This window comes from Manihot esculenta, chromosome 16, assembly GCF_001659605.2.
Source record: "Manihot esculenta cultivar AM560-2 chromosome 16, M.esculenta_v8, whole genome shotgun sequence".
Classification (NCBI taxonomy): Eukaryota; Viridiplantae; Streptophyta; class Magnoliopsida; order Malpighiales; family Euphorbiaceae; genus Manihot; species Manihot esculenta.
In genome coordinates, this window is record NC_035176.2 from 13122040 (window position 1) to 13194128 (window position 72089).

At 39.4% G+C, this 72089-nt stretch overlaps 1 protein-coding gene across 1 annotated transcript; it reads right to left on the bottom strand.

The window, feature by feature from the left end:
* Window positions 1–10153: 10153 nt before the first annotated feature.
* Window positions 10154–47209, bottom strand: LOC110602845 (glycine-rich RNA-binding protein 4, mitochondrial). The gene is made up of 4 exons (XM_021740428.2): window positions 46947–47209; window positions 10797–10865; window positions 10585–10691; window positions 10154–10504 (listed from the first exon to the last, which is right to left on the bottom strand). The coding sequence occupies exons 1-4, from the start codon at window positions 47110–47112 to the stop codon at window positions 10367–10369; spliced, it is 480 nt and encodes a 159-aa protein (XP_021596120.1). The 5' UTR covers window positions 47113–47209; the 3' UTR covers window positions 10154–10366.
* Window positions 47210–72089: the final 24880 nt, after the last annotated feature.

A 72089-nucleotide genomic window follows, 5' to 3' on the forward strand; every position in this document is an offset into this window, starting at 1 on the left:
TCTGTGAATTTACATGGGTCTCAGTCTACGAAATTTTTTTCATTTTCCTTTCAGATTTGCAATTTTTGCTTTATTTTGTTTCAGTTCATGCGATTTTTTTGCTTTTAGTTTTCCCTTTAGTTTGTTTTCATTTATGCTTTCAATAACACACACACAACCACAACCTTCTTCTTCTTTTTTATTTGCTCTACTCAAACTGATGAACTATGTTGGATTAGCTTTTCTTTCCATGACCCCATTGATGTAATGACTCTTTAAACTTATGTTGAATTAATTGCAGTGAGTTATATTCATGTTTGAAAATTGCCTTTTGAATTGAATCTTTGAGCTTGCCATGGTGAAAAATGTATTGATGACACTCATTAGAGAGAATAAATTGAAAATTGTGTGAATGAACTTAACATGACTTGTTTTAGTAATTGGTGTTGATTTGCCCAAATCATTGAGAGAAAGAAAATTCAGCAAAGGCAAAGACCTCATGAGCACAAATTCAAAACTGTTCCAATGGTTGAAAGACTATGAACAGAGCTAGTAGCCACTTGGACAGCTGACCAATTGAGTAACTGGGGGTGGGTATCACCAATATGTACCTTCACGTCAAAAGGTTGGTGACTTTTTCAAGCAAGATCTAAGTGCAAAAGACTGAATAAAGTACTTCAAGGTAAGGGCAAGTCAATCTGAAAGCTAAAAAGAGTCTTATCTGAACAAATAATATGTGCATGTATGATCTCTCTCTTGAGTAAAATAAATCCTAGCCATGGTAAGTAAAGGGAAACAAGGAAAGAAGGTGAGTAATCTTCATGCATATATTCTTCACTGCAATGATTCAAAATAGGTGTCTAGAGTAAGAGTTTAAGTGGAAATAAGGATCAAGTAGCAAAGAAGGCTTATTTGACTATGTTTATTTGCTTGAGGACAAGCAAAAGGATAGGTGTGGGAGTATTTGATAGAACATATTTTAGTCCATTTTATCTTGATATTATTAATGATTATTTACATAATTTCTGCTCAATTTAGTGCTCTTGACATTATTTTGCAGAAAATGGTGAAAAAAGACATTTTGGAGAAAATACCCTTAAAACCTGCCTTAAATGGAGCAAAGGAGAGCAAGCCTGCCAAGTTGAAATCAAGTGAAGCTAAATAAGGAAAGTTCTAAATAAGGAAAGTGGCAAAGAAGGAAAGAACATTCAGCCAAAGCAATTTGAAATTTAAATTTCAAATATCCAAGTAGCCTTTTCCTTATTCAAGAAGCCAAGTCTCAAGTTGTCATATATGAAGAGTCAAATAAGGAAAGTATTTTGAAATTCAAATCTTCAAGATTCATATTCAAATTTTGAATTTCAAAATCTAGCTTATTAAGGCAGCTAAATCCAAAGATCACATGCTTGCCACCTCATGCCTTGCACATTCAAAATTCAAATTGCAAAAGGAGGCTCCACCTTCCTTATTTGTGCATGGGCGGCAAGGAGAGTGTGAAGGCAAACTTTGGGCACCTTGGGCAGCATCTTGAAGACACTTGGGCAGCAAGCAAAGACCAAAAGACCCACTCCTTTCAATTGAAGACAAGCCACACGTCCAACCTCTTCACATGTGTGCATGGACGGCATGGAAGCACTTGGGCAGCATGGGCAGCCACTCAAGACTCACGTGGGCAGCTTCTTGAAACTCTAAGACAGCACCTCAAGACATATATAAACTCTTCTAAAGGCCAGCCGACCAGCACACTCTCCATTCAACACCATTCGGCCAAGGCAAGGAGGCGCACCAAGTCTCTTCTCCTCTCCACCAATTCGGTTCCTCTTTTCTTGTTCTTTCCTCTTATTTTCTGTTTTGTTTCAGCCATGAGTGGCTGAAACCTTTTATTCTAGTTGAAGATTGATTGAAACTAAGGTTGTTTTATGGATTGTGAGATCTGAACATAAACTATTTGTCTTTGATTTGTTCAATATTCATACAATTTGGTACTTGAATCTATTATTACTTTGTTATTTTGATCGAATTGGCCACTTGATTCTTGATTGCAAGGTAATTGATTATTAGTTTGGATAATTTTTAGTCCGTAATTGCTTGAATCATTCAAACATAAGAACACTTGGTGTAACAACTAAGGAATTGTATAATCTAGCAACATCTCCATGCGTTTGGGTAGCTAGGATTGAATCTCTCTATTTCTCCATGCAATTGACAACTGTTTTTATGCCTAAGGCCCAAGGACGTTCCTTAGCAATTTGTTAATTAGTAATTGATTAGAGGACATTCCCTAATTGATTTAATCATAAGGAGAGACATGGTGGTGAGAAGCGTCTTCCATCTCCATAACTAATCTATTGAATCAATCAAGAGAACATAAGTTTCAATGATCAATCCAAACAACCGAAGTGGATCCATCTCTTCAACTAGACATTTCTCATATTAGATTTCTCTTTTATTTAATTACTTTCTCATTTAATTGCTTTCAGTAGTTTGCTAATCAAATCAATCTCAAAACCCCCCCATTTTACTTTTATTGCACTTTTCTTTTGTTCCGATTTTAGTTACTTGTTTTCAATTTCTCATTCAGTTAATTCTCTTGGTCTTGTTGAGAAAAATAGATAAGTTTTCAATTCTCTGTAGATTCGATCCTTTACCACTATCTGCAGTAGTAATATTATTGATAGCCGGAAAGGTTATTTTTGACCGGCTTCGACAACCGTGAGTCAGGGCTTCAGTTTTGATAGTGTCAGATAGGGGACCCCAGTTTACCTCCAGGTTTTGGCGGAGTCTGCAAAATGCTATGGGCACAAGGCTAGACTTTAGCACTGCCTTCCACCCACAGACTGACGGACAATCAGAGAGGACCATCCAAACGATAGAAGATATGTTAAGAATGTGTGTGCTAGACTTTGGCGGTTCTTGGAGGCAACATCTACCATTGGTGGAGTTTGCCTACAATAACAATTATCATGCTAGCATTGGGATGGCTCCTTGTGAAGCTCTATATGGGAGGAAGTGCAGGTCACCCGTTTGCTGGGAAAAAGTAGGAGAAAGGGCCTTAGCAGGGCCAGAGTTAGTAGAGATCACATGCAGGGTAGTGCCTATCATTAGAGAGAGGATTAGAACAGCTGTGAGCAGACAAAAGAGTTATGCAGATATCCACAGGAAGCATGTAGTTTTCCAGGAGGGAGATATGGTGTTGCTTAAGGTGTCTCCTATGAAGGGGTTGATTCATTTTGGGAAGAAAGGTAAACTAGCTCCAAGGTACATCAGACCCTTTGAAATTTTACAAAAGATTAGGAATGTATCTTACAAGTTAGATTTTCCTGCTTCTATGGAGAGAATCTATCCGGTTTTCCATGTTTCCATGTTACAAAAGTTCGTGTCAGACCCGAGCAAGGTTCTTAATGAACCTGATGTAGAGATCCTAGGAGATCTCACCTATGTTAAGCAGCCAGTGCGGATCATAGACATGCAAATCAGAAAGCTGAGGAACAAGAAAATCGTGATGGTGAAAGTCCTTTGGAATCACCACAACATGGAAGAGTGCACTTGGGAGACCCGAGAGTCCATGCTCCAGCAATACCCTTATCTCTTTTAAAGTAAGTGTCTTACGTTTTATGTGTGTGTTCTTAATGTTTATGTTTGCTTGTTTTCTTGTTGAACATTGGGGGACGAATGTTCTTAAGGGGGGAAGAAGGTAATACCCGGCTAGACTCCTGTGTCGGAATTTTAATCTTTCTACGGAATCGTTGTTGGAATCTGGAATCTCGAAGCTGGAATCTCTTTAGGAAGGGTAAAATAAGGTTTTTATAAAATGAATTTGAAAATTGTTGGGTTTTGGAATTAAAAGAAAGAAAAGAGTTTTGAAGGAAAACCTAAGGTTCAGCCGCGAACCTTCAAGTTCGGCCGCCGAAGGTGGTGCTGCCGCGGGACCTCCCCTTTTGGCCCCCGAAGGTGGTGTATCCAGCCACCTATAAGAGGCCTTCAGCCCGAAAATGAGAGAGCTTTCTCTCCATTTTCGGGCAGAGGTGAGTCATCGCCATCCTTTGAAGATTTTATTTTTTTCCTTCAAATCTTTCAGAAATTCATGAGTTTCCTCTTGTTTTTGAAGATTTGAGCTTAAATCCAAGTTTTTAAACCTTGGAGACCTCCGGAGATAATTTTTCTCTCATCTCCAAGTTTGGGTTGCTACTATCCTTAGATCTCCAAGAGGTAAGCCTAGATCTTTGCTTTTTTTATCTTTTAAATCAAGTTTTAAGAAAGGTTTAAGGGTTAATAATGCATGAAATGGTTAGATCTAAAGTTATAGGGTTTGAGTTGGGTTATTAATGAATGTTTGCTCTTGTGTTGTTTTTATTATTGCTTGCTGGGGATTAGACTAGTTTTTATACCCCTTATGCTTGGTGAGTGAGTATGCATGTGTTTGAGTTATTGGGTGTGAGGATTGGAGTGTTTTGGTGGCTGTGTGCATAGGGCAGAATCGGGTTCTACCTTACTGGAGAACCCAAGTTCGGCAGCCGAACCTGCTTGTGGAGACAGCCTTTTAGCAGCCTAACCTGCCCTTGAAAGCATGGACTTTCAAATCTGTGAAGGGGTTTAGGCCGCCGAACCTGCCCCCGAAAGTCCATGACTTTCGGATCTGTATGGAGTGTAGGCTGCCGAACTTGCCTCCGAAAGTCCCTGACTTTCGAATTTGTGAGGGACCTTCGGCCGCCGAACCTGCCGCCGAAAGTCCCCTGCCCAGCCTTTCTCTGCTTGTTTTATATGCATGTTTTGTTATGTTTTAGGGGGTTTTTGGGGAGTTGTTTAAAGTCATGTAATAGTTATGTTTGGTCCCTCATCAGAGTCCATCTGTGTAGGATCGGACCTGGGAGACCGTAGAGGCCTGCAGTGAGTTAGCTGCGTCTTTTTTAGGTAAGCGCCAGCCAAAGGTGAGTAGAACTAAACTAATCTATTGTTTTAAAGTAATCAAAATTTTTAAGCATGTTCATGCATCATGAATGCCATGTTATTATATATTAGGATGCTTGCATTAGAATTCACGAATATGATGCATTGCATAATTTACTATTGATATGGATGGATATTGGATGACCCACTAGCCCTCTAGTATGATATGTTATGACGGATACGGAAAGATCAGGGCTTGTCCATTCTATGCCCCTGGCATTATGGATATGTTATGTTATGTTTAAGCGAAAGTTCTGAGGAGCTCCGTCGAGGGCCAGGCACATTGGAATATGTTGAGGGTTATTGGTGACAAGTCCATCTTGATGTGTATTGTTTGTGTTGTGACGCATTTCATGCGAGCATATGTTTATTAAACTGTTTTTATATTCTGCTCACTAGGATCTTGTAGCTTATCCCTTTCCCCTAACCCCAGGTTTGCAGGATTAAAGATAGTTCGGAAAGTCGGCATAGTAGCTGGTATAGTTTTTGTAATAGTATAGTGTGGACATATAAATTTTAATGGATTAGAATTATTTTTGGCCCTAGTTTTCTTTATCTTTGTAATCCCTATTAACATGATCATTATGTAAAAATTTTTAATTATGAGTATGTTTGAACCAAACTTGAGGCATGTGATACTTACCATACTAGAGCATTTGATGAGGGCTCTAATATTGAGTTTTATGTTTCAGTTTTAATACATGCACAGGTTGAACCATGGTTCATGAAATGTTATTTTTATGTTGTCTTGTGTGATCATGTATGGGATTTTATCAGGTACACAGGATTAATAGCAGGCTTGCTACGGGCTCCGGCGATCTTAAGTCGACCTGAATCCTAGCGCCGATAGCAGTCTGGTTTCTGAATCGTTACAGGCAAATATGAAGAGAAAATAAATTTCAAACTTTATTGATAAAAAACAGAGCAAATTAAAGAAATTTTTTCTTCTTTTTTCTTTCTCATTTTTTTCCGATAACACTCTACATAAAGTACTCCCTCCCTTTTTATTTTACAACAGCAAAACCATTATTTTTATGGACAAAGGAAAGCCTTTTACAAAGTTAACAATCACTCACCTAATACAAGATAAATAGGTCACTCAATTTCAGCTAAAAAATAGGAGATTATTCCTTTTAAACCAATTCATCAAATCTGAAAGTCTTCTTAATATCAAATATCTCATCAACTCTAATACAACTCATCATGCCATAAACAATATACCAACTTTTACAACAATCTTGCGCCATAACAGCCATGCACCTCTCTTAATTTCTTCTCATAACATCATCCTTCACGGGCTTTAGTCATTGGTGACTGATAGATGCCAAGGAAGTATAACCATCCCTCATTAGCAACATTTTCAAAGGATGGAAATGAGCTTATGAGCATGTAATCAGTAATCAGCCAAGGAGAAGTCGGATTAGACATGGCTTCTTATTTATCGTTTATTTGATTCATTCAAGAACCAATTGAAAGTTTAGCGCTTAGGTTTATTTATGTTTTGGGAGTTTAGGTTTCAGAAAAATCTAAGTATATTTAGATGTAGAATTATTTGGTTTCGGTTCTGGTACGATTCTTCCTAAGAATTAGAATCGAAACTAAACCTTCGATTATTTGATTTTTAAAAATCATATTTGGAACTAAATTTCGGTATGGTTCTGATACCATTCTAAGCAATTTCAATATGGTTTCAATTCGGTTCTGATTTTTATTTTAATTTTTTTTACCTTTAGTTTTAATTTTGATTTCGATTTAAATCTTGATTTTTCAAATAAAATTACAATGTCCTTACATTTATTTTAAAATAATAAATGAATAATAATAATAATAATAATAATAATTAAATAATTATTATTATATCAATATTAATATATATTATATATAAAAAGAATACCATATTATTTTATATATAATTATTAATTATATAACTTTAATGAAAAGATATATGTGTAAATAATACATAAGGATATATTATATTGCTAATATCCCATTCACTCATATAATATAATTAAAAATTATAAAATAATTAATATATTTATAGTTGAAATAATAAATATATATGCACAAATATATATATATATATATATATATATATATATATATATATATATATATATATATATATATATATATATATATATAACCTATTTAAATATAATTAATTATAATTAATTAATTAAATTATTTAAATCATATTGTTAAATAATTTTAATAATTAATTTAAATATATGACTATTTTATAATATTGTTAACAACAATTTAGTTAATAAGAGAGAATTACATTTAAATTATATAAACAATTTAATTTATAAAAATAATTTGATAATATTAAATAATAAAAATAATCAAAGAGAGAGCGTATATACATATATAATAAAAATTCATTTAAAATAACCTCGAATAACTATTTTATTTATATCTTTATTTATTGATAAATTTCTACTATATACATTATTTAACGATTAATAAAATTAAGATTTAAATTCAATTAAACAGAATGCTATAATGCTAAACATTTAATAATATATTTTTAAGATTATTGAAACTATATAGGATATAAAATATATTATTAAAATTATATAATAAAATTATAATCTCATTAAAATTATTAAATATGTATATATATATATATAATCAGTTTTTCGGTACGGTTCTTCACAAGAAATCAGAATCAGAACTAAATAACTAAATAAATTCAGTTCGATTCATGTAACGTTGGTTCTTTTTTGATTCTAATACTTTTTAGTACCGTTTTTTAGTTTGATTTGGTTCGAGACCCTAAGAACCGTACTCAACCTTGTTTAGATGTTTAGGTTTTCATTGATTCTATATTCAATTGAAAATTTAAAATCTATGAAGTTTGATTGTTGTGATTAAATGTGAGCATTCGGTCGATTCGATTTTTAAAAAAAATGAATCGAATAAACAGAAAATTAAAATTTAAGTATTTACAAAAACCGATCTAAATCGAAATAGGTGGAAAATCAATCTAAATAAATCGGTCTTATTTGATTCGGTTCGGTTTGATTGGTTAGACCTTTAAATGAATTTTTTAATTTTTACATCTTATTTAAGTCTATTATTCAATTAAAGATTTCAATCTTAGTTAGAATCTAATCTGTTTATATTATTAAGACCATACCAGATTATATTATTAAGACCATACAGTATTGGTAAGTAATCGATTCAGTTTGGTTAAATTTTTTCTACTTTTTTCATCAAAATCGAATCAAATCAAAATAATAAATTTTTTTGAAAATTAAAACCGAACCAAACAAAATAAAATATAAAATCAGGTAGAATTTTTAAATTATTTCAATTCAATCAATTATTTTAATTTGAACCGAATAATATTTAATACGATCGTTTAAGCTTTCTTTAATAGATATTGGATTTTCTGAAATTTGTTTGTGATAGCATACAAGTCGCATTAACCACTGGATTTAGGTTGATGGTTTAAATTTAATTTAATTTAATTCAATAACCAAGCTAAAAAGACCAATATATAAGGATTGATACAATTTTTTGTCTTCAAAATTGAAAACAAATCTCAGAAAATCATAAACTACAATTTAATATTTAATGTTTCCTTTGAAATCATAAACAAATATATATCAGGAAACATTAAACATTAAACTACATTATAACCAATATATAATGTTTCCTTCAATCATAAACTACAATATATTGAAATCATTTTACTCGGCTCTAAAAATTATTGCTCTGCATTTAACAAAAATAAATATCCGACGCCAATCAATTAATAAAATCTAAAATATGGTTCTATTTCAAAAAAAAAAAAAAAAATGTAAAATATGGTTTCTAAGCAAGTCCAGTTGTGTAAGTATTAAATCCTAAACAAATTTCTTTCCTCGACGTCCTTAGAACTTCAATTACAAATATGAATTTTCTTGTTTTGGAACAAAACACTTGAAATAAATCATTTGATTATTGTTCAAATGTATTCAATGCGATTAGATTAGATCTACTACACATTTGAAACTCTCTCTATATAGTTATATAAATTTATAAAAAAAAAAAAAACTTTCCATAAGCTGAAAATAGAGCAATAATCGAACCGAACCGAGTTGAATTTATCATTGAAAATAGAGCAGTAATCGAATCGAACCGAGTCGAATTTTGATAAATTCAAACTCGATTAAAAAATAAATTAAAAGCTCGAATTCGAACTTAAGCTCAACTCAACCTTCATTTATAAACTCAAACTCGATTTATAAAATAAATATTAAATTCAAATTTGATTAGTAATAAACTCATTTATTACATTAACGAGCCAACTCAAAAAGTTCAAATTTGAGCTCATTTATATTATATACAAGGTCAATATAATTTAAATCCATTTAAATTATAAATAAATTTAAATTAAAAATAAAATTTAAATTATAAGGTTATTAAAAAACTTTTAAATTAAATTTTTTTTATTTAATTGAAATCTCTCAAATCCAAAACTAATGAAAAAAAGATAGAAGAGTTAGTTTTTTTTATAGAAAAGCCATAATCCTCCAATTCCCTTCAACCTTCGATGTGGGATTGGTGTTGGTGAACGAGTATGTTCTCTCAAATTCAAAACTAATGAAAAAAAAGGTAGAAGAGTTTTTTATAGAAAAGCCATAATCCTCCAATTCCCTTCAACCTTCGATGTGGGATTGGTGTTGGCGAACGAATATGTTCACGAGCCTGCTCACAAATCAGCTCACGAGACTGTTCATAAACTTTAAAACGAGCCGAGCTTGCGAACCTAAGCAAGCCAAATACTGCTAAGTTCAAACTCAACTCGTTTAAAAGTGAGCTCGAGCTCGACTTGTTTAGAAAATGAGCTGAGTCCGATCAAATTTTTATCGAGTCGAGTCTCAAATAGCTCACGAACAATTTGATTCGTTTACGAACCTAGCTGGAAATCAGAGAAAGAGATAGACACGGAAAATGATTAAAAAATAAAATAATACACATTAATAATGTTAGTGCATCAAGACGCATGTGACGAATATATTGAGAAGTTCATCCAACCAAACGTTTATCGAGTACAAAAAATTAATAAATAAAATACAAGAATCAAGGATATTACAACAAATATCAACGCAAACAATTATATGAGAACAATTTGTCGTGGGATCAAATGTTTTTGACAATCAGAAATTCAATGATAGATGCATATATATGTGTTTGTCCACATTTAGTCAACAAATAAAACCTAATCAAGAAAAAATTGCCATCACAACAAAAATAAGCAAATCTTAATTTCAAATCAATCATATTGATTATTTTTCACTATCTAGTTATATTTAAGACCCATTCCAAAGTCGATATTAAAAATTTTCTTGAAACAATTCTACAGAAGCAGTAGTGCTCCATTTTGCCACTTCACTTGATTTACATTTTTTTCTACTCGAGTGATTTCAAGCTATGAAAAAAAAATGGATCAGTACCAGCAATCTGCAACCTCATCTTGTTCCTGCAAATGCTGTTTCTTTGGAGGACCAGAGGCCTTTGGGTATCCTCCAAAACTTTCTTTCCCAGGTTTGGCAATTTCAACATGAATCAACCTGCCATCAAATATCTGATATAAAAAAAAAAATTTAGAACATCATGAATTTACGACTAATGCCCAGAAAACAAGGGCAAGTGACAAAGTAGAACCTTTTGGTCCATATTCTCCAGGGCTATAATGGCATCATCTTGACAAGTATATTGAATAAATGCATATGCTTTGGGTCTTTTACTGATTTCATCTTTGATAAGCTTAACTGCCAGATGGGAGATAAAGTTACAATACTTGCAGCCTTTAATAGAATAATTGAAAAGGGCTACTATATAAAAGTCAAGTTATTCAAAGCAAGACATGAATTTACCTCCAGCTACTTCACCAAAACTTGAAAATTCCTTTTGCAAAGTACTTTCACTGACTGAATATCCTAAATCTGCATTTCAGAATGCACAAGCATTTGAAGAAGTTTGATAATAAAATATAACAAATAAGGTTACAAAATCAAAATATAGATAACGTCCAAATGCCGAATAATTCCAGGAGGCCATTGATCTTCAATATACACGTGCAGATATATACTTCTCGGATACATGATATATTTACTTTGTATATTTATTTTTGGATAGGATCACAGATATTCAATCTTTCTATTGTCATTTTAAAATATTTTTTTTTATAATTTTGTTCATGATAAAATATTATCATTCTTTCCTCTCCAATGTGAGGGAGAAATAAAGACCTACAGAAGTACCAAAATGTTTGCTGATACAAATTCAGCCTTCAAACATATAACAAAGTTCATAATTCTTCACTCACATTTTGTTTTCCACGGTAAGTTACTTGTCCAGTAATATAAACCGCAACAAATTTTACCTATTTAGGAAAAGAGAACTTAAAAGTGCATTTGGATAAAAGGATTTGACATTCAGGAGTTCTATTAATCTTTTTAGCTCAAGCTTGATGATAGACTGAGAACTCAAAACAATTTGGAGGGAGGCCAAAAAAGGCAGGTCAGGAGTGACTGGTCTATTCTAGAAGAAAAAAGAACATTTAGAAGGGAAGCAGGCAGTTAGCCAGCAGAGCATTCTGTTAAGCTAGGGAGAGGGAAAAAGAGGAGCACAAGAACAAGGGTTAACCAAAAACTATAAGGGAATAATTTCAAATCAGGGGCATGGGAAGAATTTGGATTGCTATTTCTTTTTCCAGCAAGTCTGTAGCTCAAGAGGCAGAGAGATTCTGCGAAAAATCTTTCTAGGGTGTTTGGGATTGTGTACACCTACTGTAGTCTTCCTTCACTCCCTCGCCTGGCCTCTTGCCACCTCGGGCTTTCCACTGGCGTCGTGAACAGCTCTTAACATCCATTCACCCTCACGGGTTCCTGGCAGAATTTGTCCCCTTGGGTTCTCGCATCGCATCCTTCCCCAAGTGGATTTGGCCCAAATTTCCCTTAGAAAATTAGGTCGCCTCCCCCACTACTCGAACCCTTGACCTCCCACTTTAAGGGAATAGTCTGGTGAGAGTGAGTACCAAATCCAAACTGCCATCTTGCTCTCATGAATGATGGATTTGTGAAGCTGTAGATTGATAATGAACAGCTCCACTCTAAGCTAATGTCCTTTTAAAGTCTGCTGATCACCATTGCTTCAGGCAAATCAATTCTTGATGAGGGAAATTTTGGTTTCAGTCCAGCTCTGATCGCCAAAGGCTCTATTTCCAAATCATAGATGCAGGTTCCTCTCTCTGATGAGGCTTTCTCAGTCAAGCATTGAATTTCATAACTTTGATGAGTCTGACCCAATGGGATGGATTGCTCATGCCAACAACACTTTTAAATTATCTTAGATTAAATAAAAAGAGAAAAAAAAAACACTTTTAAATCCAGAGTACTCGACCGTTTATGAAATTTGCAATGGCCACAGTTTGCACGAGTTACTGCAGTACGCTGGCTTTGCTGATTAAGCTATAAATTCCAGGACGCAACAAGGAATATGATATAGGACTATTTAGACTCCGTCAGGAGTTGTAACCAATATCGTTTGGTTAAGACGAAATAAGAGAAAAGATAGGCTAAAAGACGAAAAAGTCTTATTGAAATTTCTTAAAAATTGGAAAGTGAGTTTCTAATAGCCAAGGGAGGCTATTTATAATAGAAATAAAATAATCCTAATCCTAATAGGAGTCTAAAATCCTAATAGTCAAGGGAGGCTATTTACAATAGAAATAAAATCCTAATATGCAAAAATAATCCTAATCCTAATAGGAGTATAAAATCCTAATAGCCAAGGGAGGCTATTTACAATAGAAATAAAATCCTAATATGCAAAATTATAAAAATACCCAAAATATCTAAAAATAATAATTAAAATATAAAAGTTAGCCCCGGTCTAAGTCTGCCGTAAAATCCAAGGCTAGTTGCCCCGTGTCATTCCCTTCCACTTGTAAAGAACTCGTCCTCGAGTTGTCATCAGCAGGGTAGTACTGAAATAGATCTGCCACATTAAACGTCTTGGAAATTTTCATTTCATGTGGGAGGTCAAGAACATAGGCATTGTCATTGATCTTCTGAATGATCCGGAATGGACCAATCTTTTTGGCGTCAAGCTTTTTCTGTCCTCCACCACGCTCCTTGCGTAAATACACCATAACTTGGTCACCGACATTGAAGGACTTGAAACGCCTATGTTTATCAGCTGTAACTTTATATTTGTCATTGGCTTCTGTAAGGCGTTGTTGTACCTGTTTGAAAACATTCACGTGCTGCTTTGCCAAGTTGCTTGCGGCAATACTTTTGTGAGAACCTGTGGGAAGGGCAATAAGATCAACTGTATGCTCTGGGACTTTCCTGTACACAACAGCAAACGGTGACATCTTTGTGGAGTTATGGGCAACATTGTTGTAAGCAAATTTCCCCTGGTCTTGGAGGATTTCACTCTCCTTTGGACTCATTTCGTAATAAGGCAGATTCGATAACTTTGATCCAGGACTGAGATCAATCTGATGTTGGATATCCCGCGAAGGTGGAAGCTTGGGTGATTCCTCCACTATCTTAGGAAACTCCTTCAACAGCTCTTTGACGGGTGGTGATAAAGGTGGTGCATCCTCCATTGTACTTTTTTCTCTCACCAATAAAGCCAGTGTGCCTCCAGATTTCTCAACTGCGTCTGATAGCTTCTGCACTCCCGTAGAAATAGCAACATTATTCTTCTCTTCCACTTTAGAATGTTTTGCAGAACCGGAAGGCAAGATAGTAATCTTCTTTTGATTCCACATGAACATGTATGAATTTTCCTTCCCGTTATGCAAAGCATCAACATCGAACTGCCAAGGGCGACCTAGCAAAATTCCACAGCAATCCATATCCACAACATCACAATTAACAAGTTCAGTATAAGATTTACCGATCGAGATAGGCACGCTGCAGATTCTGTTGACCTCAATTGTCGGACCTTCCTTAATCCATCCGATTTTGTATGGCGAAGGATGCGGCTGTGTGGGCAACTACCATTTCTCCACCAATTGCTTTGTATGGCGAAGGATGCGGCTGTGTGGGCAACTGCCATTTCTCCACCAATTGCTTAGCTATCAGATTCTCACAACTGCAGCTATCTATAATTAGCCTGCAAATTGCCTCTCCTACTCGACACTTTGCCTGGAAAATCTTCCTCCTTTGTATCTCATCCTCCTGTTTTGTTGAACATAAGATGTTCTTCACCACATAGGTGACTTTAGAATTGGTGGCTGGTTGGGGGTGTGCGGCGGCGACGGGTTGGTGGATTCCCTGCTGCAGGGTCAGTTGTCCGATCATCTCCCTCAATTCTGCCAAAGATGCCTCAATCGCAGCAAGTCACGCCTCTTGGTTATCTGCCATGGCCGAACTTCGCTCTGATATCAATCTGATACAGGACTATTTAGACTCCGTCAGGAGTTGTAATCAATATCGTTTGGTTAAGACGAAATAAGAGAAAAGATAGGCTAAAAGACGAAAAGTCTTATTGAAATTTCTTAAAAATTGGAAAGTGAGTTTCTAATAGCCAAGGGAGGCTATTTATAATAGAAATAAAATAATCCTAATCCTAATAGGAGTCTAAAATCCTAATAGTCAAGGGAGGCTATTTACAATAGAAATAAAATCCTAATATGCAAAAATAATCCTAATCCTAATAGGAGTCTAAAATCCTAATAGTCAAGAGAGGCTATTTACAATAGAAATAAAATCCTAATATGCAAAAATAATCCTAATATGCAAAATTATAAAAATACCCAAAATATCTAAAAATAATAATTAAAATATAAAAGTTAGCCCCGGTCCAAGTCTGCCGTAAAATCCAAGGCTAGTTGCCCCGTGTCAGAATAGCTCTCCTTGTATTGGTGGCTAGCGTTCTACAGATATAATCTTGGCCCCCATGACTTTGAGCACCAAGCAATTATTCAACAGCTTGGCATTATCGAATACCATATCAATTGAAGACTATATCAATGATTTGCCAGATTCTCAATTTTCTTAATAGGTTAAGAGAGGAAATCTAGGTTCGCATTTGAACCCATGAAACCACAGACATATGCTAGATAATTGTGTTAGCCAAGGAAATTGAACAGAACCAGCTCTCTAGATCAACTAGCCACTCCTCCTTATGCTCTTTAATTGAACAAAGAAGCCACTTTTGAGCTTGGCACTTATTCTGGCCCTAGCTATTACACCAAGCCACAACTCCAACATCCAGCCCACAAACAACATCTCCACCTGTACAACAAACAAAATCACTAGTAAATCCAGTCGAATCACTCTATTCATCCATACAGTAAACCTTCCTCCACAGTCACAACCCAAAACAGAGGTGCCTGCCACTACTCTCGTCAAGAATACCAGGATCTTGAATAAATGGGCTTATGCTTTCAATATAAATAACCCTACTCACCATGACATGAATGCACTAACAATACCCTCCAGACAATCAAGAAGGACTATCTACCATCAGATATAGGGGAATTGGAGGTCACGAGAAGATGACCAATTGGATTTGATTACACCAAATTGTTAATTTAGACCCATTTCACTCAGCTTCATCTCCCATTATATTCCATGGGTAGTATTTGTCAACCCCACACCATGAAAATACAGGGTTCTATTGACAATATAATTATTTTGATATATCAACAGCGGAGCAAATCTCTGTTTTACATCTCAATTAATGGTTCAGCAACTGCAGCTCCCTCATCAGCCCACTACAACATTTGCAGTTCATTTAGGGGATGGCAGAACTGAAACCACCTCTACTGTTTGTGGCAGCCTTCCAACTGATTTTGGTATTTTAACAATTTATCCATATTGCTTTAAGTTACCCCAGGGTGGACTTGATGTTACACTGTGCATTTCTTGGTTGGAAACATTATGTGAGATCAAGGTCAATTGGCAAATATTTTCAATGTGATGTATGCATGCTAAATAATCTTAAGGGGAGACCCTTCCCTATGCAGCACATGCACCCAGTAGCTGTCATTCTATTTGAAAGTATTTAGATGATGTTTATGGGGACACTATTGTTGGATTGTAGATCCTTGGACACAGTTGGCACCACCCCATCCAAGCTACCTTCATCTTGACACAGGCAACTCTAGTCTCTATTGGAAAGTATTTAGCACTATTCTGTAATTGAGTGATCCTCCCTCCAAATCAGGACTGTGACCATATAATTCCCTTGCAACTTGGTTTTAGTCCAGTGTTAGTTTGGCCCTATTATTATGTTCACCACCAAAAAGACAAATTTAGAGGCTATTATCTAAACAGCTAGAGGCTAGTGTTTTCCACCCCAGTACAAGTCCTTTCTCCAACCCTGATTTACTGTATGCAAGAAGGACGATAAGTGGCAATTTTGTGTAGACTATTTGAACAAAATTAGCAACTCACCACACCAAATAAGTATCCCATTCCAGTGAGTTAAGAATTTCTTACCAAAAAAATTGTTGCTAGATACTTCTCTAAAAAACCGAACCTTCGATTTGGAAACCACCTAATTAGCATCATGAGTCGAACTCATTTCAATCACAAAAAGGTTGTAGTTATGCACACACCAGCTACAATTCAAACCACCATGAATAATGTCTTTGGCAATTTTCAAATATATAACAAATTTTGGTCATAATATTTCCACCACCTTGAGTTAGTCCTCTAGAATCTCAAACAAAATCAATGCATGGCTAATCAAAAAAATTTTATTTGGGACAACGCTCGCTTGAGAATCTGAATGACATAATTTCACAAGGTCATGTTGCTACTTCCAGCCAAAAGCTCGGCTGTGTTCCACTGGCCCACTCATGGACAACCCAGGCTCAACAAGCATTTTATAACCTCAAAAAGGCTAGGGTCTCAACTCTTGTCCCTCCTTGCCGAATTTTCCCTTTTGTGATGGATTGTGATGCTTTAAGACAAGGTATTAGTATCGTTCTAATGCAAAAGGGTAAACCCATAGCTTACTTCAGCCGGGAAATCTGATTATTCTTCATCATGATCACCTTATGAAAAGGAGATGATGGTTTTAGTTTCAATAGCACAACAATAATGGAGCTTGCTAGGAAGAAAATTCATAATCCACATAGATCAATGGAGCTTCAAGCACCTACTCCAAAAACATATTGCAATTTGAACACAATAATGTTCAATATCCAAGTTGCAAGGTTACAATTTCATTATTGAATACAAGACAAGAAACGGTAATATGTGATTGATGCCCTTAACTCATCATGATGAAGATATAGAACTAATTGCTACAAGCCGACCATCATGGATTGGGATGGATGATTAACAACATTTGTTGGACATAATCCTTACATGGAACCCATCCTCGATGACCTAAATGTAATTCCCTATTGCGACATTCATTTATATTCATTTAGGACCTTCTATTCTACATGGGTTGCTTGGTCAAAATTGCAAAACTTAGTAGGTGCTTCTTTTACTATTAGAGTTTCATGCCAACTGCCACCCCTTAGAGTGGTGACTTAAAAGGCATTTCATGTGTTATTGCTATAACTTAGAAGTCTATTAGTATTAGTATTAGTATTGTTTTAGAAGTCTATTTCAGAATCTACATTCTTTATTGATTAGGAAAACTCCCATAACTTGTATATCTATTCATTGTAAATGAAAACATAATTTTTCCAATCAATTTGACATGGTACTGGAGCCTAGTTAGAAAAGAAATTTTCGTTCCCTTTTCCTTTTGAAGACCTAGGGTTCCTTTTATTTGGGTCACCCTTGTAGGGTGATATTTGGATCTCACTGCCCACCTAGCAAGGATGTCGAAGGTCCGACAACACTGCCTGAAATTTCGGCTGCCATTCGATCTGAAAGTGTGCCTCGTGCCCGATCTTCTTCCTACCATTAGATTCTTTCGTCAGCGCGTAAAGGTGTTTTGGTCTCATCGGCGTCACCTCAAAGTCCTCTCTGTTTTTGTGGTATGTGTGTACTTTGGCATTGTTCACAGCGTTATTTTGTGATATGGTGATTTTATTTACTTGGGTATTGTTCAAGAATAGCTGAAAATAAGAACGTGTAAGCCGATATGATCCCTGTAATGACTAAAATTACATAACACAAGTTTAATGGCTCTAATTATTTGGATTGGAGCAAGACGGTTCGGATATATTTACGAAATATTAGAATGGATGATCATCTCACCAAAAATCCTCCAACTAATGATACAAGGCAAGCTTGGATGAAAGATGATGCCCGACTATTCCTACAAATTCGTCATTCCATCCATAGTGAGATAATTAGTCTCATTAATTATTGTGAATTTGTTAAGGAATTGATGGATTATTTTGAATTTTTCTATTCGGATAAAAGGAATATTTCTCGCACGTATGAGGCGTGTAAGACTTTTTATCGGGTTAAAAAATAGGACAAAACACCTACCGCTTACTTTATGGATTTTAAAAGGGTCTATGAAGAGCTTAATGTCTTGATGTCATTTAGTACAGATGTAAAAACTCAGCAGGCTCAGCGAAAGCAAATGGCAGTAATGAGTTTCCTTACAGGTCTCCCTCCTGAATTTGAGATTGCTAAATCTCAAATTCTTTATGGTTCTGAAATTTTATCTCTGCATGACACTTTCACTAGGGTGTTACGAACAAAAACCTCTCAAGTCCCTCCATATACTAGTGCTCTCATTAGCCGAAATGATAATAGCAGGCAGGGTCATAGAAGCAGAAATAGGGGAGGTTCTACTAGCAGTAGGAATTATCAACATCCTATGGAAACAACTCCAACTCCTGAGTTGAGTGGAATTATTTACTATTATTGCCGGGAATCTAGACAAACTAAGAGAATGTGTGTGAAACTCCATAATAAATTCAGCACTAAAAAATGGCGTATATGGCAATTGATGCTCCTTCAGCCACCCTATCTTTTGATAAGGATGTTTTGATTTCTACTGATGAATATTCACAGTTCTCCCGTTATCGGGCCTCTCTGAAATCCACAGTTTTTCTAGTTACTACAATTGTCGAGTCATGTAACTCCACTTCGTGCCTTGTGTCTTCTTCTACAAAATGAGTCATTGATTCTAGTGATACCGACCATATGTCAAGTAATTCTAAACTTTTCTCTAAATTTCAGTCTTATACACTATCCTTTTATGTTACCCTAGCTGATGGCTCCAAATCTTATATTTTAGATTTTGGGTGTCAACTTAATACCATCTCTTTCCGTGTCAACTGTTTTGTGTCTACCTAACTTCTCATTTAATTTACTTTCTGTTAGTAAACTCAGCTGTACACTAAATTGTTGACTTTTTTTTCTCGATCATTGCGTGTTCCAGAATCTTTCGACAAAGCAGATTATTGGTAGAAGACGCTAGTCAGAGGGTCTCTACATCCTTCATCAACAAGTTCCAACGTCTCTTGCAAGGTCCAGTAGTCTAACCCCATTTGATGTTCATTGCCGGTTGGGACATCCCTGTCTTCCTGGCTTAAAGAAATTATGTCCTCAATTTCAATATTTATTTATTTTAGATTGTGAGTCGTGTCACTTTACCAAACATCATCATTTATCTATTTTGTTTAGAGTCAATAAACGGGTTTCATCCCCATTTGAGTTAGTACATTCAGATGTTTGGTGTCCTTGTCCTATTGTGTCTAAATCTTGTTTTAAGTATTTTATCACTGTTGTTAATGCTTTCTCTCCAACTACCTAGTTATTTTTAATGAAGAATCGTTCATAATTATTTTCTATGTTTTGTGATTTCTGTGCAGAAATACAAATTTGATAATGCTAAAAAATATCTTTTTGAGAAATTTCAAACTTATTTGTCACAAAAAGGGACTTCATCAATCTTCATGCGTTGATACTCCATCCTATCCTAAAATGGAGTTGTTGAACACAAAAATAGGCATCTTCTTGAGGTTGCCAGGACCCTCTTGTTTCAAATGAAAGTTCCAAAATGTTTTTGGACTGATGCAGTTTCCACCGCCTGTTTTCTGGTCAATCGCATGCCCTCCTCTGTTCTTCAAGATGATACTCCTTACAGTACTATGTTCCCCTCTAAGTCTTCGTTCCCCATTGAACCCTGTATCTTTAGTTACATTTGTTTTGTTCATGATTGAAGAATTTTGGGGAAAATTTTGAGTATTTTTGTATTTCACTCTTAATCTTTACAATTGGTCTACATGACTATTTATACACAAAGAATCATATCTAAACAGGAAGCAAATAATCAAATAATAATTACAGAGATAATTAAGGATCCTAATCAGATCAAATCAAATCAAATCTCTAGAATCAGCTAGGATTAGTAAATAAGTCAACACTCCCCCTCAAGTTGGTGCAAAGATATCACACATCCCCAACTTGCAAATCAGATTATGATAGATCTTGTTGTTAAGCCCTTTAGTAAACACATCCGCAAGTTGCCCCGTATAAGTCACATGAACTAGGCTCAAGACACCGTCTGTTAATTTTTCTTTAATGAAGTGCCGATCAATTTCAATGTGTTTCGTCCGGTCATGTTGGACTGGATTTTGTGCTATACTTATAGCAGTTTTATTGTCACAATACAAGGTTATCTTGTCTCTCTTGGACAATCTCAACTCTTCCAATAACTTCTGCAACCATAAGAGTTCACACACTCCATTGCCATTGCTCTGTATTCTGCTTCCGCACTTGACCGAGCAACAACACTTTGTTTTTTGCTCCTCCAAGTGACAAGGTTCCCCCCACAACTGTGCAGTAGCCAGAGGTGGATCTCCTGTCATCGAGAGATCCTGCCCAATTTGCATCTGTAAAAGTTTCAATTCGGAGGTAACCATGTTTGGAGTAAAGTAGCCCTTTCCCTGGCGCAGACTTTAGGTATCTCAAGATGCGAAGTACAGCTTTCATATGAGTCTCGCGAGGGTCATGCATGAATTGGCTGACTAAGCTAACAGCATAGGCTATATCTGGTCGAGTGTGTGAGAGATAAATAAACCTTCCTACCAATCTCTTGTGTGAGAGATAAATCAACCTTCCTACCAATCTCTTATATCTTCCAATATCCACGGACTCACCAGTTCCTGCTTTCAGCTTGTGATTTCTTACAATGGGAGATTCTGCTGATTTACACCCCATCATACCAGTTTCTTCCAAAAGATCCAGAATGTACTTTCTTTGGGAGATGAAAATTTCTTTTTCTGATCTAGTCACCTCGATACCTAGAAAATATTGAAGTTTTCCCAGATCTTTGATTTTAAATTCCTGGACCAACAACCTCTTTAGTTGAGCCATTTCCTCTTTGTCATCATCTGTCACCACTATATCATCAACATACACAATAAGAAGGATGATCTTACCCTTATGATGTTTGATAAACAGAATGTGATCAGCATTGCTTTGTTGGTAACCAAAGGACATCATGGCTCTGCTAAACCTGTCAAACCAAGCCCTGGGAGATTGTTTAAGCTCATACAAAACCTTTTTTAACCTGCACACCTTTACTTGTGTCTTTTCATCAGCGAACCCAAGAGAAATTTCCATGAACACTTCTTCCTCTAAATCTCCATGGAGGAAAGCATTCTTCACATCGAACCGTTGCAAGTCCCAGTCCAAGTTGGCTGCGCAAAATAACAAAACTCTGATTGAGTTCATTTTTGCAACTGGGGCAAATGTCTCTCAGTAATCCACTCCATAGACAAGGTAAAGGCTCTATATGAAGGAGATAAAGATTCATAAGAAACAAAGTTAGAAATACGGTGTTTAGTACAAGATCTGACCCCTTTTTTTTGTGCAATAGGTTTATCTAAGTCATTGAAACATTCAAGAGTTGTGGGTAACTCACCAGAAGAAGATTCATGACTGGGTAACTCACCATGAAAAGATTCTTGACTCTGAGTAAACAGCATAATGGCTTCTTCTGCCTTGTCTCTCCTCGAATACCTTCTCAAATCTGACTTGTCCAAACGACCAGTTCTCTCTCCCTGATTGGACATCTCCCCCTGTCTACTAGAACTCAAACTTTCTAGTTGAACCATATCATTCAGAATCACAGAATTCGGGATCGCCTCTTCTTGCTCATTATTCTCCCCTGAAGAGGTGAGTGGGTGATAATGAAGTAGGGTTCAGTTTCTCGGAAGGTAACATCCATACTAACTAAGTATTTCCTAGAGGGAGGATGATAATACTTGTATCCCTTCTGTGTTGGAGAATACCCAACAAACACACATTTAAGGGCCTTAGGATCCAGTTTTCCTGCCGTCCTAGTATGGACAAAGCAAACACACCCAAACACTTTTGGTGGAACAACGTATGAATTCTTCCCTTGTAGAACCGCCAAAGGACTCATAAAGTCAAGGGTCTTGAGAGGCATTCTATTGATAAGATAAGCAGATGCAAGAATTGCATCTTCCCAATATGCTTTGGGTAGATTCATGGTGAACATAAAAGATCGAGCTACCTCCAATAGATGCCTATTTTTCCTCTCAGCAACGCCATTTTGAGCACTAGTATAGAGACAACTAGTTTGGTGTATTATCCCATTACTCTCCAAATAAGCAGAAAAACTACTATCCATGTATTCTCTTCCATTGTCAGTTCTCAAAAGTTTCAACTTAGTATCAAATTGAGTACAAACCATCTTATGAAAGGATTGAAAACAAGAAAAGACATCACTTTTAGCTTTAATCAAATAGACCCAAGTCATTCGAGTGCAACAATCAATAAAGGTGACAAACCATCGATCACCAAACAAGGAGACAGTTTGAGTAGGCTCCCAAACATCAGAATGAATAGTCGCAAAAGGAATTTGACTTTTATTATGACTCAAAGTATAGGATGTTCTAGTGTGTTTAGCATACTCACAAGCATCACAAAATAGAGAATCAAACTGAGTTCTAGCAAACAAATTAGGATAAAGTTTTTCTAAGACAAAAAATGATGGATGCTCTAACCGTCTGTGCCACTATATTATTTCCTAATTGACATCCTTATTTTCTCCAAAACAGGCTTGAGATATCAAAGAACCTGGATCACCCTCCAACATATATAAGCCATCATGCAGCCTACCATTGCCAATCCTCTTTCCTGTGTGAAGATCCTGTATAACACAATGATTAGGAAAGAATTCAATTTTACAATTAAGGGCATTGATAATAGCACTGACAGATAAAAGGTTGACAGGAAAGTGGGGAACATGGAGGATAGATGATAATTTAATATTGGATGTACAAATAACAGAACCTGTTCCGGATATGGGAGTAAAAGAGCTATCAGCAATTTTGACACTATCTTTGGTTAGGGAAGGAAAATAATTGAGAATGCCTTTAAAAGAACCTGTTATGTGTCTATTCAAACCAGAATCGATAATCCATGGAATATTATGAAGAGATGAAGCATTACCTAACTTTACAAAGTCAGATGTGGCACTGAAGAATGAGTAATCAGAGTTAGGAATCGTGACTCTTTTACCTTCTGCTATTGACACCCTTTTACCTTCTGTCATGGTAAAGGTTTATAAACTGTGACAGAATAGGAGGTATCCAAGGTTGTACACACAAGAGAGCCCAATCGATTCTCCAAAAAGACCGAGTGGCAGCACAGGAAGGTCGGAAAGATGATCGGAATCATCGTCGGAGTGATCGGAGAGGCAAAGCAGTGACAAACGATGGGTCACGCGCTGGGAAGCGACGGGTCACGCGCCGGTAAAGAGTGGCGCATGAGCCTCACGCGCAGGCTTTTTCGGCGTCGGAGCTGGTCGATCGGCCGGCGGCAGTCCGGCGGTTCTCCTGGTGCCCGCGGTGAGAGAATGAGAGGCTCCTAGATGGGTTAGTACCAAAAAAGGTAGATCTAGGGTTTTAAAACCCTAAAGAGGAAAAATTGAATTTGGACCCAAAAAATCAGGAAAGGCTCTGATACCATGAAGAATTTTGGGGAAAATTTTGAGTATTCTTGTATTTCACTCTTAATCTTTATAATTGGTCTACATGACTATTTATACACAAAGAATCATATCTAAACAGGAAGCAAATAATCAAATAATAATTACAGAGATAATTAAGGATCCTAATCAGATCAAATCAAATCCCTAGAATCAGCTAGGATTAGTAAATAAGTCAATAATGATATTCGTCCACAGGTCATTAAATTGGATCCCAAATCATTGAAGTGTGTTTTTCTTGGGTACTCTCATCTTTATAAAGGATATCATTATTTTTCTCCAAAACTTATTTGATATTTAGTGTCTGCTGATGTTACTTTCTTTGAGTCTACTCCTTTCTTTCCTTCATCATCTATCTATGACACTCAAGGAGAGGAAGGTGATCTCTTGATCTATATTGTGCAGTCCTTGCCCACTCCTCCACATCCTTCTCCTCTTTCAGTTCAAGTGCCAGGTTGCCTCCCATTACTCATGCCTATTTTCGGCGTTCTGAGGACTCTGACCCTACTTCGCTACCAACTTCTTTGTCGGAGGATCCTGCTTCTATTGTTCTGAGGACTCTGACCCAAGTCATGACCTTCTTATTGCTCTTCAAAAAAGTAAGCGTCAGTGTACTTACCTTGTATCCTCTTTTGTTTTCTACATCACTTATCTTCTTCCTCTAGATCCTTTATTGCCTCCTTAGATTCTATTTCTCTTCCTAAAACGGTTCATGATGGTTTATCTCATCCTGGTTGGCATGCTGCTATAGAAGAGGAAATGGCAGCCTTGGATGATACTGGTACTTGGGCTTTAGCACATTTACTTGCAGGAAAGAAAGCTATTGGGTGTAAATGGATATTTACCGTAGAAGTAAATTTGGATGGTTCTGTGGCCCGTCTTAAAGCTCGTCTTGTGGCTAAAGGGTATAGCCAAACTTATGGTGTCGATTACTTTGACACTTTCTCTCCAGTAGCAAAGATAGCATATGTTCAGCTCTTTATTTCAATGGTAGCAACTTATAATTGGCCTTTACACCAGCTAGATATTAAAAATGCTTTTTTACATAGTGGTCTCCATGAAGAAGCCTATATGGAGCAACCACCTGAGTTTGTTGCTCATGAGAAGTATGGAAAGGTCTGTTATCTCCGCAAATCCTTATATGGTTTGAAACAGAGTCCTCAACCTTGGTTTGGAAGATTCGATGAGGTAGTTCAAGAGTTTAGGCTGAAAAGCAAATATGATCATTCAGTATTCTGTAAACAATCTGAGGCTGGCATTATCTTATTGGTTGTGTATATTGATGATATGGACATCATATGGAGTGGCATTGTTGGCATTTCGTCATTAAAATCCCTTCTTTATATCCAATTTCAAACGAAGGATTTGGGACCATTTAAGTATTATTTAGGGGTTGAAATGTCAAGATGCAAGAAAGGTATTTTCTTGTCTCAAAAAAAGTATGTTCTTGACTTGTTAGCTGGAATAAGAAAATTGGGTGCGAAGCCATGCAGTGCACCTATGAGTCTCAATTTCAAACTCATAAAAGATGATAATGAATTGTTTAAAGACCCCAAGAGATATAGGAGCGAAGATTTTTGAGAGAATTTAGAGAATTCTTGTATTTCACTCTTGATTTTTACAATTGGTTTATATGACTATTTATAGGCAAAGAATTATATCTAAACAGGAAGCAAATAATCAAATAATAATTACAGAGATAATTAAAGATCCTAATCAAATCAAATCAAATCATATCCCTAGAATCAGTTAGGGTTAGCAAATAAGTCAACACTCCCCCTCAAGTTGGTGCAAAGATGTCGCACATGCCCAACTTGCAAATCAGATTATGGTAGATCTTGTTGTTGAGCCCTTTAGTAAACACATCTGCAAGTTGCCCAGTAGAAGTCACATGAACTAGGCTCAAGACACCGTCTGTTAATTTTTCTTTAATGAAGTGCCGATCAATTTCAATGTGTTTTGTCCAGTCATGTTGGACTGGATTTTGTGCTATACTTATAGCAGCTTTATTATCACAATATAAAGTTATCTTGTCTCTCTCGAGCAACCTCAACTCCTCTAATAACTTCTGTAACCATAAGAGTTCACACACACCTTGGGCCATTGCTCTGTATTCTGCTTCAGCACTTGACCGAGCAACAACACTTTGTTTTTTGCTCCTCCAAGTGACAATGTTCCCTCCCACAACTGTGCAATAGCAGAGGTGGATCTTCTGTCATCGAGAGATCCTGCCCAATCTGCATATGTAAAAGCTTCAACTCGGAGGTGACCATGTTTGGAGTAAAGAAGTCTTTTCCCTGGCGCAGACTTTAGGTATCTTAAGATGCGAAGTACAACTTGCATATGAGTCTCGCGAGGGTCATGCATGAATTGGCTGACTAAGCTAACAGCATAGGCTATATCCGGTCGAATGTGTGAGATATAAATCAACCTTCCTACCAATCTCCGGTATCTTCCAATATCCACGAACTCACCAGTTCCTACTTCCAGCTTGTGATTACTTTCAATGAGAGATTCTGCTGGTTTACACCCCATCATACCAGTTTCTTCCAACAGATCCAGAATGTACTTTCTTTGGGAGATGAAAATTCCTTTTTCTGATCTAGTCACCTCGATAACAAGGAAATATTGCAGTTTTCCTAGATCTTTGATTTCAAATTCCTGGGCTAACGACCTCTTTAATTGAGTCATTTCCTCTTTGTCATTGTCTGTCACCACTATATCATCAACATAAACAATAAGAAGGGTGATCTTACCCTTGTGATGTTTGATAAACAAAGTGTGATCAGCATTGCTTTGTTGGTAACCAAAGGATATCATGGCTTTGCTAAACCTGTCAAACCAAGGGTAACTAAAGGACATCATGGCTCTGCTAAACCTGTCAAACCAAGCTCTAGGAGATTGTTTTAGCCCATACAAAGCCTTTTTTAACCTGCACACCTTTCCTTGTGTCTTCTCATTAGCGAACCCAGGAGAAATTTCCATGAACACTTCTTCCTCTAAATCTCCATGGAGGAAAGCATTCTTCACATCAAACTGTTGCAAGTCCAAGTCCAAGTTGGCAGCGCAAGATAACAAAACACTGATTGAGTTCATTTTTGCAACTGGGGCAAATGTCTCTTGGTAATCCACTCCATAGGTTTGGGTGAATCTTTTAGCAACCAATCTGGCCTTAAACCGTTCAATTGTGCCATCAGCTTTGTGTTTCACTATGAACACCCATTTACAGCCAACGAGTTTCTTCTCAGGTGGGAGAGTGACAAGCTCCTGAGTCTCATTTTTAGCCAATGCTTTCATCTCTTCAATCATTGCTTTCTTCCATTTACGATCTGCAAGAGCTTTCTTCCAATCCTGTGGAATAGACACAAAGGAAATAGACAAGGCAAAGGCTCTATAGGAAGGAGCTAAAGATTCATAAGAAACAAAGTTAGAAATAGGGTGTTTAGTACAAGATCTGACCCCTTTTCTTTGTGCAATAGGTTTATCTAAGTCATTGAAACATTCAAGAGTTGTGGGTAACTCACCAGAAGAAAGAGTTATGGGTAACTCACCAGAAAAAGATTCATGACTGGGTAACTCACCAGGAGAAGATTCTTGACTCTGAGTAGACTGCATAATGGCTTCTTCTGCCTTGTCTCTCCTCGAATACCTTCTCAAATCTGGCTTGTCCAAACGACCAGTTCTCTCTCCTTGATTGGACATCTCCCTCTGCCTACTAGAACTCAAACTTTCTAGTTGAACCATATCATTCAGAATCACAGAATTCGGGATCACCTCTTCTTGCTCATTATTCTCCCCCTGAAGAGGTGAGTGGGTGGTACTGAAGTAGAGTTCAGTTTCTCGGAAGGTAACATCCATACTAACTAAGTATTTCCTAGAGGGAGGATGATAACACTTGTATCCTTTCTGTGTTGGAGAATACCCAACAAACACACATTTAAGGGCCTTGGGATCCAATTTTCCTGCCGTCCTAGTATGGACAAAGCAAACACACCCAAATACTTTTGGTGGAACAACGTATGAATTCTTCCCTTGTAGAACCGTCAAAGGACTCATAAAGTCAAGGGTCTTGAGAGGCATTTTATTGATAAGATAAACAGATGCAAGAATTGCATCTCCCCAATATGCCTTGGGTAGACTCATGGTGAACATAAGAGATCGGGCTACCTCCAATAGATGCCTATTTTTCCTCTCAGCAACGCCATTTTGAGCATTAGTATAAGGACAACTAGTCTGGTGTACTATCCCATTACTCTCCAAATAAGCAGAAAAGCTACTATCCATGTATTCTCTTCCATTGTCAGTTCTCAAAATTTTCACCTTAATATCAAATTGAGTACAAACCATCTTATGAAATGATTGAAAACAAGAAAAGACATCACTTTTAGCTTTAATCAAATAGACCCAAGTCATTCGAGTGCAACAATCAATAAAGGTGACAAACCATCGATTACCAGACAAGAAGACAGTTTGAGTAGGCTCCCATACATCAGAATGAATAGTCGCAAAAGGAATTTGACTTTTATTAAGACTCAAAGTATAGGATGTTCTAGTGTGTTTAGCATACTCACAAGCATCACAAAATAGAGAATCAAACTGAGTTCTAGCAAACAAATTAGGATAAAGTTTTTCTAAGGCAAAAAATGATGGATGCCCTAACCGTCTGTGCCACTGTATTATTTCCTGATTGACATCCTTATTTTCTCCAAAACAGGCTTGAGATATCGAAGAACCTGGATCACCTTCCAACATATATAAGCCATCATGCAGCCTACCATTGCCAATCCTCTTTCGTGTGTGAAGATCCTGAATAACACAATGATCAGGAAAGAATTCAATTTTACAATTAAGGGCATTGGTAATAGCACTGACAGATAAAAGGTTGACAGGAAAGTGGGAAACATGAAGGAAAGATGATAATTTATGTTGGATGTGCAAATAACAGAACCTGGAATCCAGCTATGGGAGTAAAAGAGCCATCAGCAATTCTGACACTATCTTTGGTTAGAGAAGGAAAATAATTGAGAAAGCCTTTAGAAGAGCCTGTCATGTGTCTATTCGCACCAGAATTGATAATCCATGGAATATTATTAAGAGAGGAAGCATTACCTGACTTACGAAATTAGATGTGGCACCGGAGGACGAGGAATCAGAGTTAGGAATCGAGATCCTTTTACTTTCTACCATGGTAAAGATTTGTGAACCGTGAAAGAATAGGAGGTATCCAAGGTTGTACACACAAGAGAGCCCAATCGATTCACCAAATGACCGGGTAGTGGCACGAGAAGGCCGAAAAGATGGTCGGAATCGTCGCCGAAGTGATCGGAGCCGCGAAGCAGCATCAGGCGATTGGTCACGCGCCGGGAAAGGGAGGCGCGTGAGCCTCACTTGCGGCTTTTTTGGCGTCGGAGCTGGGCGATTGGCCGGCGACAGTCCTGGTGCCGGTGGTGAGAGGAGGAAAGGCTCCTAGATGGGTTAGTACCAAAAAATGTAGATCTAGGGTTTTGAAACCCTAAAGAGGAAACAATTAAATTTGAACCCTAAAATCAGGAAAAAGCTCTAATACCATGAAGATTTTTGAGAGAATTTAGAGAATTCTTGTATTTCACTCTTGATCTTTACAATTGGTTTATATGACTATTTATAGACAAAGAATTATATCTAAACAGGAAGCAAATAATCAAATAATAATTATAGAGATAATTAAAGATCCTAATCAAATCAAATCAAATCATATCCCTAGAATCAGTTAGGGTTAGCAAATAAGTCAACAAGGAGACTCGTTGAAAAATTAAATTCTTACAGTGACTCGTCTTTTGATATTGCATATTCTGTTAGTATTGTGAGTCAGTTCATGTCTTCTCCGATAGTCAATGGCAGCTTTAGATCAGATCTTGTGCCATTTGAAAGGAGTCCCAGGACGAGGTTTGTTGTATTCAAATCATGGACACTCTAATATTCAGTGCTTTTCAAATGCAGATAGAGTAAGTTCAATGGTAGGTAGAAGATCTACCACAGAATATTGTGTCTTCATTGGAGGGAATCTCGTGTCATGAAAAAGTAAGAAACAAAATATAGTCTCTCGATTTAGTGCAAAATCGAAGCACAGGGCCATGGCACAATCAGTATGTGAGATAGTTTGGATATACCAATTATTGAATAAAGTTGGTCTCAAGTTTTCTTTGCTAGCAAAGTTGTAGTGTGATAATCAGTCTGCTCTTTATATTGCTTCTAATCAGGTTTTCCATGAACTAACCAAACATATTGAAATTGATTGCAACTTCATTCATGACAAGATTCAAGAAAAGTTCATATCTACAAGCTATATTAAAATTGGAGAGAAGTTGGGAGACATCTTTACAAAAACTTTGAATGGGGCTAGGGTTGACTATATTTGTAACAAGCTAGGCATGATTAACATTTATGCTCCAGTTTGAGGGGAGTGTTATTGCTATAAGTTAGGAGTCTATTAGTATTAGTATTGTTTTATAAGTCTATTTTAGAATCTACATTCTATATTAATTAGGAAAACTCTCATAGCTTGTATACAAATTCTATTCATTGTAAATGAAAACATAACTTCTCCAATCAACTTGACAATATGTTTAGTGGATTGGCAACTAGGCTCCATTAGTGCTATGATGAAAATCATGCTGCAATTTGTGGCCTATTGTTAGTCTATTACAAAAAAATAAATATAATGCAATCTCACTGATGGGTCTTATACAATCCTTTAACATTCTGCAAGGCATTTGGGAAGGATATTTTCCTCGATTTTAACATGATCTTTCCCAAATCAAAGGGACTAGATTCTCTTTGTCAAATAGCCTCCATAGTATTCCTAGCGCAATTGTCAATGATTGACATCACTGTGATCCCATCTTCATCAACAATTTTTTTGACACTATTTCATATCATGGCAAGCAAACTGAAGTGAGCTTTGAGCTCTAGCTATCATCTCCAAACCGACAATCAAACTGAAGCCTTAAATCAAAGTCGAGGACATCATCTTCCGTGTTTTGCTTCAATATGGGCAAACTATAGGTACAACACCAACTTTCAAGCTACTGATCAACAAACTATTTTAGATTATAAATGACAACCTTCTCCCTTCCTCTTACACTTTCTACCGGGTGAAACAAGGTGTAGCGGTTCAAAAATCCTATTGGATAGGGATGACATAATGCATAAACCCAAATTTAATTATCAAAGAGCTCAAAGTAACATGCAATAGCAAGCTAATCAAAAGCAGCAGTATGTTGAGTTTCAATTGATAGATAAGTTGCTCTTGAAATTATTTCCTTACATGAAACATTTTATTCCTTCCACAATATAACCAAAACTAGCAGCAAAAACATACGGCCTTTCCTAGTTACTACTTGTGGTGTTATGGTATATTGTCACCAATTACTGCTAATGGCAAAATTCATCCCATCTTTCATGTCTCTCCATTCGAGAAGGTAAGCATAGTACCACCCCATTCTTCTGACTTACCTCAAGACCCAACAACATGGTTTTAAATAACGGCCATTACAACGGTTTTTTTTTTTTTGGGGAGGGGGGGTCGTTACTCGTTATCCCGTTATACAACGGCCCCTCCTAATTTGCAGGCATAAGAACCGTTACGGCTGTTACGTAACAGTAACAACCGTTACCAACCGTTACATAACGGTGACGGCTGTTACCAATAATTAAAATTCTTTTATATCCTTTATCTTTTGTTCCCTATTCTCATTTTCATTAGTTTCTACACTTTCCAACAGCTTCAAAGACTATATTTTCTATATTTTTTAAGTTTTCTCTTCCCTTTCTCTTTCAAATTTCAATCTTCCTTGCATATTTCTCATATAAACTTAGATCCATTATAAACTACTCTATTTCCAAGCTTATTTCTTCTAAAAAGTTAGTTAAATTTTATCTATTATAGTTTTTAATTGTTGTTTTTTTCCTTTTTTTTAAGTTCTTGCGGATTAAAGTGTTAGTTTTGAGTTAAAATTGTTCTTTAAGCTATTAGTTTACTCAATCTATAAAGATTATGTTGATTTTTCTTATTTTAAACTATATGATGTTTAACTTAAATTAAATAATCTATATTTTATATATTTATGTTTATTATGCATTTGTATACATTGTTCTGAATTAAATCTAATCAATATCATTTTATTTATGAACTTTGCAAATTTTTTAAAAAAATTTGCATAGCGCCAAGCCATTCCCATTACATTACAGCCATTACAGGTCTATTTCCATTACCCGCGAATGCGGCCGCGATTTAAAACCATGCCCAACAATGAATGTGTCTCCTCCCAACCTTCCTAAAGCAATCTTAGATAGCCATCAATTTTCTAATAATGAGCAAAAAACTCCACAAGTTTTTAATTCTAACCAATTGATGAAGCAACTGGGATCGACACCAGCAACCTTTGGAGACGATTTTCCTTAGCCTTGAGGACAATACTATTATTTCAGCAAGTGGCAATGATAGACTAAGAACCAGAAAAAAAAAAATTTAAAGGCAAGCCAGGAGCGGCTGATGTATTCTAGAAGAAATAAGAAGCATCTAGAAGGGAAGCAGGTAGTTAGCTAGCAAAGCATTCTGTTATGGATAATGGATAGATTAAATCCATAATAAACAAATTATATTTATTTGTTATCTTATCTTTGTTATCTTATTTTATCTCTAGTATCTTATCTTATCTTATCTTATGCATTTGTTATTAGATTTCTATTATCTTATCTTAGGAGTTCTTTATCTAATAGTTGCTTGTATTAGACTTCTATTCTAATTAGAAGTATTATAATTACATGAACCTCCACTATATAAGAGGTTTATTTTTATAAACAAGCAGAATTTATTCCTAAAATTATAAGATTTAAGACTCTCTCGTTAATAAGTCTGAGGTGTAAGAGCTCCCTCTAATGAGCTTCTTTCCTATCAACCATCCCGTGATGCGATCCATAACCCGGGACCGTAAAAACTTGGTATAAGAGCAAGACATTATAGGAGATCAATCCAGTTTACAACAGAAATTGGATTCTTATATCCAATTATCTAAGGAACGGTATCAACAACAATGTCATGAACAAAAAGAGATACGAGCTCTACTTGAAACTATAACTAAGCATTTAACCTTAGCAGAAAAGGCGAAAGAAAAGTCGATCGTCATGGATGATTCAACAAATCTATCAAAGAAGTTGAATTCCTTCATACAACAATCACGTTTAAATGACTTAACTCAGCAAATCTTTGAACTAGTTCATACTTTCAATAGGGAAGCAAACCATAACCAAGATATATCCAGTAGTAGCCAATAAATTTTGATCAACAAGTGAATGAGATGATAAAGGTACCTGCGGTGCCCCAAAATGCCAAACTTGGCTTTTCCTCATGTGATGATGAAAAGGGGCATAGAGTTATTACTTTTAGTCTAGACATCTAAGTTTGAAAATTATTAGTTAATTGACAAGGCCTTCCTGAATCTAAAACTACATGGAACTCAAATAATTATTTTCAGACTGCATATTCTACCTTTGAGCTTGAGGACAAGCTCTTACTCCAAGAGGGGAGTAATGTTATTGTAATACCCGGCTAGACTCCGGTATCGGAATCTCTCGGATGTCGGAGACCTCTAGATGGGTAAAACCATGTTTTCATGAAATGTTTTAATGTTTTTGATGATTTTAAGTAAGAAGGAAATGAGTTTTTGAATAAAAACAACCTTGGAGGAAAGCTCAGGTTCGGCCGCCAAAACTCAAAGTTCGGCCGCCGAACATGCATGTGTTTCGGGTGAGCCTTAGGCCCCCGAAGGCATAAGTGAGGGAAGTCCAGGTTCGGCCGCCGAACCTCAAGTTCGGCCGCCGAACATGGCATGCATGCGGAGGCACATTCGGCTCCCGAACGTGGCCTGGACAGCCACTATAAAAGGGTCCCTTAGCCGAAAACGGGCGAGCTTTTCCCCATTTTCGGCCAAGGTGAGCTTTCCGCCGTCCCTCACCGATCTTTGATGTTTTTCCCCTAGATCTTTCAAGTTTTTCATTTGTTTTAACTTTGTTTTGAAGATTTGAGCTTTTGAGCAAAGTTTTGGAGCTTTGAGGTCCAAGAACTCAAATCTCTCCCAACTCCAAGTTTGGTCGCCTCTACTCTCGATCTTCAAGAGGTAAGAGTCGATCTCTAGCCCATATTATGTTTTAAGTAAGTTTTATGAAGTTCATGGGGGTAGAATGCATGTTTAGGTTATAGTCATGTTTATGGGTATAAATGTATGTTCATGAACATTGTGGCTTGTAATGTGTGTTTGATGTGTTGTAGTTGGGGTTTAAGGTAGTTTGAGACCCCTAGGAGCTTGTATGCATGTTTTGGTTGAGCTAAATGCATGATGGTTGGAGTTTGGAGGCATTTGTGCATGTTTGAACTAAGTTTCTGCCCTTTGGGAGAAACCAGGTTCGGCAGCCGAAGGGACTTTCGGCCGCCGAACCCTCTAGTGGAGGCAGCCTTCGGCTGCCGAAGCTTGCCCCCGAAAGGAGACTTTCGTCTCTGTCTGGGAGTTTCGGCCGCCGAAGGTGCCGCCGAACATGCATGAGTTTCGCCTCTGTCTGGGAGTTTCGGCCGCCGAAGGTGCCGCCGAACCTGCCTGACTTTCGGCTCTGGAGGGACTTTCGGCTGCCGAACCTGCCGCCGAAAGTGCCCTGTCCAGCCTTTCTTTGCATGTTTTGCATGGATGTTTTGAGATGTTCTAGGGGGTTTTTGGGGGATGTTTTTAGAGTTATGTTCTAGTATGTTGGTCCCTCATTTGAGTCCACCTGTGTAGGTTTGGACCCGAGGAACCGAGGACCTCAGCAGTGAGTCAACTGCTTCAGTCAGTGTCAGAGCTAGCCAGAGGTGAGTGGAATGACTCTTATGCTTTTAAATAAATAAATCAGTTTTGAGCATGTTCATGCATCACGGATGCCATGTGATATTTTAGGTTGTATGCATTAAAAATCACGAATATGTTGCATTGCATAATATGTTGTTGATGTGGATGAATGTTGAATGATCCGTTAGCCCTCATATGTTATGACATGATGATATGACATGGAAGTCCAGATGTGGCCTGCACTACGCCCCTGGCACTATGTAAGAGAAAGACCGGATGTGGCCTGCACTACGCCCCCGGCACTATGGAATATGTATGTTATGTGATGTTATGTATAAGGGAAAGACCAGGTGTGGCCTGCACTACGCCCCTGGCATGATTGGATTATGTAGAGGGCTAATTGGTGACAAGTTCATCCTTGATATGATTAGTTGTGATGTGATGCATTCCATGATAGCATGTGTTTTAAATGCTTTATGATTCTGCTCACTAGGCTCTAGTAGCTCACCCCTCTCCCAAATTCCCCAGGTTTGCAGGTACGGGTTAGACAGAGAAGTCAAGAGGAGTAAGGAAGTCTTATGTATGTAATAGTTAGAATGTGGACATGACAGATTGTATAATGATGTATAGATATGTAATGTAATGATATTGAGGTTAGAAGTGTGCTTGACCATAGTGTAATGTAATCCCTTTTGAATCATGATCTTAATGTTATTGATGTCCATGTTTAGCTAACTCAACACTTGTTATGTCACCCCATTGGGGCATTGATGAGATCCCACAGAGGGGTCAGGTTTATGATTATGTATAAGTTCAGTGCATGCACAGGTTGAGTTGGCGTATGATAGAATGTATAAAAGAAAAGTTTTAAATTTTTATGTATGATTATTGATCATGTATGGGATTAAACAGGTTTACAGGTTACATGTCAGGCTTGCTACGGGTCCCGGCGGCCTTAAGCCGATCTGGATCCTAGCGCCAGTAGCGGTCCGATTTCCGGGTCGTTACAGAATAGTATCAGAGCCCTAGGTTCATATGGTCGGACCTAGAGTGTCGGGCTCATAGATGTTATAGAAGGTCAAGCACAGTAGGAAAGGTCATGCCCACTAGGATAGGATGTGGAGTCCTGTCTTACATGATGATGTGAAATGCTATGATATGCTATGATGTGTGATGTGGGTTCATGTGTGCCCACATGAACCATATGATGCTAATGTTTATGTGATGTGTACTGTTTTTCAGAAAACAGGATGAGAGAAACTCGTCGATCAGCAAGATTGACTGGAGTACCACCTGAGGATGAGGGTACGAGCGCCCGTCCTCCAGCATTGCCTAGGGCAATGTCTAGTAGGTCTAACAGAGAAAGAGCAGTAAGAGACCCTAGAAGGTCTTTGGATCTGGGTAGAAGCAGATCAGTCAGAGGAACAGTTCAGGGAGGAGCGTCAGAGGATATGGGGGATGATATGGATGTAGAGCAGAGGAGGGATGACAGTTTGGGAGTCAGTAAGTCAGAAGAAGGAATGGGAGAATCCCAAGGAGGCACTCAGGTCTCGGGATTTGTTCAGCCACCTTACTACCCACCCTTCTCACAAAACCCTGGGTATTCGATGGGAGGCACATCGGACTACCACAGCTTCAGCCCTTATCCCACACAGATGCCATACCCACCTTATTATCCACCTTATTCACAATACCCAATGTATCCACCCCCACCTTACTATCCAAATCCGGCAAACCCTACCCCAGGGGATGCTGCACCTCCTCCTCCTCCAGCAGAACCAGCAGCCCCAGTTACCCAACCTCCTAGACCTAGCTCAGCCAGTGGGAGCAAGGTCAAGATGACCGACTACATGAAGTTGGGTGCTCCCCAGTATGAAAAAGGAGATGACCCGTTTGTGTATCTGGAGAGGGTCAAGGTGATCACAGATGAGATTGGGGCTGATGATAGTAGAGCCATTCAGATGGCTGGGTTCATACTTAAGTGCAAAAAGGCACGAGAGTGGTTCAAGAATTATGTGAACCCGAAAGTGGATAGCATGTCTTGGGAGGAGTTTGCAAACGAGTTTGCAGGATGGGCTTTCCCAAATAGTTCAAGGGAGCTGAAGATGATAGAGTTTGAGCAGTTGAGGCAGACTGATGAGATGGGTGTAGAGGAGTTCACAGACAGATTTTTGGAGCTGTTGCCTTTTGCAGGGCAAAGCCTTGACTCAGACCAGAAAAGGTCAAGGAGGTATATCATGAAACTCCACTCCAGATATTCCTCCTTGATCCAGTTAGCAGATAGGGAGAGCTTCCATGCCATAGTGGATATGGCCCGGAAAATGGAAGCCAGTGCCATCGTTCAAGGATCAGTTAAACAGTCAGTGGCACAGCCTTCTGGTTCTAAGACCCCAGGCTCTTCTTCAATGAGTGCAGCAACTTCAGGTAGCAAGAAGTGGGACAGAGGTCCCAGGAAGTCTAAGAAGAACAAGTTCTGGAACAAGGTTAAGTCTAGTCTGGGACTAGAGAGTGGCTCAAGCTCTGGTGCGGATAATGCAGTTTGTGCAAGGTATGGTAAGCCACACAGAGGAGTATGTCGGGTTGGGACGACGGCCTGTTACAGATGTGGTCAGGAGGGGCATATGTCTCGAGAATGTCCAAGAGCAGCCCCGATGGCTCAGTCCCAGCAGACAGCTTCAGGCAGTGTAGCGCAGCCAGCAGCTCCAGCCATGACTCAGGCCAGTGGCAGAGGCAGAGGGAGAGGGGCAGCCTCTTCTTCAGCGGGTTTCAGAGGTGAAGGTCCATCAGCTCCAGCACGGATCTTCACGATGACTCAGCAGGAGGCAGATGCATCTAACACCGTGGTGGCAGGTAACTTAGTCATTGGTTGTTCATATGTGTATGCCTTGATGGACCCTGGTGCATCTCATTCTTTTATTGCACCGAGAGCCGTCCAGAGGTTAGGGTTGATGATCTCTGAGTTAGAGTGTCCTCTCTGGGTCAGTGGACCCAAGTGTGACCCATCAGTGGCAGAGTCAGTCTGCCAGTGTAGTCCTGTGTTTGTTGAGGGAAGATGCTTGTCCGCCGACCTTGTGGTTCTAGACTTGACAGATTTTGACGTCATTCTAGGGATGGACTGGTTATCTACCCATGGTGCTACCTTGGACTGCAGGGACAAGGTAGTCAGGTTCAGAGGTCAGGATGGGTCAGAGGTTGTCTTCAGAGGAGACAGGAGGGGTACACCTAGAGGTCTGATATCAGCTCTTCAGGCTCGTAGGTTGCTTAGGAGGGGATGTCAGGGGTATTTGGCTCATGTGAGAGAGCTTAGCAGTCAGGTTAGAGAGCCCGCCTCGGTGCCAGTGGTTAGAGAGTTTCTAGATGTCTTCCCAGACGAGTTGCCAGGTTTACCACCTGCTAGGGAGATAGAGTTCGAGATAGAATTGATGCCTGGAACCCGACCGATCTCTATCCCTCCCTACAGGATGGCGCCAGCAGAATTGAAAGAGTTGAAGGAGCAGTTGCAGGAGCTGGTAGACAAGGGCTTCATCCGACCGAGTACCTCACCCTGGGGTGTTCCAGTCTTGTTTGTCAGAAAGAAGGATGGATCCCTTAGACTTTGTATCGACTACAGACAGTTGAACAAAGTCACTACCAAGAACAAGTACCCTTTGCCAAGGATCGACGATCTATTCGACCAGCTAGCAGGAGCGGGATGTTTCTCCAAAATAGATCTGAGATCCGGGTACCATCAGCTGAGGATCAGAGATGAGGATGTGACAAAGACGGCTTTCAGGACCAGATATGGGCATTTCGAGTTCCTTGTAATGCCGTTCGGGTTAACTAACGCCCCTGTAGCATTCATGGACCTCATGAACAGAGTGTTTAGTCGATACCTGGATCACTTTGTTATTGTCTTCATAGATGATATCTTAGTGTATTCCAGGAATGCAGAGGAGCATGCCCATCATCTGCGGTTGGTTTTGCAGACCTTGAGGGAACATGGCTTATATGCCAAGTTCTCTAAGTGTGAGTTCTGGCTGAGGAGCATTTCGTTCTTGGGGCATGTAGTGACAGAAAATGGGATAGAGGTGGACCCTAAGAAGACAGAAACTGTGGCTAACTGGCCTAGACCCACTTCAGTGACGGAGATCAGGAGTTTCTTGGGTTTGGCAGGTTACTACAGGAGGTTCGTTCAGGACTTCTCGAAAATAGCAGCTCCTCTGACCAGACTAACCAGGAAGAATCAGAAGTTTCTGTGGATCGACCAGTGCGAAGAGAGTTTTGAAGAGCTTAAGAAGAGGTTGACTTCAGCACCAGTTTTAGCTCTGCCATCTAGTGATGAGGACTTTACAGTCTTTTGTGATGCGTCCCGTGTGGGACTGGGTTGTGTACTGATGCAGAATGAGAGGGTGATTGCTTATGCTTCTAGGCAGCTAAAGAAGCATGAGTTGAATTACCCTACACATGACCTTGAGATGGCAGCGGTAATCTTTGCACTCAAGATGTGGAGGCACTACCTCTATGGGGTAAAATGTGAGATCTTCACAGATCATAAAAGCCTGCAATACATCCTGAGTCAAAGAGATTTGAACTTGAGACAGAGGAGATGGGTGGAGCTGTTGAGTGACTATGATTGCAAGATTCAGTATCATCCGGGTAAGGCGAATGTCATGGCAGACGCCCTAAGCCGGAAGTCACTAGGCAGTCTATCCCACATCACGGCAGAGAGGAGACCAGTGGTGAAGGAGTTTTACAAGCTCATTGATGAAGGTCTACAGTTAGAGTTGTCTGGTACCGGTGCTTTAGTGGCCCAGATGAGAGTGACACCTGTGTTTCTGGAGCAAGTGGCTCAGAAACAGCATGAGGACCCAGAGTTAGTGAAGATTGCCAGGACTGTTCAGTCAGGCAAGGACAGTGAGTTCAGATTTGACAGTAAGGGGATCCTCCGCTATGGGAGTCGATTGTGTGTACCAGATGACATAGGGCTAAAAGGAGACATTATGAGGGAGGCTCATAATGCAAGATACAGCGTTCACCCCGGAGCCACCAAGATATATCAAGATTTGAAGAAGGTTTATTGGTGGCCAGCGATGAAGAAAGAAGTGGCACAGTTTGTGTCAGCCTGCGAAGTGTGTCAGAGGGTGAAGCTGGAACATCAGAAGCCGGCTGGAATGCTTAACCCGCTACCTATTCCAGAGTGGAAATGGGAGAATATAGCTATGGACTTCATAGTGGGGTTACCGGCAGCATCCAACAGATTAGACTCCATATGGGTGATTGTGGACAGACTCACCAAATCTGCTCACTTCATCCCTGTCAGGAGTGGCTACTCTGTGGACAAGTTGGCGCAGGTATATGTAGATGAGATCGTCAGGCTGCATGGGGATCCGGTTTCGATAGTGTCGGATAGAGGGCCCCAGTTCACCTCCAGGTTTTGGCGGAGTCTGCAGAATGCCATGGGTACTAGATTGGATTTCAGTACTGCCTTCCACCCCCAGACGGACGGACAGTCCGAAAGGACCATCCAGACTATCAAGGATATGCTCAGAATGTGTGTGCTGGACTTTGGCGGTTCTTAGAGGCACCATCTACCTTTGGTGGAATTTGCCTACAATAACAGCCATCATGCTAGTATCGGGATGGCTCCATATGAAGCTTTATATGGGAGGAAGTGCAGGTCACCTGTTTGCTGGGAGGAAGTTGGAGAAAAGGCCTTGGCAGGGCCTGAGCTAGTAGAGATCACCAGCAGGGTGGTGCCCATAATCAGAGAGAGAATCAAGACTGCTGCAAGCAGACAGAAGAGTTATGCAGACATCCGCAGAAGACAGGTAGAGTTTCAGGAGGGGGATCTGGTATTGCTCAAGGTGTCTCCAATGAAAGGAGTGGTTCGCTTTGGGAAGAAAGGTAAACTAGCTCCGCGATACATCGGACCCTTTGAAATCTTGCAGAAGATTGGGAATGTGTCGTATAAGCTAGATTTACCTGCTTCGATGGCAAGAATCCATTCGGTTTTCCATGTTTCAATGTTGAGGAAATTTGTGTCAGATCCGGGCAAGGTTCTTAGTGAGCCTGATGTGGAGATCCAAGAGGATCTCACCTATGTTGAGCAGCCAGTGCGGATCATAGACACCCAGATCAGAAAGCTGAGAAACAAGGAAATCCCGATGGTGAAAGTCCTATGGAACCACCACAATATGGAAGAGTGCACTTGGGAGACACGGGAGTCCATGCTCCAGCAATACCCTTATCTTTTCTAAGGTTAGTTTCTTATATGTTTCATGTGTTTTATGTATATGCCATGCTATGTGTTAGTTGAGGAACATTCGGGGACGAATGTTCTTAAGGGGGGGAGAATGTAATACCCGGCTAGACTCCGGTATCGGAATTCCTACCGTCCGGTGGAATCTCGGATGTCGGAGACCTCTAGATGGGTAAAACCATGTTTTCATGAAATGTTTTAATGTTTTTGATGATTTTAAGTAAGAAGGAAATGAGTTTTTGAATAAAAACAACCTTGGAGGAAAGCTCAGGTTCGGCCGCCGAAACTCAAAGTTCGGCTGCCGAACATGCATGTGTTTCGGGTGAGCCTTAGGCCCCCGAAGGCATAAGTGAGGGAAGTCCAGGTTCGGCCGCCGAACCTCAAGTTCGGCCGCCGAACCTCAAGTTCGGCCGCCGAACATGGCATGCATGCGGAGGCACATTCGGCCCCCGAACATGGCCTGGACAGCCACTATAAAAGGGTCCCTTAGCCGAAAACGGGCGAGCTTTTCCCCATTTTCGGCCAAGGTGAGCTTTCCGCCGTCCCTCACCGATCTTTGATGTTTTTCCCCTAGATCTTTCAAGTTTTTCATTTGTTTTAACTTTGTTTTGAAGATTTGAGCTTTTGAGCAAAGTTTTGGAGCTTTGAGGTCCAAAAACTCAAATCTCTCCCAACTCCAAGTTTGGTCGCCTCTACTCTCGATCTTCAAGAGATAAGAGTCGATCTCTAGCCTATATTATGTTTTAAGTAAGTTTTATGAAGTTCATGGGGGTAGAATGCATGTTTAGGTTATAGTCATGTTTATGGGTATAAATGTATGTTCATGAACATTGTGGCTTGTAATGTGTGTTTGATGTGTTGTAGTTGGGGTTTAAGGTAGTTTGAGACCCCTAGGAGCTTGTATGCATGTTTTGGTTGAGCTAAATGCATGATGGTTGGAGTTTGGAGGCATTTGTGCATGTTTAAACCAAGTTTCTGCCCTTTGGGAGAAACCAGGTTCGGCAGCCGAAGGGACTTTCGGCCGCCGAACCCTCTAGTGGAGGCAGCCTTCGGTTGCCGAAGCTTGCCCCCGAAAGGAGACTTTCGTCTCTGTCTGGGAGTTTCGGCCGCCGAAGGTGCCGCCGAACATGCATGAGTTTCGCCTCTGTCTGGGAGTTTCGGCCGCCGAAGGTGCCGCCGAACCTGCCTGACTTTCGGCTCTAGAGGGACTTTCGGCCGCCGAACCTGCCGCCGAAAGTGCCCTGTCCAGCCTTTCTTTGCATGTTTTGCATGGATGTTTTGAGATGTTCTAGGGGGTTTTTGGGGATGTTTTTAGAGTTATGTTCTAGTATGTTGGTCCCTCATTTGAGTCCACCTGTGTAGGTTTGGACCCGAGGAACCGAGGACCTCAGCAGTGAGTCAACTGCTTCAGTCAGTGTCAGAGCTAGCCAGAGGTGAGTGGAATGACTCTTATGCTTTTAAATAAATAAATCAGTTTTGAGCATGTTCATGCATCACGGATGCCATGTGATATTTTAGGTTGTATGCATTAGAAATCACGAATATGTTGCATTGCATAATATGTTGTTGATGTGGATGAATGTTGAATGATCCGTTAGCCCTCATATGTTATGACATGATGATATGACATGGAAGTCCAGATGTGGCCTGCACTACGCCCCTGGCACTATGTAAGAGAAAGACCGGATGTGGCCTGCACTACGCCCCCGGTACTATGGAATATGTATGTTATGTGATGTTATGTATAAGGGAAAGACCAGGTGTGGCCTGCACTACGCCCCTGGCATGATTGGATTATGTAGAGGGCTAATTGGTGACAAGTTCATCCTTGATATGATTAGTTGTGATGTGATGCATTCCATGATAGCATGTGTTTTAAATGCTTTATGATTCTGCTCACTGGGCTCTAGTAGCTCACCCCTCTCCCAAATTCCCCAGGTTTGCAGGTACGGGTTAGACAGAGAAGTCAAGAGGAGTAAGGAAGTCTTATATATGTAATAGTTAGAATGTGGACATGACAGATTGTATAATGATGTATAGATATGTAATGTAATGATATTGAGGTTAGAAGTGTGCTTGACCATAGTGTAATGTAATCCCTTTTGAATCATGATCTTAATGTTATTGATGTCCATGTTTAGCTAACTCAACACTTGTTATGTCACCCCATTGGGGCATTGATGAGATCCCACAGAGGGGTCAGGTTTATGATTATGTATAAGTTCAGTGCATGCACAGGTTGAGTTGGCGTATGATAGAATGTATAAAAGAAAAGTTTTAAATTTTTATGTATGATTGTTGATCATGTATGGGATTAAACAGGTTTACAGGTTACATGTCAGGCTTGCTACGGGTCCCGGCGGCCTTAAGCCGATCTGGATCCTAGCGCCGGTAGCTGTTCGATTTCCGGGTCGTTACAGTTATGGATAATGGATAGATTAAATCCATAACAAACAGATTATATTTATCTTAGAAATTCTTTATCTAGTAGTTGCTTGTATTAGACTTCTACTCTAATTAGAAGTATAATTGTACGAACTTCCACTATATAAGAGGTTTATTTTTATTCAATAAAGCAAGCAAAATTTATTCCTAAAATTGTGAGATTTAAGACTCTCTCGTTAACAAGTCTGAGGTGTTAAGAGCTCTCTCTAATGAGCTTCTTTCCTATCAACCATCCCATGATGCGATCCATAACCCGAGACCGTAACACATTCCTTAAGCAAGGAAGAGGGAAAATAGAAGAAGCACATGGGCAAGGGTGAAAGAGAAACTATAAGAAAGGAATAATTTAGAATCAAGAGCTTAAAAAGTATTCGGGTTTTAATTTATTTTTCTCTTTTCCAGCTAGTCCATAACTTGGGGTCTGATTTCTAGGAAAAGTCTCTTTGGGTGTTGGCATTGTGTATTTCTTTTTATTTTCTTCCTTGTTACTCTTATTCTCATTTGATGTATCCACAATTACTGGAATTTCTAAGTCTCAATCAATACTAAAATTCCTAATTCTATCTCTTGAATTCCAATTTAGAACATAGAACTACAAATGGAGTTATCTTAGTTCCTTATTCTCTCACTTATCGTCCTAGTGTAGCAAGAACTCCGAGATAGAAAACAAACAATTCAATGTCTTGCATCCAATATGTATACCTACAAAACAAACCAAATATACCAAGGTGGTTACAACCGAGAACAAGTAAATACTTAGAATTTAGAAAGCTCTTTATCCTTAAGACCTACCCAGGGTTTGAAACATTGCTTTATAACATTAACTGGCACCAAATTTTAAAGGCATGCCTCGAGCTCAAGGTTATCCGGATTCCAACCCTAGCACCTCTACAAGAGAAATTAGGCGCTCACTTTATGCGCCTAGGCAAGCACCTGGCACAAGGCTCTAAAAAGGCGCGCCTTCTTTATTTCTCCCTTAGGAAGCACTTCCATTGGCAAAAAAAAAACCTACTACTCTAACCAATATTTGCCAACATGTTGATAGGGATTGCAAGCAGATGGGCCAAGCAGCTGCTAAAGATGGGACAAGACAGTTCCAAGTCATCTCAGAAGAAAATTAAAAAGGCCTGAGGCTTCACAGACAAAGGGATTCTAGAAGAATTGGAAGTTATTACTGCAGCGGGAATATAGGAAACAGAAGGGACAGATGGCAGCAAGGGAAAAACAATCATCATTGCTACAATGATTATATAAAAAAGAGTAGGGCAGAGAATAGAGCATGCATGAAACTTCTATTGTACTTTTCAGCTTATGCTTGGGCTAGGATTTCCTCGTGAGTTTCTTAGAATTCTATTTTGTGAGAACAGTAGTTGTATTCCCAGTTTTGCTGAAATACCGAAGGTTATTTCTCTATTCAATCTATTTATGTTTTCTTGTTCCTTAAACTCTATCACATGTACTTTAAAGTTTTCAAAAATTAGTATAGCTAGTGATAACTAGTCAACAAAATCTCATCAAACCACCATACCCTTGATCCCATATTTCTGTTTTCAATAATCATGGTCCTTCCAATCCCTTTTCTCATACATTTTTTTTTCAAGTTCTCTGATTATCTTTCCCATCTTAACTAGTTTTGAGCTTCTCTGTTTCTATTTTATATAAACTTGTACTTCTTAGGTACCACGAATAATGTTCCTTGGGTTTTTTATATTTCTTCTTTATTTTTTTCAAAGAAGACTTTAATATCCATTTAGGTAATCTATTCCTTGATTATTTTACCATCTGTGTACAAAGTAATATTAACATATGAAACAGGACTGAAAAAGAGAGAGAAAGGAAGAATACTGGAGAATATTTAAGCTTGATGATTCTCCTCCAGCTAGTTGGGGTGTTTATATTTATTTAAAAGATATGAAATAGGAAGGAAGCAATATTACATCCCATAATCATGGCCTAATTACATCACACAATCATATATCTAATTAGACCACATCATCACAGCAAATCAAGAAGACTATTTACAGTAACATGTCTCAACAACATATTATATAGTTCTTGTACTTTTAGGTTATTTAAAACTACTGTTTATCTTTCTTCTTGACACTAATAGGACTATTTGGATTCTTTTGTGAATATAAAAAATCTAGGGTGTTTTTAAATATTGAAAATTTGTGTTTGCATCATTTTCTAACAAGTTCTGGAAAAGGGATACTAAAGGTAAGGTCTTTATCTTATGCTTTTTTCTACTTACTAATGCTTTGTAGATTGGTAATTTTAAAAAAATTTGGCTAAAAAGAGCTACATATATATTATTTTATTTCATTTTTTAAAATTTTTATTAAAGTTTATTTTTTGTGCCTCATCTCACTCAGGCATGCACCTTGCACCTAGTCCCTAAAACCCCTTTGCCTCTTAATAACCTTAAGCCTTTAATAACTATGCTCACTTCCTCCAAGATTTGTTGTCAATGTTGAAAAGCCTCTCAAATCTTAACAAAAATTAAAGCACACATTATAAAAACCTAACTGACATAGGGACTGAATTGCCTAAAATGTCTATTTATCACAGAAAAGGATGACTTAGTGCACGAATCATTCCAGCAATACATCATCTCCAAGGTACTAAATAATGAATTGCCACTCTAAAACCAATTATTGTCCATCATTTGTGACTGTACTTTAAGAGCATTTTTATCATTCATCACATAAGGATTTGTTGTTTCCCCAATAAATACCTCCATCCATGCGAAAATCCTATGTTTGAGCTCTAAAGCTAAACTGTATTCCAAATTTTGCTCCAAAATCAGACCATATAGTTGGTCCCTTGGTTTTAAGTTGTGATCTTATTAAGCAGAAAATGTTGTTCAGTGTGTCTGAAAGAATTCTTATTACAGGAAGTGCAGGTGGAACTTCAAAACCGTCTAAACAATAACTATATATTCAGGTGTCATGAATTATAACAAAAAAAAAAGGAAAGAAATCATGTGACCTTAATTGGTTTTGAAAAGAAAAATAAGACCTTCACTTTGGTGCTCATTCCATCATGCTTCGAGACTTACGAAAAGAATTTTACGTTTTAAATTTAAAATTTATTTATTTTTTTAAACAATTTAAATTTAAAATAACATAAGTAATATTATCATTTTGCTTATTCATATTATATTGTATTAAAATCTAAATTCATATTTTTTTCTAAATTCTACGCATTAGATATTTGATCTAATTACCAATTTAAGAATTAGAAAGCAGTTGAAGTGTTTGAAATTGAAAGAAAGAATCGAATTTTATTTTGATTTGAAAGAAAAATCTAGTTAAGTAAACCATGGTCATTTTCGCTTAGTATTAAATTATACAGTTGTAATCACCACGAATTACCAAAGTTTCACTTAAAAACGAATTCAGGTACAGAAATATCTATATTGTATAATAAAAACTACAAAAATAAAGCCATTGCAAGTCCTAAAAGGCTCCCCCAATTCAGCAATAAACCAACAATAGAGAATATGAGATTGGAAACACAGAAACATTGGAAAAACGAGAGAGAGAGGAGAGGGAATTGGGAGATAGTGAATTTACTTTTAACGATGATTCTGCTTGCTAGAGGAAAACGAGAATTGGAAAGTGAGGAAGCCCTGAGCCTGAGGTTCAAACTTTGGGGATTGCTTCTGGAATTCCGTTGAGAGTTTGGCTTTACCCATATGAGTGCAGGAAAAAAGAACGTCGCTGCTGCTGTTTGAATCATCTCCGGTCCTCTCTGGGGCAGATAAGAGCTTTCGGTATAACTCAAACGATCCCCGTCCCATTCTGATGTTGTCTTCCCTTTCCCTCTTTATTAGCTACTTTACAAAATTAAAGAAATATCTTTTAGAATTACTCTTATTTATTCTTATTCTTAATATATTTAATTTTTTTAGGTTAATTATTAGTATTTCTCTCTTAAAATTTAAAAGGAAATAAAAACATACTTTTATTTTTTTTTAATTTGCAATTAGATCATTATTATGGTCCAGAGGGCAGAAGGGGTGTACAAGGATTACAACAATTTTAAATCAAATTAATTGATTCAATTATTTATTTCATTCAATTTGCTTTGATTATTAATTAGGTAAATTATATTTTAATTCTTTAATTTTAAAATAATTAACAGATCAATTTTTATATTTTTTAAACTGAATATTTAAACTCCTCTATTTTAATTTCGTTCAAATGTACCATCACTCCATCAATTTATTAAATTATTAATCAAATATTTTTTCTCTCAAAATAGTTTTATAAACTATACCACACATATAAAAATAATTTTTACATTTAGAAACCAAATTTTAAAAACCAACTCCCTCTCCTTCCAATCTAACCCAATTCCCAAACAACAAAAAAAAAATAAAAGAAAAACAAAATTTAAGTAGGCATCCATGGTTTGCGCTTCTTTTTGATGTCTAAAGCCCATTGCCGAGATACTTTCAGAAGTTTTTGAGAAGATACAATAACATCAACAAGACTAAGCTTCTTTCCTTCTTCAGATGTGATCAGTTTGGAGATTGAAAACATACTATAAAAACATTACTGAACAATAGGACCAGCAAAAGAAAATATAATCCATTAGATTTGCCAATTTAAAATGATGAAGAACAAGATTCAAACTAGGCCTATAAGATAAAGAACATGCATTTTCTCCTCACTTTTTCCTACATTAATGACAACCTATCATGGTATAAGGTTATTAAATACAATTACCGGTAAGAACCCACATGGAGAGAGGAGTTAAGCTGTCATTAATGAATCCACAAAAGTTCCATTCTCTGGGTTTTTCTTTCTGTTTAAATTTTTTTCCTCTCTAGCCCAGAGCATTAATTGTGGGCACGATCCATTCAGAAGCTTTCTATCATAACTTAATAGATAATATTTACCAGCATCATTTCAATGACCTTGGACAGTCCTACAAGCCTTGGAAGACATCGTGTACCTAAAAAAAATTCACAGTTCATTTGAGACTATAAAAGATTAACAATTGTACTCAAATTTGACCATTTGTGATTACACTTTTTTCATTAAAAAAAATCCATAAAAACAATTCACCCTCCGAATCCAGGAATCACTCCAAGTGTCAATTCCGGCGAGCCAGGTGGAGTTTTAGATGCAACTATACGCGCATGACAACCCTGCACAAAGATGGCTCCATTGAACAACCATAAAAAATGAAAAAGATAATGGCAATCAAAATGAAGGCACTAAGAACTGCTGCTTCACGAAAACACAAACCATTGCTAGTTCTAGGCCACTTCCAAGAGCTAGTCCTTCCACGGCAGCAACAGCGAGCTTCTTGCAATATGTACTAGTGAAAGAACGTAATCAAAACACGCTGATCTAAGAACACTACCACAAGAATTTCTCCAAATATATTTTAAATTGTGAGAATGAATCCAATAGATGATAATAGGTTAAAGTAAGACAAGTACCTTCAATGGCGTTAACGACAAGATCAACGGATACATCAGCCACAAGTGAAACATCCCCTGCCAAAGCACACACAATAATTGTAAGCAACTTAGAGCAATCAAATTCCAGGACCAACTTCTACAATAGCTAAATTGATCAAATCATACCAGTATGGTGAATCTTCTGCATAACACTGATGTCAAATCCACCGAAAAATTTTCCATTCTTACCTTCATCGATAAACAAGAGATATATTACTGCCAACTAAAGAGTTAACTCAATCAACAACAATTGAATCCTTATTGAGAAATATATATTGACTTGTCAAAACGATAGCTTGAACGTTGTTTTTCCTTGTGGCCTCATGAACTTCTCCTTCAAGTCCGCGATAACTGCCGTAGCAAAATTCGACAAAAATGAATCACAAAGGAAGTTCAGGTATGCAAAATTCATAGCGATAATCCTATAAATAAAAAGAAACAAAAAAGGAGGAAAGTAAATCAATCAGGTGTTTACATGGAAGAGCTAAGGCCTTAATGGGAGGATTGAACATGGGACAGCTACGCCGTCATTTCCAACCTCTAAGGTGACGTGAGGCTTTGCCATGGCTCCTTGAGAAGGCTAAAAGTAGCCTAAATGAAGGCGATTTTGCCAATTACTTTCGGTAAAGAAGAGGAAGAAATTGGGAGATCTTTCTTGGGAGGGAATGGTGATGACACAGCTTCAGTTGTTGGGAGATCTCCAGCACGCAAATCATCACCACCTCCAGGCGTGTCACTACCTCCACCAACACCATCAACATCTCCACCATCATCTTAAATTTTAATGCTAATTGCTTTATGGATTTGGGAGTACTTTCACCTACCTTTTCACCTTCACGGTCAAGGGATTTAGTGAAGTGTGGTTATTGTGGGCGTAGTTGTTCTTTAGTAGCTTCCTCTACTAAGGGTGCTTGGTTTCGGTCTGTGAAACAAAAATATGATGAGTTTGAGGAAGAAAATTGATTCTATATACCTAGATTTGATCTCTTCTCAAATCCACGTGTGCAAATTGAGAATGAATGTGCTGCATTACGTGAAACAGTTAGTAGCCAACAGTAGGCAATACAAGATTTACATGCTGAACTGGAAGAGGAGAGAAATGCCTTTTCAACAGTCGCAAATGAGGCAATGTCAATGATATTGAGGTTGCAGAGGGAGAAGGTAGAGATCCAAATGGAAGCAAGGCAATTCAAGCGTTTTGTAGAGGAGAAGATGGCTCATGACCAGCAGGAGTTTTTGCTTGCTGTAGATGATAGGGATTGGGATTTGGATGCGGAAGGTGATGGGATGGTAACAAGAGGGGTTGGGGATGGTGGAGACGTGGTTTTGGAATTAAAGTATAATTTGTCTTTATTAATTTTTTAAAATTTTAGACTTTGGTTTAATTCAATTAAAAAAAATTGAAATTAATGAGAAAATTTAACCAAACTGCCCATATATAAAAAAACATAACAAAACCCTATTGCATTTATAATTATGCAGCCATCGTACCGTTTCTCTTCTCCCTACTTATCTTCTCCCAAACGCCTCTAACTCATTCCTTCTAGTCTCTCCACTCTTGGCTTCCTTATTCATTTCTTCTTTTTCTCGGTATTGGAGGACCTTCCTCTTAAGAATTTGCTGAAGAAAATGATGTCCATTTTCTTCTACCATGCCCTCTGCCTTGAGATATAGCTAAAGTTGTTGGTTGGGTCACACTACTAGTTGTCTGCTAGTTAGGGCTGTGCAATCGGTCGGTTCGGTTCCGAACCGAACCGAACCGAAAAAACCGAAAACCGATTTATTAAAATTTTCAAAACCGAAAAAACCGATTATAAAAGTATAACCGAACCGAACCAAACCGATAAAAATCGGTTCGGTTCGGTTCGGTTCAAACCGAAATAACTAATCAATTTCATGAAAGCTGGATCGTCATGGAAGTTCGACGGTCGCCACGAAGCGGCATCGTCATTGGAACGGCTTCATTTCTCGGTGGCGGAATGTCATCTCTGATCTTGAAATTCCCTCCCAACTTCGTGCGCCAGCTCAGCACCAAGTCCCGCCGGAACTGCAGCAACATCGATGTGGCGTAAGTCGTTGCCGCTTTGTGGTCCGACAATTCTGCTACAGGTATTCCCTCGGCGGCGGCTGCCGGCTCCGCTGCAATCCCCGCTACGCCGATCGATTTGATTGGACAATAAAACTGGAAATGGACAATAACAACTAATGATTAAGATCTACGAATACCCAAAATTTCTTGCTCTGTCTCGGAGAGTATGGTCGATGCCTCCAGGATGGGGGTGTCGTTGCTGTTGGAAGCGATGGAGATATGGGGTGTCTCGCTGTTTCAGTGAGGGAGGTAAAGGAGTTGATTTGGTCGTGGATGTCGATAATGGCTGCGGAAGATGAATGCAAGGGATTCTTGGTCAGAGCAGGTCTTGTGATTGAAGGAGCAGAGGTCTGGGGAGAAGCTGGTTCTCGATGGGTCTTCATGCAGGAAGGAGATGGGTGTGGGTTTTGATGGCTCTGTTTCTGGGTAGTGAAAATGGAGATGAAGGTGTGTTTTTTGTTAGGAGGGGCTGGAAGCAGTCTTGGTGGGAAAAAGACCAAGACTACGTCGTTTTTGGTGGAAAGCACAATGGGTGGCTTACAGAAAGATTTCAGAGATTCAATGATGGAGAGGGGACAGGGGAGGCGAACGCCTGGGCCGAGGGTTCAGATTAGAACCGAAATCGGTTATTTCGGTTTGATCGGTTATTTAACACGTTTAAACCGAACCGAACCGAAAACCGAATAATTTTAAATATACTAACCGAACCAAACCGATCATCCCGATTAACCGAACCGAAAAACCGAAATTAATCGGTTCGGTTCGGTTTTTCGGTTTAAACCGAAATCTGCACAGGCCTACTGCTAGTACTGTGTCATTTTATCTGCATTTGAGCACTCACATGCCATGTATCCCTCCTGTCCACATTTATAATATATTGTAGTTCCAAACTTACGAGGCTCCTTATGTGGCTTATCTAGAGCTATCTAAACCAGAGCTTGAACCATTAACCATACCTAGACTTTACTTTAATCTATTCTAGAACTTGTTCTTCTTAGTCTTCTTTGTGGATTTACTCCACTTCTTACTACTTGCGGTGACTGCATTTGGAGAAGAGAGATAAAAGTTTTGAGTACTCCATAGAACCTGATGATTGTCCCACCTACTGTCTCACTGTACCCTGTATAATGGCATTAGCCTCTATCTTTCTGGTGGCATCCATAATAGTGTAAAAACTTACTCTTTCTACTGGTAGGATCAAGGAGGAATACTTAGAGTAAAGTCTCATTTCATACCTCTTGGCCTTCTTCTGCTCTGTTTCATAAGCTTGTCCCACATGTTGTAGGAAATCCAAGAACTTATATGTATACTCATCCACACTCATCCACACTCATTTTCTTAGTTTACCTTAACTGCTCAAACTATATCACTTTAGCTCTCTAGAACAATACGGAAAAACATATCCTGCAATTAGCAAACTATTCTCAGGACAAGTTATCTAGTTTTTAGCTCCATGTAATTCTTGAATTACTCCTTTACTTTCTTACACTTCAAAGTAAACCTTGCCATTTCAATAGCTCTACTATCACTAGCTCCTAATTCATCAGCAATCATCTTTACTGTCTTTATATATTCAAATGGGACATCTCCCTTCTTATACTTATGAGCATCAAACTTTAGGTAATCTATCATTTTTCATCTTGTTTCCTATTGTTGGTTTGAGTCTAGATGATTTGGTTTCAAAAATTACTACTTATGTTGAGGGAGGTGGTGGTGGAATTGTATCCCCTAGGTTAGCGTTTGCTGATTTTGGTACCATAGTGGAGGTGAATATGGGGTAGGATGGATAAGGTGGGTAATATGGTGGATAAGGCATTTATAAAGGTTAAGGTTGGTAGCTAGAGTAATCTAATGAACCTCCCATCAAATACTCAAGACCCTGTGGATAAAATTGGTACTGAGGTGGATAAGTTGATCTTAAGGCCTAAGCGGTTCCTGCTCCTCCTTTTGACTCTCCCATACCCTCTCTTTCTAAACTAATTCCTAAACTTTCATCTCTTCTTTGCTCAGCTCCCACTGAATCCCTATCATCCATTGATATCCTACCTAGAACTATTCTCCTCTTGCCTACATCAAAAGACCTTTTAGGTCATTTGATGCTTATCCTTTATTGCTTCTACTTATCTAAGCTCTTGATGGAACAACATGGGGAAGGGCGTATATACCCTTATTTTTAGGTGGAGCATCAATTAATCTTACACACTGACGTGAGTCATGAATCCTATCTTTTGAAAAGAAAATAACAAGTATCAAATACTAGCATCATATGGTTCATGTGAATACACATGAGCCCACAACAAAACATAACATATCATTAGTACACAAGTACATGTTTACGGCATCATACTAAGCAAATGTATAAAAATAAAATTGTACATTTTATCCTTGATGGACATGCATTTTTCTAATTGTGCTTGCCCTAATCTATGAGCCTAAAACTCTAGGTCTGTCTATGTAAACCTAGAGCTCTAATACTAATATATAACAACACCAATTTAGAACCACTATCAATGTTAGAGTTCAAATCGATATAAAGTCACTAGAACCTATTGCAAGCCTATTTTATATCATGTATACCTAATGGAATCCCATTATGATCCACAAAAATATGAAAATATCATCATAAAATCAATCTCAGCATGTGCGTAAGCATATCTATAAAACATAAACATGTACCGAGAGCCCTTAGCAAATGCTCCAGTACAATCATCATTACACACTATAGAGTTTGATTACTAATATAATATAAGAATTTAAAACTTACTGTAATACCCGGCTAGATTTCGGTATCGGAATCCCTACTTTCCGGCGGAATCTCCGTTGGAATCTGAAATTCTGAAGATGCCAGAGGCTTCTAGAGGGGTAAAATGTGTTTTCTAAAATGTTTTACTGATTTCATGGTTTTAAATGGAAAAAGAATTGAGTTTTGAAAAGAAAAGACCAATGAGGCATTTGCCAGGTTCGGCCGCCGAAAGTGAAGTTCGGCCGCCGAACATGGAAAGGCTTCGGGAGCGCCTTTGGCCTCCGAAAGTCTTGTTTGAAAGAGCCAAGGTTCGGCCGCCGAAAGTCAAGTTCGGCCGCCGAACATGCATGAGTTTAGGGGGCACGTTAGGCTGTCGAAGGTCTCTGACCAGGCCACCTATAAAGGGCCCTCAGATCGGAAATGGGCAAGTTTTCTCCCCTTTCTAGAGCTCAGGTGAGTTTTTGTCCTCCCTTGGCCGTTTTTATGTTTTTCTTCATCTCCTTCATGTTTTCATGAGTTCCATGGTTATTTTGAAGAGTTTTAAAGTTTAGATCGAAGTTTTGGGAGCTTGGAGCTTTTGGAGCTTGGATTCTCCACACCTCCGAGTTAGAGATCACGCAACCCTCGATCTTCAAGAGGTAAGTGTAGATCTTTGCTTTCCTAGTGTCTTTTGAAGTTTTATGAAGGTTTTAATTGTAGAGTATGGGTAGATATGCATGTTAGGATTTATGTGGGTTTTATGCCCAATGTATGTTATGTGATGCTCATGTATGTTTATATGATGCTATGTTGAATGTTTAGGCTAGGTTATGCATGTGGGAGAGTGTATGCATGAGTGGGAAAGAGCAAGTGAGATTTTGGATAGTTTTGTTGGTTTTGGCTTATGTGGGTCATAAGCCATTTAAGTATGCTTTTTGATGTTCTTTGTTGGAGTTTAAGCTTGTTTAAACTCCTTTGTGCATGGTTAAGGGTTTATGCATGTTTTGGTAAGGTTGGGTGCTTGTTTTGGGGTGTTTGGAAGGTTTGGGAGGCTTGAATGCATGAGAAGCTGAGTTCTGCCCTTCTGGGAAGAACTCAGGTTCGGCCGCCGAACCTGCCTTTGGATGCATGGTTTGGCCGCCTAACCTTGCCCCCGAAAGTTGAGTTTTGGCTTGAAAGCAGACTTTCGGCCGCCGAAGGAAGGATTCAGCCGCCGAAAGTGCCTGACTTTCGTCTCTGGAGTGGGACTTTCGGCCGCCGAAGGTGCCGCCGAAAGTGCCCTGTCCAGCCTTTTCAAGGTTGTTTTCTATGCATGTTTAAGTGATGTTTTAGGGGGTTTTTGGGTAGTTGTTTATGAGTTGGTTAGAGTGTGTTGGCACCTCATTCGAGTCCACCTGTGTAGGATCGGACCCGAGGGACCGAGGAGGCCATCAGAGTTAGCTGTTGCAGAGTTAGTTCAGCGTCTGCCAGAGGTGAGTAGAACTAAACTTAATCTTTATTTTATGAAATCAAATGCCTAAAGCATGCGCATGCATCATGTTTATATGTAATAGGTTGATTGCACTAGTTACACGAATATGAAGCATTGCATTATTTACTGTTGATGGAGATTGGACCAAGGACGACCCCACTAGCCCTAGAGATGTTGTGAGACCTGGCCGGGTCAGGCATACATATACAGTTATTGTAAGACCTGGCCGGGCCAGGCATACGAAGGTTGGGAGACCCGGCCGGGCCGGGCATACTGAGACTGGAAGGGATGTTTTGGGGTTGGGTCCAATCCGTGATATGATTTGTTTGTGCTATGACGCATTTCATGGAAGCATGTAATTAATGAACTGTTTTCTTTGTTTCTACTCACTGGGCTTTTTAGCTCACCCCTCTCCCCTAACCCCAGTGTTGCAGGTTTGAGGTTGATCGGGAAGTCTCAAGAGTAAAGGTTTTGCTTATGTAATAGTATTAGCTTAGTACTTTTAGTGTGGACATGTATTATAAATTGATATAATGATTTGCAAGAGAATGTAATGTAAAGTTAAGTGGAGTTATGTTTATGGTTTAGTACTGTGCTTGGCCCTAAGACTTGGTTAGTCCCTTTCTAATACATGATGTATGTTATGCTAGATGTTGAGTTATGTTTGAACTAAACTTGAGGCATGTGTTGTGTACCACGCTATGGTAATGGATGAGGACCCTAGTGGAGGTCTTGTGTTGTGGTTTGATGCATGCACAGGTTAGGTTTGGTTCTTTGGATGTGACTCCGGCTTGATGTATGTTATGTAGACCCAGCTAGAGTTTTGATGAGGGCTCTAAGGGGGGGTCCTTTATGTTTTCAGTTATGTCGCATACAGGTCAGGTTCGGTTTGTACATCAGATGTTTGAGTTTTTATGTTAAAGTTTTGATCATGTATGGGATTTGACCAGGTGATAGGAGGTATGTTTGGCTTGCTACGGGTCCCAGCGGCCTTAAGCCGATCTGGATCCTAGCGCCGGTGGCGGTTCGGGCCGTTACGGTAGGGTATCAGTTTTCGGGTCGTTACACTTACATAAAAGAGATCATAAAAAGGTTGGATATGGCACAATTCTAATCTATTAATCATTTCACATGTACACAATATTGTAACTATTACATGGAAAAAACATACTCTAGCCTATGAGGTTCCAACAATAACTTTGCATCTATAAGCCTGTGGTTAGGGGAAAGGGATAAAGTTATGACAACCTAGTGAGTAAAATCATGACAAAAAACAGTTTAATATAGAAGATGATCACATATATGCATCATAATATAAATAATTCACATCATGATAGACTTGTCACCGGTAATCCTATATATCTCCAATAGTGTACGGCCCATAATAGGTGCACCTTAGAACTTTCTCTTAAACATAACATATTCCATAGTGTTAGAGGGCATAGAATGGGTACCCTAGTCTTTCACTTTAAGCAATGCCAAGGCCTAAAATGAATATCGACTTAGACTTTTATATCGATCATACATAATTATATAATATCATGACGGTTAGTGGATCATCAAGTATCCATCTATATCAACAGCTAGAAAATGCTTAAAATATTCGTGATTCTAATGCAAACAACCTATGAGATTTCATGGCATTCATGCTGTATAAGCATGCTTAAAATATTTTAATTCGAATTAAAATAAAATTTAATTTTATTCTACTCACCTCTTGAAAACACAAGCCTCGCTCTCTACCAGTTACCTTACTACTAGCCTTTGTGGTCTTCCAAGTTTGATCGTAAACAAATTGATCCAAATGAGAGACCAAATAAAACTTTTACGACTCTTAAAACTACTCCAAGAGACCCTTAAAAGAAAAAGGAGTGAAAAAGGCTGAACAAGAGACTTTCAGCAATAGGTTCGGAGGCCTACATACTCAAAAGTCATCTTTCAGAAGCACTTGTGGTGACTAAATGATACCTTTGGAAAATGTAGGTTCGTCAGCTGAATGTTCCTTCAGCAACTGAACCTCGAGTTTCTAGGAACCCCACAACTCAAATCTATATTTTTTATCCACCCTTCTAGACACATTCACACATTAAAACTCAACAAGTTTTCGTGCCAAAAGAACCCAACAGTCTCCAACCAACTCCTTAAACACTAATAAACCTACATGCAATCCCAAAACATAAAGGATCAAGCATATACAAAAATCTCTCAACACTTTCTCATTTAGGAAAAATTATCTAAAAAGCATCAATATGCAAGAAAAGGACAATAATCCTTTCAAATCCAACATGCAAGAAAAAGATTTACTTTGGTACTCAAAAAACACAAATAAAACATTTGAAGAAATTGGTGCTTACCTTAGGTTGCAAGACCAAGGTGAGGAAGAGATGAGGGTTGTGAAAGTACTTTCCAAAACTTTAATCCCAACTAAAAAATCTTCAAAATAAGGTTTAATTTCTTCAAATAGCAAGTAGATTTAACATAATACTTTGAAGAGAGAAATAAGTGTTGGTACTTATTTCTACCCGAAGGGGAAAAAAAAATTCTCTCCACTTTGGGTTGGAAGCTATTTATAGGTGTGTTGCCAAAGTATATTCGGCGGCCAAACCTAAAGATTTGGCAACCGAATTCTAAAAATTCAAAAATATATTTATTTTTTATATTTAGAAATTCATTTCAAATTTATTTAAGAAATACCCATTTTACTCTTTTCTAAGATTTTCAATTTTGAGATTTCAAATTCTAACTGCAATTCCATCGAAAATTGGAATTTCGATACTAGAATATTGTCGGGTACTACAACATGTGTCTTAATTAAGTTAATCTATCATTAACTTAACTAAGGCATCATTAAGCTAATTAATCTCATGAACTAGAAATGGGTCTTGGTTAACCAACTAATATTGGTCTATTTGTATAGGCCAAGTACATAACCTATGACCAATATTGAGATACTCCACCCAAATTCATATATGGCGTAGGTCCAACATCAATGTCACTCTTAAACACATGAATTTAAATTCATTATAGTCTATTAATTCATCTCATGAGTTCATTTCTTTGCTCACATATTTTAGTTTCAAATCATATATGGACTTTAAATTTAATTGCAAACTAAATTTATTTTATTAAATTAATTAATTAAATTATAATTGCAAAGAATAATTCTTTTAAGTGTGACTTATGAGATTCATATTTAATTTGTAATGAGAATGGAAACTGATGTTATACAACAATCGCCTAAAATAAGTCACAAGCTATCATCATAAGACAGGGTCACGTAGCAAGAGTATGATAAGCCGATATGCGGTCCCACTCGTGAAAAGGAAGACCCGACCGTAACATCCGGTTCATCATCAAGACTCACCCTTCCCTGGATAGGTCGAGTCTTGACATAAAGTTACTGTTAGCAGGCACATTCCAGTATACCCCTATTACGCCAGTACTCATGGGATCACCAACCGATTAGCTGGTGAAATCTCTATCAATTATCCGGCCACATCATTGACGGATTTTTAGGAAATACTATATTTAACTCTATCTTCTTACAGTATAAAAGCGAATGATCACAAAGGCAAAGGTATGTGATCTTTAACACTACTCTCAAATTCTAAGCTATTTCTTACATTCACCATATTCTTCAGTTTACTGACTTGAGCGTCGGAGTGACTGTCGTAAGTGCCAACCACCTCACATTCTCTTTCTTATAGGATTGACCAATCGCAACATAACTCTATTTCTGTCACATCATTTGGTTTCGTTGCCGAAAAATCCATTGAATTTTATCTTTTCATTTGGATTAAAACCACTCTCTAATTCCTTTTTCCTCTTAAAAAGAAATCTTTATCCTTTCTCGAAATGGTCGGCAATTCATGACTTGCTACTAAGGTTACTACCAATGAGGGCACTATCATTTCTTCCACTCCTGGCAATGGATAGAACACACCTCCTCTGGTAGACGAAGCCGATCTCAATAATCTGAACAATGAACAAATGCTCCAATACATCAAGAAGTTGTAGGCTACTCTCGAGTAATACAAAGCTCGAGAGGAGGCATCATGCCTGGCTCCCCAAGGAAGGGAGGAAGCCTGCATTGGTACCTTAAGGCCTCAAATGGAGGTGACTCAGACGCGATCCAGAGGGAAGGCCAAGTTTGAAGAGGAAAAGTCATCCGACGATGTTCCTAAAGATGTTGATTGGAAGTTAGTATGGGCTGTTCAAAGGTACTAAAAGGAGCAGGAGAAGGACTATAGCCTGGATGATGTCTTGCCCCTGTCAAAAGAGATCTTAGTAGAGACTTTTCCTGCCGAGTTCAAGCTCCCCAGCTTAAGCAAATACGACAAAACAGGAGACCCCATAAGTCACCTAGTGAACTTTAGGATGATCATGCAACTCCAGGACGTCAATGACTTCATATTTTGTTGAGTGTTTCCATCGACGCTCACAGGTTTAGCTCATAAATGGTACCAATATCTGAGCCTAGGTTTAATCCAAAACTTTGCATAATTCGCTATATTATTTAATTTCAGGTTTATTACTTTTATACCTCCTAAAAAGCTCTCCTCTGACTTGCAGAAGATCCGCCAAGGAGAGGGTGAGTCTTTAAGGAGCTTTATCTTATGGTTTAATGCAGAAGCAATACAGGTGGAAGAGTTAAATCATGAGATAACATATGAAGAATTAAAGAAAGGGACACGTAATGTCAAGTTCATAGACTCCCTAATTAAAAACCCAACAGCTACATACCAACAGCTAATTGGCAAAGCACACAACTACATCATGCTGGATGATGAAGTCAAAGCATTGAGAAAAGACAAAAGGACGAGTCAAAAATAGAACTAAAAAGCAAAGAGGCAATGCTATTAAGGATACCGTAGTAGTTGCCCAGTCTCTCGAAGGAGGGATGATCAAGGTAAGTCTAAAGATTATACTTCATTAAATAACTCATGAATGTATGTTCTAATGTGGATCTTAGAGAATAACAAGGAAGTCAAATGGCCTCCTAGGCTCAATCCAAAGAAAGCCGAAATATGAGATAGGACTAAGTACTACCATTTCCACAAAGACCACGGTCATACAATAGAGGAATGCCGACAGTTGAAAGACGAGATCGAGAGGTTAGTAAAGGATGGCACACTTCAAAAATTTTTCAGAAAAAGTAAAAAGGAAAAGAGATCCGAACCTGATGTAAAAACCCCTAAAACTCCACCCAATAGTGAACCTATAAGGGTTATACATGTAATTATAGGAGGACCCAGCAATAGCAAGGGAAAAAACAAGCGTGTCGCATAAGACATTCAGTCAGTCAAACAGAAGCCATGGGCCAAACAGGAGGTAAGGTTCGGACCTATAGACAAGTGTAATAACCGGCTAGAGTCCGGCATCGGAATTCTACTGCCCGGTGGAATCCAGGATGTCGGAATCCTCTAGAAGGGTAAGCATTTTGTTTTTTTTGTATGTTTTAATGTTTTTAAGGGTAAAGAAAATGAGTTTTTGAAAGAAAAGAGCCAAGGAAGAAATGCCAGGTTCGGCCGCCGAAGGTGAAGTTCGGCCGCCGAACATGCATGACTTTAGGAATTACGTTTGGCCGTCGAAGGTGGTCTGGCCAGCCACCTATAAAAGGCCATAGGTCGGTGGATGGATAAGTTTTTCTTCCATTTTCATGGACAGAGGTGAGACCATGATCTTCCTTGGGTGATCTTCATGTGTTCTTCAAATCTTTCAAAGTTTTGATGAGTTTTCATGTTGTTTTGAAGCTTTTGAGCTAAAAACCAAAGTTTGAAGCTTTTGAGCTAAAAACCAAAGTTTGAAGCTTGGAGACGTTGAGAGAGAGTTGCTCCATATCTCTACGTTAGGATCACCTATCCTCGAAATCTTCAAGAGGTAAGTGTAGATCCTTAACTTCTTTTCATGTTTTATGAAGGTTTTATGGAGTTTTATGGGTAGAGATGCATGTTTTGGTTAAGTTGAGTTTTTGGTTGATTTATGGTGAAAGCATATTTATGTGTTGACTTGTGATGTTTGTTGGGGGTTTAAGGTAATTTTGGACCCCTTTGTGCATATACTTGAGTATATGTGTGTTGTGGAATTGTTGGTTGCATGTATGAGAACTTTGGAGGAAAAGTGCATGAAAGCAGAGCAGGGTTCTGCCTTACTGGAGAACCCAGTTTCAGCCGCCGAACATGCTAATGAGGTGGTTTCGGCTGCCTAAACTCGCCCCCGAAAGGTTGGACTTTCGGCTCTGGAGGGAGTTTCGGCCGCCGAATGTGCCGCCGAAGGTTAGGGACTTTCGTCTCTAGAAAGGACTTTCGGCAGCCGAAGGTGCCACCGAAAGTGCCTGACTTTCGGATCTGGAGGGACTTTCGGCCGCCGAAAGTGCCCTGTCCAGCCTTCTTTTGCTTGTTTTCCTTGATTGTTTTAGGATGTTTTAAGGGGGCTTTGGGGAGTTTTATAGAGTTGTTTTTTAGTTAGTTTGGTCCCTCATTTGAGTCCACCTGTGTAGGAACGGACCAGAGGAACTGAAGAGATCAGCAGTGAGCACTGCTTCAGAGTGTTCAGAGTCAGTTCAGAGTTAGCCAGAGGTGAGTGGAACTAAACTTAATCTTTTTAATGGCGAAGTGAAATGCTTTAAGCATATTTCATGCATCATGATTATGCAATAGGATGATTGCATTAGAATTCACTAATATGTGCAGTGCATTCTTTATTGAACCTGCGGACGGACATAGTTTGGATTCATTAGCCCTCCCATCAAGTCTTAAGGAGCCCCATCGAGGGCCGGGCACATCAAGTCCTGAGGAGCCCTATAGAGGGCCGGGCATATCAAGACCTGAGGAGCTCCTTCGCGGGTCGGGCACAGTTTGAGGGAGTTTTGTTTCCGTCCGTCCAATATGTGATTACTTGTGATGTGATGCATTTCATGTGAGCATGATTATTTTGTTCTACTCACTGGGCTAGTATAGCTCACCCCTCTCCCTTAACCCCAGTCTTGCAAGATCAGAGTACAGAAGGATGTCAGCAGGGTTCATGAAGAGTAAAGAGTTGTGTAATAGCATAGTGTGGACATGTAATATTGTAAAGAGATGTGTAGTAGTATTGTATAGAGTTTAGTAGTGTGCTTGACCCATTAGTATTGTAAATCCCTTGGTTTGTTTATGTACTTGTGTTTTTATGAGTATGAGAACCAGGCTTAACATAGTAACAGTTTTTAACCCGTCTAGAGCAAGCTCTAGTAAGGGGTTCTGTAGTATAGAGATAGTGCATGCACAGGTTGAGCCTTGGTTCAGAGTAAAGTTTTATGTTTTTATAGATCATGTATGGGATTTTACAGGTACTCAAAGAGTATAGCAGACTTGCTACGGGTCCCGGCAACCTTAAGTCGACTTGGATCCTAGCGCCGGTAGCGGTCCGATTTTTGGATCGTTACAGATTGGTATCAGAGCCCTAGGTTCACATGGTCAGACCTAGTGAGAGAGTGTCGGGCTCATAGGTTATAGTAGATCAAGCACACTAGGAAATCATGTCCACTAGGATAGGATGTGGCGTCCTGTCTATCTGATGATGTGAAATGCCATGATTTATGCATGTGCATTGTTGATATGTGATGTATGCTTGAGGGTTCATGTGTTTCCACATGGACTATATGATGCTAATGTGTTATGTTATGTGTTGTTTTCCAGAGTTAAGATGTGAGGAACTCGTCGATCTGCACGATTGATTGGAGTCCCACCAGTGAGTGAGGGTTCAGATGCTCGTCCTCCTGCGTTGCCAAGGGCGATGTCTCAGAGATCAAGCAGGGAGGGTACGTCAAGGGACCCTAGAAGGTCTTTTGACGAGAGCAGAAGAGGAACAGATAGAGGAGGGAGGTCAGATGAAGTGAGGAAGGCTATGGATGTTGATCAGGGAAGAGAGGAAAGCATGGGTATGGACAGGTCTGAAGAGGGTATGGGAGAAGCTCAAGGAGGCGCTCAGGCCTCGGGGTTTGGTTATCCACCCCACTATCCACCCTTTCCACAGGGTCCGGGGTATCCGATGGGGGGTACGTCGGATTTCTCTAGCTTTGCCCCATATCCTACCTACATGCCTTATATGCCTTATCCTCCTTTTTATCCACCATATCCCGTGTATCCACCCTCACCTTTCCATCCAAGTACAGCCTACCCTGATCCAAGCGATACAACACCTCCTTCTCCACCACCAGAACCAGTAGCCCCTGTTGTCTAAGCACCTCAACCTAGCTCATCTGGGGGAAGTAGAGTGAAAATGAAAATGACAGAGTATCTGAAGTTGGATGCTCCCAAATTCAACACGGGAGATGATCCGTTTGAGTACCTCAGATCGGTTAAGATGATAACCGATGAGTTAGGAGCTGATGATAGCAGAGCCATTGAGATGGTGGGGTTCACACTGAAATGCAAGAAAGCTCGAGAGTGGTTCAAGAATTATGTGGACCCCAGGTTGGACAGCATGTCATAGGAAGAGTTCACCAATGAATTTGTTGGGTGGGCTTTTCCTGACAGTTCCAGAGAGATGAAAGTGATAAAATGTGAGTAGTTGAGGCAGACTGAAGAGATGAGTGTTGATGAATACACAGATAAGTTCCTGGAACTGCTACAGTATGTGGGTCAGGCTTATGACACTGACTAGAAGAAGGCAAGGAGATATACCATGAGACTTCATCCCAGGTATTCCTCCTTGATTCTTCCAGCAGAGAAAGAGAGTTTCCACTCTATAGTGGATGCCGCTAGGAAGATGGAGGCGAGTGCCATCATTCAGGGCACAGTAAAACAGCAAGTGGCACAGCCTTCGGGTTCTAAGACCCCCAGTGCAACAGCTTCTGGCAGTAAGAAGGGAGAAAAGTTTAAGTCCAAGAAGGGCAAGTTCTGGAACAAGATTAAGTCTAGTCTGGGAATGGGTAGCGGCTCAAGCTTTGGCACAAGCAGCTCAGTTTGTATGAGATTTGGGAGGCAGCACAGAGGAGTTTGTCGGTTGGGATCTACAGCCTGCTTTAAGTGTGAGCAGGAGGGACATTTTGCTCGAGAGTGTCCTGGAGGAGCCTTTATGGCACCATCCCAGCAGATGACCTCGGTCAGTGTGGCTCAGCCAGCAGCGCCAGCCATGACTCAGAGTAGTGGCAGAGGCAGAGGAAGAGGGTCATCCTCTTCTTCAGCAGCAGGTTCTCGAGGTGAAGGTCCGGTATCCCCAGCACGGATCTTCACTGTGACACAGGAGGAGGCAAACACGTCGAACACAATGGTGTCAGGTAATCTCATCATTGGGTGTTCTGAGGTGTATGCTTTGATGGAACCCGGTGCTTCTCATTCCTTTATTGCTTCGAGAGCCATGGAGAGAGAGGGTCTGATAGTCTCTAGGTTAGAGTGTCCTCTCTGGGTCAGTGGACCCAAGTGTGACCCATCAATGACAGAGTCAGTCTGTCGTTTCTGTCCAGTGTTCATAGAGGGTAGATGCCTTCCAGCTGACCTGGTGGTTCTAGATTTGATGGATTTTGATGTCATTCTAGGGATGGATTGGCTATCTACACATGGAGCTACCCTGAACTGCAGAGACAAGGTAGTCAGTCTCAGAGATTAGGATGGGTCAGAGTGTATCTTCAGAGGAGACAGGAGGGGTACACCTAGAGGTTTGATCTCAGCCCTTCAGGCTCGTAGATTGCTCAGAACGGGTTGTCAGGGGTTTCTAGCTCATGTGAGAGAGCTAGATAATCAGGTTTGGGAACCAGCCTCAGTACCAGTAGTCCGAGAATTTCCAGACGTCTTCCCAGACGAGCTTTCAGGACTACCACCTGATAGGGAGATAGAGTTTGAAATAGAATTACTGCCTGGTACCAGACCTATCTCTATCCCTCCCTACAGGATGGCGCCAGCAGAGTTAAAAGAGCTAAAAGTGCAATTGCAGGACTTGGTAGATAAGGGTTTCATCCGCCCTAGTACCTCACCTTGGGGTGCTCCAGTGCTGTTTGTCAGAAAGAAAGATGGATCCCTCAGACTTTGTATCGACTACAGGCAGTTGAACAAGGTCACTACCAAGAATAAGTATCCCTTACCTAGGATCGACGATCTATTTGACCAGCTAGCTGGAGCAGGTTGTTTCTCTAAAATAGATCTGAGGTCCGGGTACCATCAGTTGAGAGTTAGAGAAGCAGATGTGCCAAAGACAGCTTTCAGGACCAGATATGGGCATTATGAGTTCTTAGTAATGCCATTCGGGTTGACTAATGCCCCTGCAGCATTCATGGACCTCATGAATAGGGTTTTTAGCCAGTATCTGGATCATTTTGTTATTGTCTTCATCCATGATATCTTAGTGTATTCCAGAGATGCAGAGGAGCATGCCCATCATCTGAGGACAGTTCTGAAGACCTTGAGAGAGCATGGCTTGTATGCCAAGCTCTCTAAGTGTGAGTTTTGGTTGAGGAGCATTTCGTTCTTGGGGCATGTAGTATCAGCAGAGGGTATTGAGGTAGACCCCAAGAAGATAGAGGCTGTAGCTAACTGGCCTAGACCCACATCAGTGACAGAGATTAAAAGCTTTTTGGGTTTGGCAGGTTACTACAGGAAGTTCGTTCAGGACTTCTCAAAGATTGCTGCTCCTATGACCAAACTGACCAAGAAGAACCAGAGGTTCGTGTGGACGGACCAATGTGAAGAGAGCTTTGAAGAGCTAAAGAGAAGATTAACATCAGCACCGGTGTTAGCTCTGCCTGTCAGTAATGAGGACTTCACAGTGTTCTGTGATGCGTCTAGAGTGGGACTGGGTTGTGTTTTGATACAGAACGACAGGGTGATTGCTTATGCTTCTAGACAGCTGAAGAAGCATGAGTTAAATTACTCACACATGACCTAGAGATGGCGGCAGTTACCTTTGCACTCAAGATGTGGAGGCATTACCTTTATGGGGTTAAATGCGAGATCTTCACAGATCATAAGAGTTTACAGTACATCTTGAGTCAGAAAGAGCTGAATTTGAGACAGAGAAGATGGGTAGAACTGCTCAGTGACTATGATTGCAAGATCTAGTACCATCCGGGTAAGGCGAATGTTGTGGCAGACGCCCTAAGCCGGAAATCACTTGGCAGTTTGTCCCATATAGCAGTAGAGAGAAGACCAGTGGTGATGGAGTTTCATAAGCTCATCGACGAAGGGCTACAGCTAGAGTTGTCTGGTACGGGTGCGTTGATAGCACATATGAGAGTGACACCCGTGTTTCTGGAGTAGGTAGCTCAGAAACAGCATGAGGACCCGGAGTTAGTGAAAATTGCCAGGACTGTTCAGTCGGGCAACAGTGCAGAGTTCAGATTTGACAGCAAAGGGATCCTCCACTATGGGAATCGACTATGTGTACCAGATGACATAAATCTGAAAGGAAACATTATAAGGGAAGCTCATAATGCAAGGTACAGTGTTGACCCTAGAGCCACCAAGATGTATCAGGATTTGAAGAGAGTGTATTGTTGACCAGCTATGAAGAAAGAAGTGGCACAGTTTGTGTCCGCCTGTGAGGTTTGCCAGAGGGTGAAACTGGAACATCAGAAGCCGGCTGGAATGCTTAACCCACTGCCAATTCCAGAGTGGAAATGGGAGAATATAGCTATGGATTTTGTAGTGGGCTTACCGGCAGCGTCCAACAGGTTAGACTCCATATGGGTGATTGTGGACCGATTGACTAAATCTGCTCACTTCATCCCTGTTAGGAGTAATTACTCTGTGGATAAGTTGGCACAGGTCTATGTGGAGGAGATAGTAAGGTTGCATGGGGTTCCAGTATCTATAGTGTCGGATAGAGAACCTCAGTTCACCTCCAGATTTTGGCAGAGTCTACAAAGTGCTATGGGCACAAGATTGGATTTCAGCACTGCTTTTCATCCACAGACTGACGGACAGTCAGAGAGGACCATCCAGACCATAGAGGATATGCTCAGAATGTGTGTGTTAGATTTTGGCGGTTCTTGGAGGCAACATCTACCTTTGGTGGAGTTTGCCTACAATAACAGCCATCATGCTAGCATCGGGATGGCTCCTTATGAAGCCTTGTATGGGAGGAAGTTCATATCACCTGTTTGCTGGGAAGAAGTGGGAGAGAAGGCTCTTGCAGGGCCTGAGCTAGTAGAGATCACCAGCAGAGTGGTGCCCATTATCAGAGAGAGAATCAGAACTGCGGTGAGCAAGCAGAAAAGTTATGCAGATGTCCGCAGAAAGCAGATATAGTTTCAGGAGGGTGATATGGTATTGCTGAAGGTGTCTCCAATGTAAGGAGTGGTTCGTTTTGGGAAGAAGGGTAAGCTAGCTCCACGATACATTGGACCCTTTGAGATCTTGCAGAAGATCAAAAATGTGTCGTATAAGCTGGATTTACCTGCTTCTATGGAGAGGATCCATCCGGTGTTTCATGTTTCTATGCTAAGGAAGTTTGTGTCAGATCCGAGTAAGGTTCTTAGTGAGCCTGATGTAGAGATCCTTGGAGATCTCACCTATGTAGAGCAGCCAGTGCGGATCCTAGACACGCAGATCAGAAAGCTGAGGAACAAGGAAATTTTGATGGTGAAAGTCCTTTGGAACCACCACAATCTAGAAGAGTGCACCTGGGAGACATGGGAGTCTATGCTCCAGCAATATCCATATCTGTTTTGAGGTTAGTTTTTCCTCCTTTTTATGTGTTTAGTTGTTTGAGGAACATTCGGGGACGAATGTTCTTAAGGGGGGAGAATGTAATACCCGGCTAGAGTCCGGCATCGGAATTCTACTGCCCGGTGGAATCCAGAATGTCGGAATCCTCTACAAGGGTAAGCATTTTGTTTTTTTTGTATGTTTTAATGTTTTTAAGGGTAAAGAAAATGAGTTTTTGAAAGAAAAGAGCCAAGGAAAAAATGCCAGGTTCGGCCGCCGAAGGTGAAGTTCGGCCGCCGAACATGCATGACTTTAGGAATCACGTTTGGCCGCCGAAGGTGGTCTGGCCAGCCACCTATAAAAGGCCATAGGTCGGTGGATGGATAAGTTTTTCTTCCATTTTCACGGACAGAGGTGAGACCATGATCTTCCTTGGGTGATCTTCATGTGTTCTTCAAATCTTTCAAAGTTTTGATGAGTTTTCATGTTGTTTTGAAGCTTTTGAGCTAAAAACCAAAGTTTGAAGCGTGGAGACGTTGAGAGAGAGTTGCTCCATATCTCCACGTTAGGATCTCCTATCCTCTAGATTGTCAAGAGGTAAGTGTAGATCCTTAACTTCTTTTCATGTTTTATGAAGGTTTTATGGAGTTTTATGGGTAGAGATGCATGTTTTGGTTAAGTTGAGTTTTTGGTTGATTTATGGTGAAAGCATGTTTATGTGTTGACTTGTGATGTTTGTTAGGGGTTTAAGGTAATTTTGGACCCCTTTGTGCATATACTTGAGTATATGTGTGTTGTGGAATTGTTGGTTGCATGTATGAGAAGTTTGGAGGAAGAGTGCATGAAAGCAGAGCAGGGTTCTGCCTTACTGGAGAACCCAGTTTCGGCCGCCGAAGGAAGGTTCGGCCGCCGAACATGCTAAGGAGGTGGTTTCGGCTGCCTAAGCTAGCCCCCGAAAGGTTGGACTTTCGGCTCTGGAGGGAGTTTCGGCCGCCGAAGGTTAGGGACTTTCGTCTCTGGAAAGGACTTTCGGCAGCCGAAGGTGCCGCCGAAAGTGCCTGACTTTCGGATCTTGAGGGACTTTCGGCCGCCGAACCTGCCGCCGAAAGTGCCCTGTCCAGCCTTCTTTTGCTTGTTTTGCTTGATTGTTTTAGGATGTTTTAGGGGGGCTTTGGGGAGTTTTATAGAGTTGTTTTTTAGTTCGTTTGGTCCATCATTTGAGTCCACCTGTGTAGGAACGGACCAGAGGAACCGAAGAGATCAGCAGTGAGCACTGCTTCAGAGTCAGTTCAGAGTTAGCCAGAGGTGAGTGGAACTAAACTTAATCTTTTTAATGGCGAAGTGAAATGCTTTAAGCATATTTCATGCATCATGATTATGCAATAGGATGATTGCATTAGAATTCACTAATATGTGCAGTGCATTCTTTATTGAACTTGCGGACGGACATAGTTTGGATTCATTAGCCCTCCCATCAAGTCCTGAGGAGCCCCATCGAGGGCCGAGCACATCAAGTCCTGAGGAGCCCCATAGAGGGCCGGGCATATCAAGACCTAAGGAGCTCCTTCGCGGGCCGGGCGCAGTTTGAGGGAGTTTTGTTTCCGTCCATCCGATATGTGATTACTTGTGATGTGATGCATTTCATGTGAGCATGATTATTTTGTTCTACTCACTGGGCTAGTATAGCTCACCCCTCTCCCTGAACCCCAGTCTTGCAGGATCAGAGTACAGAGGGATGTCAGCAGGGTTCATGAAGAGTAAAGAGTTGTGTCATAGCATAGTGTGGACATGTAATATTTTAAAGCGATGTGTAGTAGTATTGTATAGAGTTTAATAGTGTGCTTGACCCATTGGTATTGTAAATCCCTTGGTTTGTTTATGTACTTGTGTTTTTATGAGTATGAGAACCAGGCTTAACATAGTAACAGTTTTTAACCCGTCTAGAGCAAGCTCTAGTAAGGGGTTCTGTAGTACAGAGATAGTGCATGCACAGGTTGAGCCTTGGTTCAGAGCAAAGTTTTATATTTTTACAGATCATGTATGGGATTTTACAGGTACTCAGAGAATATAGCAGGCTTGCTACGGGTCCCAGTGACCTTAAGTAGACCTGGATCCTAGCGCCGGTAGCGGTCTGATTTTCGGGTCGTTACAACAAGGCAGCAGGATTCTTTCAAAATGACTCGTTAGTTGCCAACATCCGTCTAAATAGATATGAGGTGAGGCGAGTCTTGGTGGATATAAGTAGTTCTATTAACCTCCTCACCTTGAATGTTTTTAATAAAATAGGCTTAGATAAAAGTAACCTTGTTAAAGTCTCTTACCCATTAGTGGGACTAGTGTTGGGAAATCCAGAGATTATTACAATCCAAATTGCGCAGCAGAAAAATAAAAATCTCTGATTTCCTTTCCCAGAATCCGAGTGCTTCATTTATTTCAAAGGAAGGATATGAGACTAACCTGTTAATCTCATCGAGAAGATACAATGCCGGATTGATGGTGCTGCCTTTTCAAACGAACACCCTCAATGGTATCCACATGAACGTCTTCTATCCTTCTAGAGTGCTAGCTCTCTCAAGGATGGATAGATTATTTGCTCCACAATCTGCAACTGTTAGACTAAATTTTCTTAAAATTTTTTCATCACTCCTAATGTAACGATCCGGAAACCGGACCGCTACCGGCGCTAGGATTCAGATCGACTTAAGGTCGCCGGAACCCGTAGCAAACCTAACATACATCCTGTCATACCTGATAAATCCCATACATGATCATACATTTTCATAAAAACTTTAAACTTTTCATTCATCAAGCTTGACCTGTGCATGCACCATAACTGTAAACATAAAAACCCCTTACTAGAGCCCTCATCAAATGCTATAGTGGGTCAACATAACATACATCAAGCTTGGTTCAACAAATAACATCATTAAAAACATTACATACAGATCATGTGCAAAAGGGATTACCACTACTGTTAGGGCTAAACACAATACTAATCCATAAAACATCACTCTACTTTACATTACGTTACATCATTTAATATTACATGTCCACTACTAATCTATTACATAACATAACCATTACCCTTGCTGACTTCCTGCTATCTCTAACCCTGCAAACCTGGGGGTTAGGGGAAAGGGGTGAGCTACTAAAGCCCAGTGAGCAGAACTGTAAAAATATTATAATAAACATATGCTTTCATGAAATGCGTCACAGCACAAACAATTCACATTACGGATGGACTGACCCAAAAATCCCTCTACTCTGTGCCCGGCCCTCGGTGGAGCTCCTCAGGACTTCTATTACATAACATAAGCTCTGTGCTAGGGGCGTAGTGCAGGTCACACCTGGTCTTTCCTGTACTCTGTGCCAGGGGTGTAAAATGGCAGCTCTGGTCTTTCATTACATAACATAATATCTAGAGGGCTAATGGGTCGTCCTGTTGTCCATCCACACCAACAATAAATAATGTAATGCGTCATATTCGTGAATTCTAATGCAAACAACCTATTACATATCATGATGCATGAACATGCTTAAAAAGTTTGATTGCTTTAAAACATAAAAGAGTTATGTTCTACTCACCTCTGACTGACTCTGAACTAACTCTGAAGTAGCTATCTCACTGCTGATCACCTCGGTTCCACTACAAAAAAACAAGTTATCTGCGATGGATTTAGCGACGGATTTTGTTTCCATCGGAAAAAACAAATTTAGCGACAGCAACAGTGACAGATTTGCGACGGATAATATCCCAAACTACTTTGGACAGATTTCCGATGGATTAGCGACGAAAAAGTTACTAATTAGCGACGGATTTTTTTTCCGTCGCTAATCCGTCGGAAATTTCTAAAATCCACCTAAAATAAAACCTAACATCTCTTTCTCCATTTTAAAGACCAGCCGCCAGACGCCATCTTCTCCCTTTTCCCACGCGAAAACTGGTTCTCCCAGCCTCTTCAACGCCGCCGACCAACGCTTCTTGTTGAGTTCTGCTACGGGCCGAGATCTGGGAAGTGCGACAAGCCTGGATGCAAGGGGTTGAAGAAGGCGATGGAGTTTGATTTGCTTTTCCGAGGGAGGTGTGGATGTCCCATCTCTAAATTGGAGGGCAGGGGTCCGAAGAAGGGTCGACGCCATAAAAAGTGAGTTTAATTTTTTTTCTCTCTTCACCTGTTCTCCTATTTTTTGCTTTCTTTGATCGGTTGAATTAGATGTGAATTTTGAGAAATGGGTTCATGGGTTTTCATCTTTTAACAATAGTTTCTTGAGATACTAGTGGGTTACTGTTCAGTGATTGCTTGATGCCTTGATATGCTTGTATGGATTATTTGATTTGG

Coding starts and splice junctions, on each gene's coding strand:
- LOC110602845 (XM_021740428.2), bottom strand. CDS start 47,112: ATGATTCAAACAGCAGCAGCGACGTTCTTTTTTCCTGCACTCATATGG. Junction 10,866..46,946: donor AAGCAGAATCATCGTTAAAA/GTAAATTCACTA, acceptor TCTGAAATGCAG/ATTTAGGATATTCAGTCAGT. Junction 10,505..10,584: donor TGGAGAATATGGACCAAAAG/GTTCTACTTTGT, acceptor TTTTTATATCAG/ATATTTGATGGCAGGTTGAT.